This window comes from Arachis hypogaea, chromosome 3 (genome assembly GCF_003086295.3).
Source record: "Arachis hypogaea cultivar Tifrunner chromosome 3, arahy.Tifrunner.gnm2.J5K5, whole genome shotgun sequence".
NCBI classification, from domain to species: Eukaryota; Viridiplantae; Streptophyta; class Magnoliopsida; order Fabales; family Fabaceae; genus Arachis; species Arachis hypogaea.
The window spans coordinates 106040725-106112813 of NC_092038.1; the positions used below are offsets into that span (position 1 = coordinate 106040725).

Here is a 72089-nt window from a genome sequence, read left to right on the forward strand (position 1 = left end):
CCCAATCTTATTTATTTATGTTAATTACTTTTTCATTTCATTTTCCATTCTTAGTTTATGTTTTCTTTAGGTTGATGATCATGTGGAGTCACAAAAATAGCTACAGAATTAAAGTGGAATAAAAAATAGCATCAAAAATAGCACACCCTGGAGGACAGGCTTACTGGCATTTAAACGCCAGTAAGATAGCAAAATGAGCGTTTAACGCCCATGCAGGTAGCATTCTGGGAGTTAAACGCCAAAATGGGCAGAATTCTGGGCGTTTAACGCCAGAAATGGTAGCATTCTGGGCATTCAGAAAAATGCCCAGTAAAGAAGGATTCCTAGCGTTTAACGCCAGGCAGAGTATCTGGCTGGGCGTTAAACGCCCAAAGAGGCAGTCAAGTGGACGTTAAACGCCAGGATGACACAAGGGAGGTAATTTTGTTCCCAATTCGATTTTGTTTTTCAATTTTTCATGTTTTAATTCATAATTTTTGGCATCAAACATATTTTAAACGTTCATCTTTCAATTTCTATTTTCAAAAATTAATAATCTTTCTAATTCTTTTCAAATCCTTCCAAAACGTTTTTAAAACTTACATATCTTTTCAAATTCTTTTCAACTCTTTTTAGTTTTTCTTGCATACAATAATAAGTTTTCAGAATTAATTGCATCATTCTTCTTCTACTCCCTTCTATCTTATTTTGCTCGAGGACGAGCAAAGCTTTTAAGTTTGGTGTGGAAAAGCTCAGCTTTTTGCTTTCCATAACCATTAATGGCACCTGAGGCCGAAGAAACCTCAAGGAAGAGGAGCAACAAAGGCAAGGGAGAGACATAGAGGAACTCAAGAACTCCATTGGTTCTTCAAGAGGAAGAAGAAGCCACCATCACTAAGGTGGACCTGTTTTTTAATCTCCTTGTTTATTTTCTTTTCTGTTTTCGGTTTTTATGCTATGTTTTGACTATGTTTGTGCCTTCATTACATGATCATTAGTGTTTAGTGTCTATGTCTTAAAGCTATGAATGTTCCATGAATCTTTCACCTTTCTTAAATGAAAAATGTTTTCTGAAAAAGAAAAAGAAGTACATGGATTTCGAATTCTATCTTGAAAATAGTTTAATTATTTTGATGTGGTGGCAATATTTTTTGTTTTCTGAATGAATGCTTGAACAGTGCATATTTTTTATAGTGAAGTTTATCAATGTTAAAATTGTTGGCTCTTGAAAGAATAATGAAAAAAGAGAAATATTATTGATAATTTGAAAAATCATAAAATTGATTCTTGGAGCAAGAAAAAGTATAAAAAACACAAAACTTGCGAAAAAAGGGGGCGTAAAAGAAAGAAAAAGAAAAAGCAAGCAGAAAAAGCCAATAGCTCTTTAAACCAAAAGGCAAGAGCAAAAAGCCAATAACCATTTAAACTAAAAGGCAAGGGTAAAAAGGATCCAAGGCTTTACGCATTAATGGATAGGAGGGCCCAAAGTAAAAAGAGTGTGCTTAAGAACTCTGGGCACCTCTAACTGGGGACTCTAGCAAAGCTAAGTCACAATCTGAAAAGGTTCACCCAGTTATGTGTTTGTGGCATTTATGTATCTGGTGGTAATACTGGAAAACAAGATGCTTAGGGTCACGGCCAAGACTCATAAAGTAGCTGTGTTCAAGAATCAACATACTAAACTAGGAGAATCAATAACACTATCTGAATTCTGAGTTCCTTTGGATGCCAATCATTTTGAACTTCAAAGGATAAAGTGAGAGGCCAAAACTGTTCAGAAGCAAAAAAGCTACTAGTCCCGCTCATCTAATTGGAACTAAGCTTTATTGATATTTTGAAATTTATTGTATATTCTCTTCTTTTTATCCTATTTTATTTTTGGTTGCTTGGGGACAAGCAACAATTTAAGTTTGGTGTCGTGATGAGCGGATAATTTATACGGTTTTTGGCATTATTTTTAGGTAGTTTCTAGTACGTTTTAGTTATTTTTTAGTATATTTTTATTAGTTTTTATGCAAAAATCACATTTCTGGACTTTACTATAAATTTGTGTGTTTTTCTATGATTTCAGGTATTTTCTGGCTGAAATCAAGGGACCTGAGCAAAAATCTGATTCAGAGGTTGAGAAAGGACTGCAGATGTTGTTGGATTCTGACCCTCCTGAACTCGAAGTGGATTTTCTGGAGCTACAGAAGCCCAATTGGCGCGCTCTTAATTAAGTTGGAAAGTAGACATCTTGGGCTTTCCAACAATCTATAATAGTCTATACTTTGCCCGAGATATGATGGCCCAAATCGGCGTTAAACACCAGTCAGAGACCCTTTTCTGGCGTAAAATGTCAGAACTAGCACCAAAACTGGAGTTAAACACCCAAACTGGAACCCAAGATGGCGTTTAACTCCAAGAATGGCCTATGCACGTGAAAGCTTCAAAGCTCAGTCCAAACACTCACCAAGTGGACCCCAGAAGTGGATTTCTGCACTATCTGCACCTAGTTACTCATTTTCTGTAAACCTAGGTTACTTGTTTACTAAAAAACTACTTTTAGAGATTCATTCTGTAACTCATGACATTTTATATCTCATATTGTATCTTCTATGGCACGAGTCTCTAAACCCCATAGGTGGGGGTGAGGAGCTCTATTGTGTCTCAATGGATTAATGCAATTACTATTGTTTTCTATTCAATCACGCTTGATTCTATTCTAAGATACTCACTCGTACTTCAAAATAGAGAATATGATGATCCGTGACACTCATCATTATCCTCAACTTTATGAACACGTGCCTGACAACCACTACCATTCTATCTGAGCTCAACGTAGTTATTGGGCGACAGCTTGAGTGCGTATTTCTTGAGTCTCTGATCCATGGATCGAGTCCGTGAGATTGGAACCTTCATGGTAGAGGCTAGAACCAATTGGCAGCATTCCTGAGATCCAAAAAGTCTAACCTTGTCTGTTGTATTCCGAGTAGGATCTGGAAGGGGATGAATGTGACGAGCATCAAACTTATGAATGTTGGGCGCAGTGACAGTGTGCAAAAGGATAGAGAGATCCTATTCCGACACAAGTGAGAACCGACAGATGATTAGACGTGCGGTAGCTGTGCCTGGTATTTTTCATCCGAGACGAGAAATTCGACAGTTGATTAGCCGTGCATAAACCATACTTGGACCACTTTCACTGAGAGGATCATACAGCCTGCCATGGAAGGAAGCCATGCGTATTTGGAGAAGAAGATAGTAGAAAAATAGAGATTCAGATGACAGAGCATCTCTAGAACCTCAACCTGTTCCTCATTACTGAGTCACAAGTATCATTTATTTCATGTTATTTACTTTTCATAAACAAAATCATTTTTATCATTAATCTCCTGACTAAAATTTACAAGATAACCATAGCGTGCTTCAAGCCGACAATCTCCGTGGGATTGACCCTTACTCACGTAAGGTATTACTTGGACAACCCAGTACACTTGCTGGTTAGTTGTGCGGAGTTGTGAAAAGTGTGATCACAATTTCACATACCAAGTTTTTGACGAACAGATTCTTGCGTGGTCTAGAATTTTACAAATAATCTCTCGTTGAAAGTATAGCTTCTAAACCAACAAAAATCCTTTTGTACAAAAGTTTGGTTGTCACAATTAACAAAACCCAATAAAATTTATAACCGAAGTATTGAAACCTCGGGTCGTCTCTCAAGGAATTACAGGGAGGTATGATTTATTATTGGTTATGGAAAAGTATCTTTTGGTTTTTTGAAAGGTTTAAACAAGGAATTTAGATGGCAAGAAAATAAATTAATAACTAGACAAACTCTTGGCAAGGTATGAGAATTGGAAATCCCATCCTAGTTATCCTATCAGTTGCCATGAGAATTGTTTATTGCTCCCACTTAGTTAACTCTTACTAAATAAAGGAAAGTCAAGTGGACTAATCAATTTGATTCCTCAAATCCTAGTCAACTCCTATGGAAAGACTAGCGTTAGAGGAATCCAAATCAATCAGCAAATTCCAATTATTAATCACAAAGGAGTTTGATAACTCAAGTGTCACCAATTACTCAACCAAAGCAAAGGGAGGAGAAAAATCCAAATTATTTATATCCTAAATAGAAGAAAGCAATCATAAATCTGAAATACCTCAAATTATATTAAATAGAAAATCAAATTAAACATAGGAATCCATAAACTAAATTGGGAAAATAAACAAACTAAAGTAATAGAATAAATAGAAATAGAAGAGAAATTAAATTAAAAGAACATTGAACCTGGAATTGTGAAGAAGAAATCCTAATCCTAAAAGAAATCCTAAATCCTAAAAACTAAGAGAGAGGAGAGAGCCTCTCTCGCTAGAAAACTACATCTAAAATCTAAAATTGTGTGAATTATGAAAGTTGTATGACAAATGAATGCATTCCCCCACTTTATACCCTCTAATCTGTGTTTTTTGGGCCAAAAATTGGGTCAAAAATAGCCCAGAAATCGCTGGGGTAAAATCTGCCACGCTGGTTTTTCATCACTGCGATGCATGCGCGTGAATCCCGCGTGCGCATCACCTATCTGTAAGGCCACTATAGGAAATTATATATCATTCGAAGCCTTAGATGTTAGCTTTCCAACGCAACTAGAACCGCCTCATTTGGACCTCTATAGCTCAAGTTATGATCGATTTAGTGCGAGAGCGTCAGGCTGGACAGCTCAGCAATTCCTTTAATTTCTTGTATTCCTTCAACTTTTGCATGCTTCCTTTCCATCCTCTAAGCCATTCCTGCCCTGTAATCTCTGTAATCACTTAACGCACATATCACAGCATCTAATGGTAATAAGAGAGGATTAATATTAGCAAATATAAGGCCAAGGAAGCATGTTTTCAATCATAGCACAAAATCAGGAAGGAGAATGTAAAGCCATACATTTTGTATGAACAAGTGTATCAAAGATTGATAAAATCCACTCAATTGAGCACAAGATAAACCGAAAAATAGAGGTTTATCAATCTCTCCACACTTAAACATTAGCATGTCCTCATGCTAAGTTTAAGAGAAACTATAAGAGTTAAGAGGAATGGTAGGATGTATGAAATTTAACATATTTATATGAATGCAACTACATGCAAAATACTTTTACCTACTTGGTTAAGGTAAATAAATCTTCCAAGAACAGACATAAACTGGATTTCACTAATTCAAATCATAAAATGAAGTACAAATAACTTGCAAGAAGAAAGTAGCTCTTGAAAGCCGGGAACAAAGAATCGAACATCGAACTCTCACTAGAAGTGTATACACTCTAATCGCTCAGGTGTTTAAGGTTTGATTCTCTCAATTCTTTACTAACCTTGCTTTCTAAGACTTGCTCTTCATCTAATAATCAACAAAAATTTAATGCACAGATACTGGTGCACGAAATTGCAATCACACTTTTGCAATTCCGCACAACTAACCAGCAAGTGCACTGGGTCGTCCAAGTAATACCTTACGTGAGTAAGGGTCGATCCCACGGAGATTGTTGGCTTGAAGCAAGCTATGGTTATCTTGTAACTCTTAGTCAGGATATCAATAATTCTCAGGTTTAATTGTGAAAAGTAAAAGAACATGAAATAAATACTTGTTTTGCAGTAATGGAGAACAGGTTGAGGTCTTGGAGATGCTCTATCTTTTGAATCTCTGCTTTCCTACTGTCTTCTTCTTCATGCACGCAAGGCTCCTTCCATGGCAAGCTGTATGTAGGGTTTCACCATTGTCAATGGCTACCTCCCATCCTCTCAGTGAAAATGTTCAACGCGCTCTGTCACAGCACGGCTAGTCATCTATCGGTTCTCAATTAGGTTGGAATAGAATCTAGTGATTCTTTTGCGTCTGTCACTAACGCCCAGCCCTCAGGAGTTTGAAGCTCTTCACAGTCATTCAATCCTTGAATCCTACTCAGAATACCACAGACAAGGTTTAGACCTTCCGGATTCTCTTGAATGCCGCCATCAATTCTAGCTTATACCACGAAGATTCTGATTAAGGAATCCAAGAGATATTCACTGAATCTAAAGTAGAACGGAGGTGGTTGTCAGGCACACATTCATAGGTGAGAATGATGATGAGTGTCACGGATCATCACATTCATCAAGTTGAGGAACAAGTGATATCTTAGAATAGAAGCAAGCATGATTGAATGAAAAACAGTAGTAATTGCATTAATCCATCAAGACACAGCAGAGCTCCTCACCCCCAACCATGGGGTTTAGAGACTCATACCATAGAAGATACAACAAGAAACGTGTAATGTGTCATGAGGTAAAGATACAATGTCAAAATATCCTATTTATAGTGAACTTCTAGGATATACAGAAATGAGTAAATGACGTAAAAATCCACTTTCGGGGTCCACTTGGTGTGTGCTTGGGCTGAGCATTGAAGCTTTCATGTGTAGAGACTTTTCCTGGAGTTAAACGCCAGCTTTTGTGCTAGTTTGGGCGTTTAACTCCAATTTTTGTGCCAGTTCCAGTGTTAAACGTCGGGAATTCTGAAGCTGATTTGCAATGCCGGTTTGGGCCATCAAATCTCGGATAAAGTATGGACTATTATACATTTCTGGAAAGCCCAGGATGTCTACTTTCCAACGCAATTAAGAGCGCGCTAATTGGGCTTCTGTAGCTCCAGAAAATCCACTTCGAGTGCAGGGAGGCCAGAATCCAACAGCATCTGCAGTCCTTTTTCAGCCTCTGAATCAGATTTTTGCTCAGGTCCCTCAATTTCAGCCAGAAATTACCTGAAATCACAGAAAAACACACAAACTCATAGTAAAGCCCAGAAAAGTGAATTTTAAATAAAAACTAATAAAAACATACTAAAAACTAACTAAAAATGTACTAAAAACATACTAAAAATAGTGCAAAAAAGCGTATAAATTATCTGCTCATCACAACACCAAACTTAAATTGTTGCTTGTCCCCAAGCAACTGAAAATCAAATAGGATAAAAGAAGAGAACATACTATAGACTCCAAAATATCAATGAAACTTAGCTCCAATTAGATGAGCGGGACTAATAGCTTTTTGCTTCTGAACAGTTTTGGCATCTCACTTTATCCTTTGAAGTTTAGAATGATTGGCATCTATAGGAACTCAGAATTCAGATAGTGTTATTGATTTTCCTAGTTAAGTATGATGATTCTTGAACATAGCTACTTCATGAGTCTTGGCTGTGGCCCAAAGCACTCTGTCTTCCAGTATTACCACCGGATACATACATGCCACAGACACATAACTGGATGAACCTTTTTAGATTATGACTCAGCTTTGCTAGAGTCCCCAATTAGAGGTGTCCAGGGTTCTTAAGCACACTCTTGGATCACTTTTTATATTTATAAATTTTTTTTTATTTCACTGCTTTTTCTCGCTTCAAGAATCAATTTGATAATTTTTCATATCCTCAATAACATTTCTCCTTTTTCATCATTCTTTCAAGAGCCAACAAGTTTAACATTCTTTAATCAACAAATTCAAAAGACATATACACTGTTCAAGCATTCATTCAGAAAACAAAAAGTATTGTCACGACATCAAACTAATTCAACTAGTTTCAGAGATAAATTCGAAATCCTGTACTTCTTGTTCTTTTGTGATTAAAGCATTTTTCATTTAAGAGAGGTAATGGATTCATAGGACATTCATAGCTTTAAGACATGAACCTTAAATTTTATTAATCATGAATTAAGAACAAGACTCAAAAATAAATATAAGATAAGACTAATAGTAATAGAAAAGTATAAATTAAATGACTCTAAAATAGACTCCTAATGATAGAGGTTATCACAGAGTTAGGACTCAACAACCTTGATTTTGAGAAGTAGATGCTCCCTCAACTTATGGGGTATTTGACCTTTCAAGGGAGAGCTTCTGGCGCTTCAGCTCCTGTAGCTCACGCCCCTGCTTCTCTTGTTCCTTCAGCAATTTGCAGAGCATGCAGTTTTGATTCTGCTATTCTTCCTTAATTTGTTCCATAGTTTCTTGCAGCTTGGCAACAGATGCTTCTAGGCTGGCCCAGTAGACAATTTCAGGAAGTTTAGGGAGGAACTCCTGCGCCCTCCTTTTGATAGAGTTATCTTGCATTTGTCCTTCCATTGACTTCTTGGTGATTGGATGTTCAATTGGGATGAATTCATCTACTCCCATCCATACCCCAGCATCTTTACATAGCAAAGAGATTAAGCTTGGGTAAGCCAGTTTGGCTTCAGTGGAATTCTTGTTTGCAATTGTGTAAATCTCACAAGCAATCAGATGATGAACCTCCACTTCTTTTCCCAGCATAATGCAATGAATCATCACTGCTCTCTTGATAGTGACCTCAGAACGGTTGCTAGTGGGCAATATAGAACGCCCAATGAAGTCTAGCCAACCTCTTGCAATTGGTTTGAGATTTCCTCTCTTGAGTTGGTTTGGGACACCTTTTGAATTGGTTGTCCACTTAGTTCCAGGGAGGCATATGTCCTCTAGAACTTGATCCAACACCTTATCCGCTCTCACCATTCTCCTATTAAAGGATTCAGGATCATCTTGTAGTTGAGGCAATTTGAAGACCTCTCTTATTTTGTCCAGATTGAAGTAAATAATTCTCCCTCTGACCATGGTTCTGTAGGTATGAAAAGCAGTTCCAGTCATTCTCTGCTTATCTGTCAGCCACAGATTTGAGTAGAATTTCTGAACCATGTTTCTTCCAACCTTTGTCTCAGGGTTGGTTAGAAGTTCCCATCCTCTGTTTCGAATTTTCTCTTGGATCTCTGGATATTCGTCTCCTTTCAGATCGAATTTAACTTCGAGGATCACTGACCTCAGACCCATTATTTTGTGGTAATGGTCTGCATGTTCTTTGGTTAAGAACTTCTCTTGACTCCAAAGATTCTTTGGAGTATTTTTTTCTTGCCTCTTGAATTGGTTTGTTTTCCCTTAGGAGCCATGATCTTGATAAATCTTGGCTTAGTGATCACGGAAAAGCACACCAAACTTAGAGGGTTGCTTGCCCTCAAGCAAAAGAAAGGAAAGAGGAGAGAGAGGAGGAGAACAAATTCGAATGGTGGGGAGAGGGGGATGGCCGAGCATTATTTATAAGGGAGGGGGAGAGATTTCGAAAATTTTGAAGGAGATTTGAGAAGATATGGAAAGAATTTGAGAAGATATTTGAGTTTTTGAAGAAGATTTGGAAAGGATTTGAAAGAGATTTTGAGGAATGATTTAGAAAGTTGTTTAATTTTTGAAATTTGAAGGTGAATGATGAAAGTTTGTAATGTGTTTATGCAAAAAATTATGGATCAAAATAAGAAAGTTTGAAAAAATTTGAAGTGGAAAACAAAATCTCTGTCCCCTACCTTTCTGGCGTTAAACGCCCAGAATCGTATCCATTCTAGCGTTTAACGCCCACTTGGTGGCCATTCCTGGCTGGCATTAAATGCCAGAAACCCCTTTATCACTGGGCGTTTTGCTGAATGCCCAGGATGCTGCAATTCTGGCGTTAAACGCCCAGAATGGTGTCCATTCTGGCATTTAACGCCCAGAGTACCCCTTACTGGCATTTTCTTGCCAGCAAGCTCCTTTTCTCTGCTTTGTGCACTGAATCCTTTTGTAACTCTGTGAATTCCTTCAATTTCAATGATCAACCTTGAAGAATGTATATCAAACTTTTATAGAACAAATAACCTGCTAATGACTGGGTTGCCTCCCAGTAAGCGCTTCTTTATTGTCTTTAGCTGGACCTTTACTGAGACTCATTCAAGCCTCAGTTTTGAGCATTCCTGCTCAAAATTACTTTCAAGGTAATGTTTGATCCTCTGTCCATTAACAATAAACTTTTTATCAGAATCAATATCCTGAAGCTCAACATATCCATATGGTGACACTCCTGTAATCACATACGGACCCCTCCACTGGGATTTAAGTTTTCCTGGGAATAATTTTAGCCTAGAGTTGAAGAGCAGAACTTTTTGTCCTGGCTCAAAGACTCTGGATGACAACTTCTTGTCATGCCACTTCTTTGCCTTTTCCTTATAAATTTTTGCATTTTCAAAGGCATTGAGTCTGAACTCCTCAAGCTCATTTAGCTGGAGCAATCTGTTTTCACCAGCTAACTTGGCATCCATGTTTAGGAATCTGGTTGCCCAGTAGGCTTTATGTTCCAGTTCCACGGGCAAATGACAGGCCTTCCCATACACAAGTTGGTATGGAGAGGTTCCTATAGGAGTCTTGAATGTTGTTCTGTATGCCCACAGAGCATCATCCAAGCTCTTTGCCCAATCATTTCTACGGGCAATAACAGTCCGTTCTAGGATTCTTTTTAGCTCTCTATTAGAGACTTCAGCTTGCCCATTTGTCTGTGGATTATACGGAGTTGCTACTTTGTGGCTAATTCCACATCGGACCATGGCAGAGTACAGCTGTTTATTGCAGAAATGAGTGCCCCCATCACTGATTAGTACTCTGGGAACACCAAACCTGCTGAAAATGTGTTTCTGGAGGAATTTCAACACGGTCTTAGTATCATTATTGGGAGTGGCAATTGCTTCTACCCATTTAGATACATAGTCTACTGCCACCAGAATATACGTGTTTGAGTATGATGGTGGGAAGGGACCCATGAAGTCAATACCCCATACATCAAACAATTCAATCTCTAAGATCCTTTGTTGAGGCATGGCGTAACCATGCGGCAAGTTACCAGCTCTTTGGCAACTGTCACAGTTACGTACAAACTCTCGGGCATCCCTATAGAGAGTAGGCCAGTAAAAGCCGTATTGGAGGACTTTAGTGGCTGTTCGCTCACTTCCGAAATGTCCCCCATACTGTGATCCATGACAATGCCAAAGGATCCTTTGTGCTTCCTCTCTAGGTACACATCTGCAGATCATTCCGTCTGCACATCTCTTAAAGAGATATGGTTCATCCCATAGGTAGTACTTGGCATTTGAAATTAATTTTATTCTTTGCACTCTGCTGTACACCTGGGGTATGAACCTCACAGCTTTATAGTTTGCAATGTCTGCAAACCATGGAGCTTCCTGAATGGCAAAGAGTTGCTCATCTGGAAAGGTCTCAGAGATCTCAGTAGAGGGGGAGGGACACCCCAGCTACTGGTTCTATTCGGGATAGATGATCAGCTATCTGGTTCTCTGTCCCTTTTCTGTCTCTTATCTCTATATCGAACTCTTGCAGAAGCAACACCCACCTTATGAGCCTGGGTTTTGAATCCTGCTTTGTGAGTAAGTATTTAAGAGCAGCATGGTCAGTGTACACAATCACTTTTGACCCTACTAAATAGGATCTAAACTTGTCAATGGCATAAACCACTGCAAGTAACTCTTTTTCTGTGGTTGTGTAATTCTTCTGTGCATCATTTAGAACACGTCTAGCATAATAAATGACGTGCAGAAGCTTGTTGTGCCTCTGTCCCAACACTGCACCAATGGCATGGTCACTGGCATCACACATTAGTTTAAATGGTAATGTCCAATCTGGTGCAGAGATTACTGGTGCTGTGACCAGCTTGGCTTTCAGGGTCTCAAACACCTGCAGAAACTCTGTGTCAAACACAAATGGCGTGTCAGCAGCTAGCAAGTTGCTTAGAGGTTTTGCAATTTTTGAAAAGTCCTTTATGAACCTTCTGTAAAATCTTGCATGCCCTAGAAAGCTTCTGATTGCCTTAACATTGGTAGGTGGTGGTAATTTTTCAATTACTTCTACCTTTGCTTGATCCACCTCTATTCCCTTGCCTGAAATTTTGTGCCCAAGGACAATTCCTTTAGTTACCATGAAATGACATTTCTCCCAGTTTAAGACCAGATTAGTCTCTTGGCACCTTTTCAGGACAAGTGCTAGATGATTAAGACAGTAGCTGAACGAGTCTCCATATACTGAGAAGTCATCCATGAAGACTTCCAGGAACTTCTCTACCATATCAGAGAATATGGATAGCATGCATCTCTGAAAAGTTGCAGGTGCATTACACAGACCAAAAGGCATTCTTCTGTAGGCAAACACGTCAGAAGGGCAAGTGAATGTTGTCTTCTCTTGGTCCTGAGGATCTACTGCAATTTGGTTGTAACCTGAATAGCCATCCAAAAAGCAGTAATAATCACGACCAGCTAGTCTTTCTAGCATTTGGTCTATGAATGGTAAAGGAAAATGATCCTTTCTGGTGGCTGTATTGAGCTTTCTGTAGTCAATACACATACGTCACCCTGTAACTGTTCTTGTGGGAACCAGTTCATTCTTTTCATTATGAACCACTGTCATGCCTCCCTTCTTGGGGACAACTTGGACAGGGCTCACCCAGGGGCTATCAGAAATAGGATAAATAATCCCAGCCTCTAGTAACTTAGTGACCTCTTTCTACACCACCTCCTTCATGGCTGGATTTAGCCGCCTCTGTGGTTGAACCACTGGCTTGGCATTATCTTCCAATAGGATCTTATGCATGCATCTTGCTGGGCTAATGCCCTTAAGATCACTTATGGACCACCCAAGAGCTATCTTATGTGTCCTTAGCACTTGAATTAGTGCTTCCTCTTCCTGTGAGTTTAAAGCAGAGCTTATAACCACTGGAAAAGTGTCACCTTCTCCCAGAAATGCATACTTCATGGATGGTGGTAATGGTTTGAGCTCGAGCCTAGGAGGTTTATCTTCTTCCTGAGGAATTTTAGAGGTTCTTGTATTTCCTCTGGTTCCTCCAGGTTAGACTGAACATCTTTAAAGATATCTTCAAGCTCAGATTCGAGACTCTCAGCCATATTGATCTCTTCCACTAAAGAGTCAATAATGTCAGCGCACATGTAGTCATTTGATGTGTCTGGATGCTGCATAGCTTTGACAGTATTCAACTTGAACTCATCCTCATTGACTCTCAGGGTCACTTCCCCTTTTTGTACATCAATGAGAGTTTGTCCAGTTGCTAGGAAGGGTCTTCCTAGGATGAGAGTTGCACTCTTGTGCTCCTCCATTTCCAGCACTACAAAGTCAGTTGGAAAGGCGAATGGCCCAACCTTGACAATCATGTCCTCAATTATGCCAGATGGATATTTAATGGAGCCATCAGCAAGTTGGAGACATATCTGGGTTGGTTTGACTTCTTCAGTCAACCCAAGCTTTCTGATAGTGGATGCAGGTATTAGATTGATACTTGCTCTAAGGTCGCATAGGGCTGTCTTGGTACAAGCACCTTCTAATGTGCATGGTATCATAAAGCTTCCTGGATCTTGAAGCTTCTCTGGTAAGCTCTTCAGAATGACTGCACTGCATTCTTCAGTGAGAAACATTTTTTCAGTTTCTCTCCAATCCTTCTTATGACTTAAGATCTCTTTCATGAACTTAGCATAAGAAGGTATTTGATCAAGTGCCTCTGTAAACGGGATCTTTATTTCAAGAGTCCTTAGATAGTCTGCAAAGCGGGCAAATTGTTTATCCTGTTCCGCTTGGTAGAGTTTCTGAGGATAAGGCATCTTGGCTTTATATTCTTCAACCTTAGTTGCTGCAAGTTTATTCCCTACAGAGGTGGTTGGAGAAGCCTTTTTAGAGGGGTTACTATCAGCACTCTCAGGTGTCTGATTCCTTATTGGCGTTTGAGCGCCAGGACTGCGTGAGGAATGGGCGTTTAACGCCAACTTTTCCCCCCTTTCTGGCGTTTGAACGCCAGGAGTATTCCTCTCTGGGCTCTTACTGTCCTCAGAAGGATTTTGGACAGTGGTTTGGTTATCCTCTATCAGTTGTTCTTTTCTTAGCTTTTTGCTACTTTGAGCAGTGTTCTTCAATGTCTTCCCACTCCTCAGTTGAACTGCTTGGCATTCTTCTATTATCTGTTTAGATAACTGCTATTTTGTCTGATTCAACTGTGATTCTATATTCTTGTTAGCAATTTTGGTTTCTTGGAGCATCTCTTTAAATTCTGCTAACGGTTTTGTCATCAGGAGTAATTGCTGATTAAGCTCAACAATCTATTCTTAAGGATTAGGATCAGTAGTTACTGCCATAGCTTCTTCTTTTGTAGAGGACTCACTGCTTGAGTATAGATGTTGATTTCTAGCAACAGTATCTATGAGCTCTTGAGCTTCTTCAATCGTCTTCCTCATATGTATAGATCCACCAGCTGAGTGGTCTAGAGACATTTGAGCTTTTTCTGTAAGCCCATAGTAGAAGATGTCTAACTGTACCCACTCTGAAAACATTTCAGAGGGGCATTTTCTTAGCATACCTCTGTACCTCTCCCAGGCATTATAAAGAGATTCATTATCCTCTTGTTTAAAGCCTTGGATGTCCAGCCTTAGCTGTGTCATCCTTTTTGGAGGGTAAAATTGATTCAAAAATTTGTCTGATAACTGTCTCTATGATTTTATGCTTGCTGTGGGTTGGTTATTCAACCACCTCTTAGCTTGATCTTTTACAGCAAATGGAAACAGTAATAATCTGTAGACATCCTAATCCACCTCTTTATCATGTACTGTGTCAGCAATTTGTAAGAACTGTGCCAGAAACTCAGTAAGTTCTTCCTGTGGAAGACCGGAATACTGGCAATTTTGCTGCACCATGATAATGAGTTGAGGATTTAGCTCAAAGCTGCTTGCTTTAATGGGAGGTATACAGATGCTACTCCCATATGCAGCTGTAATGGGGTTAGCATATGACCCCAGAGTCCTTCTGGACTGCTCAACTCCACTTAGGTCCATGATGGAGAAAGGAAAATGATATGGATTCACAAGTAAAGTATAAAATACTTTTTTTTAGAAATGATCGAAAATAATAAAATAAAATAGAAAAGAAAATAAAATAAAATTTTGAAAACTAAAAGAAAATAAAATCAAAGAAAATTGAAAACTAGATTAAAAAGATTTTGGAATTAACAATTAAAAAGATATGGTTGAAAATTATTTTGAAAAAGATATGAGTGAAAAGATATGATTTTGAAAATTAATGCAAATTTTCGAAGAATTAAAGGAGAATACAAAGAAAACACCAAACTTAGAAATTTTTAGAAAATCACACAAAAATTTTCGAAAACCTAAAGGAAAACACAAAGAAGACACCAAACTTAGAATTTTTAAAGATCAAGAAGGGACTAAGAACATGCAAATTCGAAAAATTAAAAGAAAACAAAAGCATGCAATTGACACCAAACTTAAAATATGAAACTAAACTCAAATAAAAGACTCTAAACCAACGAAAATAAAACAGTCATAATCTAAGCAACAAGATAAACCGTCAGTTGTCCAAACTCGAACAATCCCCGGCAACGGCGCCAAAAACTTGGTGCACGAAATTGCAATCACACTTTTGCAATTCCGCACAACTAACCAGCAAGTGCACTGGGTCGTCCAAGTAATACCTTACATGAGTAAGGGTCGATCCCACGGAGATTGTTGACTTGAAGCAAGCTATGGTTATATTGTAACTCTTAGTCAAGATATCAATAATTCTCAGGTTTAATTGTGAAAAGTAAAAGAACATGAAATAAATACTTGTTTTGCAGTAATGGAGAACAGGTTGAGGTCATGGAGATGCTCTATCTTCTGAATCTCTGCTTTCCTACTGTCTTCTTCTTTATGCACACAAGGCTCCTTCCATGGCAAGCTGTATGTAGGGTTTCACCGTTGTCAACGGCTACCTCCCATCCTCTCAGTGAAAATGTTCAACGCGCTCTGTCACAGCACAGCTAGTCATCTGTCGATTCTCAATCAGGTTGGAATAGAATCCAGTGATTCTTTTGCGTCTGTCACTAACGCCCAGCCCTCAGGAGTTTGAAGCTCATCACAGTCATTCAATCCTTGAATCCTACTCAGAATACCATAGACAAGGTTTAGACCTTCTGGATTCTCTTGAATGCCGCCATCAATTCTAGCTTATACCACGAAGATTCTGATTAAGGAATCCAAGAGATATTCACTCAATCTAAAGTAGAACAGAGGTGGTTGTCAGGCACACGTTCATAGGTGAGAATGATGATGAGTGTCACGGATCATCACATTCATCAAGTTGAGGAACAAGTGATATCTTATAATAGAAGCAAGCGTGATTGAATGAAAAACAGTAGTAATTGCATTAATTCATCAAGACACAGCAGAGCTCCTCACCCTCAACCATGGGGTTTAGAGACTCATGCCGTAGAAGATACAACAAGAAACGTGTAATGTGTCATGAGGTAAAGATACAATGTCAAAATATCCTATTTATAGTGAACTAGTAACCTAGGATATACAGAAATGAGTAAATGACGTAAAAATCCACTTCCGGGGTCCACTTGGTGTGTGCTGGGCTGAGCATTGAAGCTTTCATGTGTAGAGACTTTTCCTGGAGTTAAGCGCCAGCTTTTGTGCCAATTCTGGCGTTAAACGCCAGGAATTCTGAAGCTGATTTGCAATGCCAGTTTGGGCCATCAAATCTCGGGTAAAGTATGGACTATTATACATTGCTAGAAAGCCCAGATGTCTACTTTCCAACGCAATTGAGAGCACGCTAATTGGGCTTTTGTAGCTCTAGAAAATCCACTTCGAGTGCAGGGAGGTCAGAATCCAACAGCATCTGCAGTCCTTTTTCAGCCTCTCAATCAGATTTTTGCTCAGGTCCCTCAATTTCAGCCAGAAATTACCTGAAATTATAGAAAAACACACAAACTCATAGTAAAGCCCAGAAAAGTGAATTTTAAATAAAAACATACTAAAAACTAACTAAAATGTACTAAAAACATACTAAAAATAGTGCCAAAAAGCGTATAAATTATCTGCTCATCAGATACACATATCAAGAGGTCTTTTAAGGGTTGTAATGGGGTTAGGGTCAAGGTAGGATTGTATTTGGCCAAGTGGACTAAAATCTGAATTCTTAATTAACCTAAACTTCCCACCTAACTTAAGACAATCCATGTAATTACAATTCAAGATCTAACTGCCCATTAACTATGTTTATCACACATTCATGCATCTCAAATTTAAGTACAACTCATATGCATTGATAATATTACTTTAACTTGGGGCATTTTGTCCCCTTTCATTATTTGCTCTTTTTTTTTCTTTTTTTCTTTGTATTTATTTATTTTTTTTCTCAATTCATATGATTAAGATATTAAATGCATAAACATATTTTTAACATTCTTTTTCACATTTTCTCAAGAATATACAACACCCAATTTCTCAAACCAAATGTTTTCAAATCCAACTTCCCCATACTTAAATCATGAGCACTTTCACTAGTCTAAGCTAATCAAGGATTCAAATTAAGGACATTATTGTTTTTTTATTAGAGTTAGTGATGAGCTAAAGTAAAGAACAAAGGGATAAAACAGGTTCAACTTTGGTTTGCAAAGGATAATGAAAGGTTAAGGCCATATGGGTTTGTAAGCTTAGTGAAACAAGGCCTCAATCATGTAAGTGTATGCATACATCAAACAATGGAAATATAGAATTAAACAAGACAAAGATCACAATTTTAGAGAGAAAAACACACACCAAAAAAAAATAAAATATTGGTTGATAAGATGCAACCAATCAAGTAGGCTCAAAATCTCACTGGTTTTGTGTGTTTGAGCTCTAAAACCATGTTCCAAATTAAAATTTCTTCAAATAAGTAACACAAAAATTTTAATTCAAATTAGTGAAATACTCTAAAAATTTTCTTGAAAAAAGAAAATATTACTTCAACCAAGTAGTGGTAAAGTATGCACAAAATCAAATAAAAATGCAATCAAAGATGCAAATGTAACAACTAACTACAAAGAAGAGTAAGAATTGGTGTTAAAAAGAAAGTAGCTAACTAATGATCGGATTCGGATTCTTGACGGTTTAGAATTCATCTAATGGAGTCTCGTTGTAAAGTATAGTTTCCAAACCAATCAATAATCCTTTCATGCAAAAATTTTGGTTGTCACAAAGAACAAACCCAAAATAAGAATTAACCGGAGTATTTGGACTCTGGGTCGTCTCACAAGGAGTTGCAATGAAGTGTATGATTATTGGTTATGAGGTCTTTTGGGGTTTTTGAGATTTTGGACAAGAAATGTACATGGCAAAGAAAATAAACTAGCAACTAACAAAACTCTTGGCAAGATATGAAAATTAGAAGTCCTATCCTAGTTATCCTCCTTAATTATGACCACAAATTATTTATTGCTACCACTTCGTTAACCTCTAACCAAGAAGAAAAGTCAAGTGAATGAATTAACTTGATTCCACAAGTCCTAGCCAACTCCCAAGGGGAAGACTCGCGTTAGTGATATCCAAATCAATTAGCAACTTCCAATTGTTGATCAATCAAAGGAATTAGATAACTCAAGAGTCACTAATTACTCCACCTAGGCCAAGAGGATCAAAATCTATACTAAAATCCAACCAGGCATTTCATCAAACACTTGGAAGGCATAAAAGGAAAGCATAGTAAATCAAAAACAAGAATTAAATCTAACAACAATCAAATGTAAAGAATTAACACAACAATTAAAGGAAACAAGATCTACATGAATTACTTCAAATTTCATTGAAGGGAAATAGAAGAAGAAAGAGTGCATCAACAACAAAATAACAATTGCAAGAATGAAATACAAAATTAGAGAGAGGAAGAGTAGATGAACAAGAAATTGTAAAGAAAAAGTAAATCAAAACATGAATTAAACCTTGGATCCAAGAAGAATTAACTAAAACTACCCTAAAATCTAGAGAGAGGAGAGATCCTCTCTCTCTAGAATTCTAGCCTAAAACATGATGAAAACTCAACTATGACTACTTGGCTCATTCCCCCTTCAATCCTTGGGTTCAATAGCATCAGAAATGAGTTGGATTGGGCCCAAAATGAGCTAGAAATCGCTGGCCACAGTTGCTCTTTTAGTGAACCACGTGCTCCATCGGTGCATCCGCGCACATTGCGCATGTGCGCCCCTATACGTGAAGCAACATATGGCAAAATTTATATCATTTTGAAGCCCCAGATGTTAAATTTCCAATGCAGCTAGAACCGCCTCAGTTGGATCTCTGTAGCTTAAGTTATGGTCGATTGAGTGCGAAGAGGTCAGGCTTGACAGCTTTATGGTTCCTTCATTTCTTCGTGAGTTCTCCCACTTTGCAGGCTTTTCTCCTCACTTCTTCCATTCAATACTTGCCTTATGAATGATGAGCGGATAATTTATACGCTTTTTGGCATTGTTTTTAGTATGTTTTTGGTATGATCTAGTTAGTTTTTAGTATATTTTTATTAGTTTTTAGTTAAAATTCACTTTTCTGGACTTTATTATGAGTTTGTGTATTTTTCTGTGATTTCAGGTATTTTCTGGCTGAAATTGAGGGACCTGAGCAAAAATCTGATTCAGAGACTGAAAAGGACTGCAGATGCTGTTGGATTCTGACCTCCCTGCACTCGAAGCGAATTTTCAGGAGCTACAGAAGCTCAATTGGCGCGCTCTCAATGGCGTTGGAAAGTAGACATCCTGGGCTTTCCAGCAATATATGATAGTTCATACTTTGCCCAAGATTTGATGGCCCAAACCGGCGTTCAAAGTCACCCTCAGAAATCCCAGCGTTAAACGCTGGAACTGGCACCAAAATGGGAGTTAAACGCCCAAACTGGCATAAAAGCTGGCGTTTAACTCCAAGAGAGGTCTCTGCACGAAAATTCTTCATTGCTCAGCCCAAGCACACACCAAGTGGGCCCGGAAGTGGATTTTTATGTCATTTACTCATTTCTGTAAACCTTAGGCTACTAGTTTTCTATAAGTAGGACCTTTTACTATTGTATTGAGACATCGAGGGGTAGCTATCTTCATTGTTATGCTATCTTAGATCATTGGGAGGCTGGCCTCATGGCCATGCCTAGACCTTGTTCTTATGTATTTTCAACGGTGGAGTTTCTACACACCATAGATTAAGGTGTGGAGCTCTGCTGTACCTCGAGTATTAATGCAATTACTATTGTTCTTCCATTCAATTCCGCTTGTTCTTGTTCTAAGATATCACTTGTTCTTCAACTTGATGAATGTGATGATCCGTGACACTCATCATCATTCTCACCTATGAACGTGTGACTGACAACCACCTCCGTTCTACCTTCGATTGGGTGAATATCTCTTGGATTCCTGATTGCACGATGCATGGTTGATCGCCTGACAACCGAGTGCTCGCCTGACAACCGAGCCAACCATTCCGTGAGATCAGAGTCTTCGTGGTATAGGCTAGAACTGATGGCGGCATTCAAGAGAATCCGGAAGGTCTAACCTTGTCTGTGGTATTCTTAGTAGGATTCGATGATTGAATGACTGTGACGTGCTTCAAACTCCTAGCAGGCGGGGCGTTAGTGACAGACGCAAAAGAATCGCTGGATTCTATTCCAGCCTGACCGAGAACCGACAGATGATTAGCCATGCTGTGACAGAGCATAGGAACATTTTCACTGAGAGGATGGGAGGTAGCCACTGACAACGGTGAAACCCTTGCTTAAGCTTGCCATGGAAAGGAGGAAGAAGGATTGGATGAAGACAGTAGGAAAGCAGAGAGACGGAAGGGAAGGCATCTTCATACGCTTATCTGAAATTCCTACCAATGAATTACATAAGTATCTCTATCTTTATCTTTATGTTTTATGCGTTCATCACCATACCCATTTGAGTTTGCCTGACTAAGATTTACAAGGTGACCATAGCTTGCTTCATACCAACAATCTCTGTGGGATCGACCCTTACTCGCGTAAGGTTTATTACTTGGACGACCTAGTACACTTGCTGGTTAGTTGTGCGAAGTTGTGTTTATGCCATGGTGTTGAACACCAAGTTTTTGGTTTCATCACCGGGGATTATTTGAGTTGTGAAAAGTAGTGATCACAATTTCGTTAGATTAGGTTAGATTAGGTATTTTTTCTTCAGAGTTCTTAAGAATGAATTCTAGTGTTTCAAGGTGATGTTCTTATCATCACCAAAGCTGATTGATCTTCATCAATTTAGCTTTTGAATGCAATGTTCTGCTGAAGCTTGGCTGACCATGTCTAATTCCTTTAGACTGAAGCTTTAGACTAACATTGCATGATTCCTGGGATTCTCATTAAGAATTTTGATATCTTTTTCCACTTAATTTTCGAAAAACACAAAAAAAAATCAAAAAAATCATAAAATCCAAAAATTTCTTGTTTGAGTCTAGTGTCTCATGTTAAGTTTGGTGTCAATTGCATGCATCCATTCATGTGTTCTTAAGGATCTTCAAATAATTCTTGATGATTTTTTACTCTGATCTTTGAATTCTCTTGACTTGAGTGTTTTATGTGTCTCATATGCATTCTCATTAGTGTCAGTAGTATACAAACTGCTAAGTTTGGTGTCTTGCATGCATAGTTATTTGATTCTTGTTGCATTTTGATTTTTTCTTATTATTAAAAATCCAAAAATATTTTTTATTTGTGTCTTCTCAAGTCAATACTACAGAGAAATTAAAGATTCAGAACATACAGCAGAGGAATTACACAGAAAAGCTGGGCGTTCAAAACGCCCAGTGAAGAAGGACAGACTGGCGTTTAAACGCCAGCCAGGGTACCTGGTTGGGCGTTTAACGCCCAAAAGGGTATAGTTTTGGGCGTTAAACGCCAGAATGTGCACCATTCTGGGCGTTTAACGCCAGGATGGCACAAGAGGGAAGATTCTGTTTTTCAATGCAATTTTTTTTCAGGTTTTCAAAGTTTTTCAAAATCAAATCTTTTTCAAATCATATCTTTTCAATCATGTGTTTTCAAAATCAATTTCTTTCCATTTTCAAAGATACTTACTATCAATTAATGATTTGATTCAACACTTCAAGCATGTTGCCTTTTCTGTTGAGGAAGGTTTAATGTTTGAATCATATCTTTTCTTGTTAGTCAAGTTTTTAATTTTCAAAATCAAATCTTTTTTTAAAATGTTTTTCAAATCATATCTTCTCAATCACATCTTTTTAAAACTAATCATATTTTCTTAACCACATCTTTTTCAAAATAGTTTTCAATCAAATCTTTTTGATTTCTAATCTTTTTCAAAAATCACTTGATTTCTTTTCCACTTTCATTTTCAAAAATTAATTAGTGTTTTTCAAAATGTTTTCAAAATTTCTTACTTAATTTTCGAAAATTGCTTCCCGCCTTCCCACATCCTTCTATTTATGGACTAACAATATCCCTTAATGCAAAATTTGAACTCCATCTTCTTTGATAAGTTCGAATTTTCTACTTCTGTCTTCTACTATTCTTTTCCTCTGACACTTTAAGGAATCTCTATACTGTGACATAGAAGATTCCACATTTTCTTGTTCTCTTCTCTTTCATATGAGCAGGAGCAAGGACAAAGGCATTCTTGTTGAGGCTGATCCTGAACCTGAAAGGACCTTGAAGAGAAAGCTAAGAGAAGCCAAAGCACAACTCTCTTTAGAGGACCTGACCGAATTCTTCAAAGAAGAAGGACACATGGCAGCCGAAAACAACAATGCCCACAATGCAAGGAAGGTGCTGGGTGACTTTACTGCACCTACTCCCGATTTCTATGGGAGAAGCATCTCTATCCCTGCCATTGGAGCAAACAACTTTGAGCTTAAGCCTCAATTAGTTTCTCTAATGCAACAGAATTGCAAGTTCCATGGACTTCCATTGGAAGATACTCATCAGTTCTTAACTGAGTTCTTGCAAATCTGTGACACTGTCAAGACTAATGGGGTTGACCCTGAGGTCTACAGACTTGTGCTATTCCCTTTTGCTGTAAGAGACAGAGCTAGAACATGGTTGGACTCTCAACCTAAAGAAAGCCTGGACTCTTGGGAAAAGCTAGTCAATGCCTTCTTGGCAAAGTTCTTTCCACCTCAAAAATTGAGTAAGCTTAGAGTGGAAGTCCAAACCTTCAGACAGAAGGAAGGAGAATCCCTCTATGAAGCTTGGGAAAGATATAAACAATTAATCAGAAAGTGTCCTTCTGATATGCTTTCTGAATGGAGCATCATAGGTATTTTCTATGATGGTCTCTCTGAACTATCCAAGATGTCTTTGGATAGCTCTGCAGGAGGATCTCTTCATCTGAAGAAGACGCCCACTGAAGCTCAAGAACTGATTGAAATGGTTGCAAATAACCAATTCATGTACACTTCTGAAAGAAATCCTGTGAACAATGGGACTAGTCAGAAGAAAGGAATTCTTGAGATTGACACTCTGAATGCCATATTGGCTCAGAATAAAATATTGACTCAACAAGTCAATATGATTTCTCAAAGTCTGTCTGGAATGCAAAATGCACCAAGCAGTACTAAGGAGGCTTCATCTGAGGAAGAAGCTTATGATCCTGAGAACCCTTCAATGGAAGAGGTGAATTACATGGGAGAACCCTATGGAAACACCTATAATCCTTCATGGAGAAATCATCCAAATTTTTCATGGAAGGATCAACAGAGACCCCAACAAGGTTTCAACAACAATAATGGTGGAAGAAACAGGTTTAGCAATAGCAAGCCTTTTCCATCATCTTCTCAGCAACAGACAGAGAGTTCTAAGCAGAATAACTCTGACTTAGCAACCATGGTCTCTGATCTGATCAAAACCACTCAAAGTTTCATGACTGAAACAAGATCCTCCATTAGAAATCTGGAGGCACAAGTGGGTCAGCTGAGCAAGAAAATTACTGAACTCCCTCCTAGTACTCTCCCAAGCAATACAGAAGAAAATCCAAAAGGAGAGTGCAAGGCCATCAACATGGCCGAATTCTGGGAGGAAGGAGAGGCAGTGAACGCCACTGAGGAAGGCCTCACTGGGCGTCCACTGGCCTCCAATAAGTTCCCCAATGAGGAACCATGGGAATCTGAGGCTCAAACTGAGACCATAGAGATTCCATTGGACTTACTTCTGCCATTCATGAGCTCTGATGAGTATTCTTCCTCTGAAGAGGATGAGTATGTCACTGAAGAGCAAGTTGCTAAATACCTTGGAGCAATCATGAAGCTAAATGACAAGTTATTTGGAAATGAGACTTGGGAGGACGAATCCCCTTTGCTCACCAAAGAACTGGATGACTTGTCTAGGCAGAAACTGCCTCAAAAGAGACAGGATCCTGGGAAGTTTTCAATACCTTGTACCATAGGCACCATGACCTTCAAGAAGGCCTTGTGTGACTTAGGGTCAAGTGTAAACCTCATGCCTCTCTCTGTAATGGAGAAGTTAGGGATCTCTGAGGTACAAGCTGTAAAAATCTCACTAGAGATGGCAGACAACTCAAGAAAACAAGCCCATGGACTTGTAGAGGATGTTCTGGTTAAAGTTGAAGACCATTACATCCCTACTGATTTCATAGTCCTAGAGACTGGGAAGTGCATGGATGAATCCATCATCCTTGGCAGACCCTTCCTAGCCACAGCAAGGGCTGTGATTGATGTTGATAGAGGAGAGTTGATCATTCAAGTGAATGAAGAATCCTTGGTGTTTAAGGCCCAAGGATATCCCTCTGTCATCATGGAGAGGAAGCATGAAGAGCTTCTCTCAAAACAGAGCCAAACAGAGCCCCCACAGTCAAACTCTAAGTTTGGTGTTGGGAGGCCACAACCAAACTCTAAGTTTGGTGTTGAACCCCCACATTCAAACTCTAAGTTTGGTGTTGGGAGGTTCCAACATAGCTCTGAGCATTTCTGAGGCTCCATAAGAGTCCTCTGTCAAGCTAATGACATTAAAGAAGCGCTTGTTGGGAGGCAACCCAATGTTTTATAATTAACTATTTTCTTTTGTTATTTTATGTTTTTTGTAGGTTGATGATCATAAGAAGTCACAAAATCAATGAAAAAAGCAAAAACAGAATGAAAAACAGGAAGAAAAACAGCACACCCTGGAGGACGCACCTACTGGCGTTTAAACGCCAGTGAGGCTAACTGTTGGGCGTTTAACGCCCAGTCTGGCACCATTCTGGGCGTTTAACGCCAGAAAGGGGCACCAGACTGGCGTTAAACGCCAGAGAAGGGCAGGAAGCTGGCGTTAAACGCCAGAAATGGGCACCAGCCCGGCGTTTAACGCCAGAATTGGCACAAATCGAGATTTTGCTTGCCATTTGGTGCAGGGATGACTTTTCCTTGACACCTCAGGATCTGTGGACCCCACAGGACCCCCACCTACCCCACCACTCTCTCTCTTCTTCACCCATTCACCAATCACCTCAACACCTCTTCCCCAAAAACCCTTCACCTATCAAATCCCATCTTTCTCTTCACCACTCACATCCATCCTTCATAAAACCCCACCTACCTCACCATTCAAATTCAAACCACTTTCCCACCCAAACCCACCCTCAAATGACCAAACCCTACCTTTCCCTCTCTCTGATATAAACTCTCCTTCACTCCTCCCTTTCCACACAACCTAAACACCATTTCTCCCCCTTTGGCCAAACACAAAGCCATTCCCTTTCTCCTTATTTCTTCTTCTTCTCCTCTCTTCTTTCTTCTTTTGCTCGAGGACGAGCAAACATTTTAAGTTTGGTGTGGTAAAAGCATTGCTTTTTGTTTTTCCATAACCATTTATGGCATCCAAGGCCGGAGAAACCTCTAGAAAGAGGAAAGGGAAGGCAAAAGCTTCCACCTCCGAGTCATGGGAGATGGAGAGATTCATCTCAAGGGTGCATCAAGACCACTTCTATGAAGTTGTGGCCTTGAAGAAGGTGACCCCCGAGGTCCCTTTTTCACTCAAAAAGGGTGAACATCCGGAGATCCAACATGAGATCCGAAGAAGAGGTTGGGAAGTTCTTACCAACCCCATTCAACAAGTCGGAATCTTGATGGTTCAAGAGTTCTATGCCAATGCATGGATCACCAAGAACCATGATCAAAGTGTGAACCCGGATCCAAAGAATTATCTTACTATGGTTCGGGGGAAATACTTGGATTTTAGTCCGGAAAGTGTAAGGTTGGCATTCAATTTGCCCATGATGCAAGGAGATGAACACCCTTACACTAGAAGGGTCAACTTTGATCAAAGGTTGGACCAAGTCCTCACAATCATATGTGAAGAGGGCGCCCAATGGAAGAGAGATTCAAGAGGGAAGCCGGTTCAATTGAGAAGGCATGACCTCAAACCCGTGGCTAGAGGATGGTTGGAGTTTATCCAACGCTCAATCATTCCCACTAGCAACCGGTCCGAAGTTACCATAGACCGGGTTATCATGATTCATAGCATCATGATTGGAGAAGGAATAGAAGTTCATGAGGTTATAGCTCAAGAGCTCTATAAGGTGGCGGACAAGTCCTCTACCTTGGCAAGGTTAGCCTTCCCTCATCTCATTTGTCACCTCTGTTATTCAGTTGGAGTTGACATAGAGGGAGACATCCCTATTGATGAGGACAAGCCCATCACTAAGAAGAGGATGGAGCACACAAGAGACCCCACTCATCATGAGATCCCTGAGATACCTCAAGGGATGCACTTTCCTCCACAAAACTATTGGGAGCAACTAAACACCTCCCTAGGAGAATTGAGTTCCAACATGGGACAACTAAGGGTGGAGCACCAAGAACACTCCATTATCCTCCATGAAATTAGAGAAGATCAAAGAATCATGAAAGAGGAGCAAAAAAAGACAAGGAAGAGACATTGAGGAGCTCAAGCACTCCATAGGGTCTTCAAGAGGAAGAAAGAACCGCCATCACTAAGGTGGACCCGTTCCTTGATTTCCTTGTTCTTTATTCTTCTGTTTTTCGAATTTCATGCTTATGTTTATCTATGTTTGTGTCTTGTGATCATTAGTGTCTTAGTGTCTATGCCTTAAAGTTATGAATGTCCTATGAATCCATCACCTTTCTTAAATGAAAACTGTTTTTATTACAAAAGAACAAGAAGTACAGGATTTCGAATTCATCTTTAAAACTAGCTTAATTAGTTTGATGTGGTGACAATACTTTTTTGCTTTCTGAATGTATGCTTGAACAGTGCATATGTCTTTTGAATTTGTTGTTCATGAATGTTAAAATTGTTGGCTCTTGAAAGAATGATGAAAAAGGAGACATGTTACTGAGGATCTGAAAAATCATAAAAATGATTATTGAAGCAAGAAAAAGCAATGAAAAAAAAAGAGAGAAAAGAAAACGAAAAAAAGAGAAAAATAAAGAAATAAAGTTGTGATCCAAGGCAAAAAGAGTGTGCTTAAGAACCCTGGACACCTCTAATTGGGGACTCTAGCAAAGCTGAGTCACAATCTGAAAAGGTTCACCCAATTATGTGTCTGTGGCATGTATGTATCCGGTGGTAATACTGGAAGACAGAGTGCTTTGGGCCACGGCCAAGACTCATGAAGTAGCTGTGTTCAAGAATCATCATACTTAACTAGGAGAATCAATAACACTATCTGGATTCTGAGTTCCTAAAGAAGCCAATCATTCTGAATTTCAAAGGATAAAGTGAGATGCCAAAACTGTTCAGAGGCAAAAAGCTACTAGTCCCGCTCATCTAATTGGAGCTAAGTTTCATTGATAATTTGGAGTCTATAGTATATTCTCTTCTTTTTATCTTATTTGATTTTCAGTTGCTTGGGGACAAGCAACAATTTAAGTTTGGTGTTGTGATGAGCGGATAATTTATACGCTTTTTGGCATTATTTTTAGTATGTTTTTGGTATGATCTAGTTAGTTTTTAGTATATTTTTATTAGTTTTTAGTTAAAATTCACTTTTCTGGACTTTACTATGAGTTTGTGTATTTTTCTGTGATTTCAGGTATTTTCTGGCTGAAATTGAGGGACCTGAGCAAAAATCTGATTCAGAGACTGAAAAGGACTGCAGATGCTGTTGGATTCTGACCTCCCTGCACTCGAAGCGGATTTTCTGGAGCTACAGAAGCCCAATTGGCGCGCTCTCAACGGCGTTGGAAAGTAGACATCCTGGGCTTTCCAGCAATATATGATAGTCCATACTTTGCCCAAGATTTGATGGCCCAAACCGGCGTTCAAAGTCACCCTCAGAAATCCCAGCGTTAAACGCTGGAACTGGCACCAAAATGGGAGTTAAACGCCCAAACTGGCATAAAAGCTGGCGTTTAACTCCAAGAGAGGTCTCTACACGAAAATTCTTCATTGCTCAGCCCAAGCACACACCAAGTGGGCCCGGAAGTGGATTTTTATGTCATTTACTCATTTCTGTAAACCTTAGGCTACTAGTTTTCTATAAATAGGACCTTTTACTATTGTATTGAGACATCGAGGGGTAGCTATCTTCATTGTTATGCTATCTTAGATCATTGGGAGGCTGGCCTCATGGCCATGCCTAGACCTTGTTCTTATGTATTTTCAACGGTGGAGTTTCTACACACCATAGATTAAGGTGTGGAGTTCTGCTGTACCTCGAGTATTAATGCAATTACTATTGTTCTTCCATTCAATTCCGCTTGTTCTTGTTCTAAGATATCACTTGTTCTTCAACTTGATGAATGTGATGATCCGTGACACTCATCATCATTCTCACCTATGAACGTGTGACTGACAACCACCTCCGTTCTACCTTCGATTGGGTGAATATCTCTTGGATTCCTGATTGCACGATGCATGGTTGATCGCCTGACAACCGAGTGCTCGCCTGACAACTGAGCCAACCATTCCGTGAGATCAGAGTCTTCGTGGTATAGGCTAGAACTGATGGCGGCATTCAAGAGAATCTGGAAGGTCTAACCTTGTCTGTGGTATTCTGAGTAGGATTCGATGATTGAATGACTGTGACGTGCTTCAAACTCCTAGCAGGCGGGGCGTTAGTGACAGACGCAAAAGAATCGCTGGATTCTATTCCGGCCTGACCGAGAACCGACAGATGATTAGCCATGCTGTGACATAGCATAGGAACATTTTCACTGAGAGGATGGGAGGTAGCCACTGACAACGGTGAAACCCTTGCTTAAGCTTGCCATGGAAAAGAGGAAGAAGGATTGGATGAAGACAGTAGGAAAGCAGAGAGACGGAAGGGAAGGCATCTTCATACGCTTATCTGAAATTCCTACCAATGAATTACATAAGTATCTCTATCTTTATCTTTATGTTTTATGCGTTCATCACCATACCCATTTGAGTTTGCCTGACTAAGATTTACAAGGTGACCATAGCTTGCTTCATACCAACAATCTCTGTGGGATCGACCCTTACTCGCGTAAGGTTTATTACTTGGACAACCCAGTACACTTGCTGGTTAGTTGTGCGAAGTTGTGTTTATGCCATGGTGTTGAACACCAAGTTTTTGGTTTCATCACCGGGGATTATTTGAGTTGTGAAAAGTAGTGATCACAATTTCGTGCACCAATGAACCTGAAATCACTCAACAAACATATCAAGGTATCGAATAGAATTAAAGTGAATTGAATTTATCTATTTTAAGGCCTAAAAAGCATGTTTTCACATTTAAGCACAAATCAAGGGAGAATTGCAAAATCATGCTATTTTATTGGATAAATGTGAGAAAAGGTGATAAAATCTCCTAAATTAAGCACAAAATAAACCACAAAATTGGGGTTTAGCAAATCTCCCCACACTTAAACCAAGCATGTCCTCATGCTAAGAATAAAGAAGGACAAGAAAAGGGTATGAACATTTATTCAATGCAAAGAAATTATATAAACCTATCTACATGCATGCAACTAAATGCAAAATGATTCTACCTACTTGGTCAAAAGCAAATCAATCTCCAAGAGCATGTATGCACATGTAGGGCTAAGTAGTATGATAACTCATGAATCCTACCAATTTAAATATCAAAATGAAGTTCAAATAGACTTGCAAGAAGAAAAGCTCATGAAAGCCAGGAACAAGGCATTGAGCATCGAACCCTCACCGGAGGTGTATCCGCTCTAATCGCTCAAGTGTATAGGGTTGATCACTCAATTCTCCCCTAATCATGCTTTCCAAGATTTGTTTTTCATCTAACAATCAACAATTAATCATTGCATGCATACATTCATCATGAGGGCTTATTCATAGGTTGTAATGGGGCTAGGGTAAAGGTAGGGATGCATATGGTCAAGTGAGCTTGAAATTTGGATCTTTGATCAACTTAAACTTCCCACCTAACCCATGACCACCTATACAATTTGAGTACTAACCTAACTACCCATTCTTTACTTTTTCACATACTCATGCATTCTCTTTTGATTCACATTTCATATGCATTGATTCTTTATTGTTTGAGTTTCACTTTGGGGCATTTTGTCCCCTTTTATTTCTTTTTCTCTTTTTTTTCTTTTTCTATATATATATATATATATATATATATATATATATATATATATTATTTTTTTATCATTTTTTTTCTAAAGTATATACAAACGTATCAATGCATATGGTTTTACGTATAGTGCATGGATATGTACCCAATTCCCAAAATTTTGATGAAAATCTAAAAACACTCTTTTATCCCATCCCAATGTTTCCAACTCTCCCAAACTTGAATGATAAGCACTCTCACTAGCTTAAGCTAATCAAAGATCCAAACAAGGGACATTTATTATTTTTCACTTAAGGCTTGTAATGTGCTAAAATTAAGAACAAATGGGTTAAGCATAGGCTCAAAGTTGGCTAACAATGGAAGATAAAAGGTAAAGCTATTTGGGTAAGTGAACTATTTGAAATGATGGCCTCAATCATATAAATGCATATATACATGGAATAATGGACAAAAAGAATCAAACAAATCAAAGATTACAATCATAGAAAGAGAACAATGCACACAAGAATGGACAATAAATGGTTATAAGATGTAACCGCACAATTTGGCTCAAAACTCACATGCTTGTGTTCTTAGCTCAAAAACCATGTTCCAAAATACATTCTTCAAGCAAGTTCAACACAATTTTTTTTTTCAAATTGGTAGGGTACCCTAAAAATAGTTTCTTGGAAAAGAAATCATCACCCTAACCAAGTAGTTCTAAAAGAATTGATAGAATATATACAAATTATAACTAACATGCAACCTATCATACAATGCAACAACTAACTAGCAAAGGAAATCAAGAATTGGTGTTGAAAGAAAGAAATTGTTACCCATGGAGATCGGTCGGACGACCTCCCCACACTTAGAAAATTGCACCGTCCTCGGTGCATGCAAAGAAGAGCAAAGCGGATGGGTTGTTGTGATTGGTGAGCTTCTTCAAAGGTTGTGTAGATGAACTTGTTTGTTACCCCATTAGAAGTTTGTCCTTTCCTTCTTTTGGTGGCCAACCTCAAAGGAAAGAAAAAGAAAGAAAATAAAGCCTATAACAAAGATATAAAAGCAATTAGAACATAGGCGGGGGCTAATGCCAAAAAAAAAAAAGTATGCTTCTCAAATACATGGTAGCTACAACATGTGAGTGAGAAAGGAATTCAAGCAAAGGCATATTAACTAATACTTGATGCAAGAGAAAAGTCGAAGGATAGGTACATGACATGAAGAGCATGTTGCATCAAGCTTAATCAATAAATGACACAAACAAGATTAGTGATGAGCATGAGAGCATTTGGTCCCATCCTAACTCAATGATGATGAGGTAAAAAAACAAAGAATAATGAGTTAGGAAGGACTAAAGCACTAATCTTATGTGTAGAGTGAATATTATAATGAATGCAACAAGTCACAAAGCACCAATACTAACCAAGAAAGTCTCAACAATTGAGTAGGAAGATTCAACACCATTATTAAAATAAGAACATAGAAAAGAAAAGAAGAACAAGCTATAAAAACAAAACTAAAACGCAATGAATGAAAATAAGTAAATGTAACAAAATGAAGAATAGAAAAAAATGAGAAGTGGAGAATTGAAAAGAGAGAAGAAAGAGAGACAGAAAAGAAGAGAAGAAGGAAGAAAGAAAACAGGGCAGAACAGGGGAAAAACAGGGTGCAGAGGGCGACGCGTACGCGTCACGCACGCGTGCGCATGGGTGGGCAGGCGGCTAATAGCCATAAACTTGATAGCTACGATTTTAGGAAATTGCACAATCGGCAAAAATTCCTTCCGGCAAGTGCACCGGTTATCATCAAGTAAAAACTCACAATAGAGTGAGGTCGAATCCCACAAGGATTGGTTGAGTGAGCAATTCGGATTAGAAGTGTGTTCTAGTTGAGCGGAATCAAGATTTAGATGAGAATTGCAGAATGTAAAATTGCATGAATTAAAGAGCGAGAAGCTAAATTGCTGAAATTAAAAGGGGATGGGGGTGATTGCATGAATTTAATTGCAGAGTGTAAAGAGAAAGTGTAGATCAGAAATGGGGAATTCATTGGGTTTCAGGAGATATTGAGATCTCCGAATCAAAACATTTTTATCCCTTCCTCAACCAATGCATTCATTGAATTTTGCTTGGCAATCTTATATGATTGGATCCCAATCCCTTGGCTCACCAATTCTCTCTAAAAACAAACAAATTCCCAATCCCTTGGTTTAAATGTTCATAAGAAGAGATGATGCTCGATCACTGATTATACCACACAGTTTCATGAACCACAATTTGGTAGGATTACATGTCACAATATCCATCCAAACCCCAATCCAATTCACTGTGAGAAAGCTTCTCTAGCATGAATCCTCCATTCCTTTCCCAAGGTTCCGAAGGATTCCAATTATGGATAGTTTCTTTCCCAAGACAACTAACCAATGGAATTAGATCGAGAAGCTTTCTAACAAAATTCAAGAGAAAAGATTGAAGAAGAAGATAAAAAGTATTATTGATTCATTGAATTACAATAGAGCTCCCTAACCCAATGAAAGGGGTTTAGTGAGTCATAGCTCTGAATTCAATTACACAAAGTAAAACTAGAAAATGATCCAAAAGTTTTTAAGTCCCGCTCCTCTAACTTAAATTCTATCCTATTTATACACTTTCTAGATTGAGCTTCTGTTGTGTTTCTTGGGCTTTGAGGCCTTTCCTTGATTTCCTTTTGCTTTGGGTTTATGATCCATAATCCTGATGAGGCTGCTGATCTAATTCTGTAACATTCATTGAGCCAACTTAGTGATAATCAAGTAATGACACATGACTCAACAAATTGAAATTCCAGACTCATCAATTCTTCAGGCCCAATCCCATAAACCATGATATTCAATTGGGTTTCATACCAGAGTATGTTTAAGTCAATGTTTGTGCTCAAATACTAACTTAAACTGCAATATCTTTGGCCCAGAAACCCTTTCACAAAGTGGCGTTTAAGTTGCAGTTTAAGCTTAAACTGCAACTTAAACGTTGGACACTCCTGGAGGTGATATAATTCAAGCACGTTTAAGCTTCAGTTTAAGGTTAAACTGAAGCTTAAACGTGGAAATGGAAGAAGGCAATCCTGGATGGTGGAATTGTCGAACACGTTTAAGCTTCAGTTTAAGGTTAAACTGAAGCTTAAACGTGGAAATGAAGATTGCAACCCTGGAGGAGAAATTGGGTCGAACACGTTTAAGCTCCAGTTTAAGGTTAAACTGGAGCTTAAACGTGGAATGCTTCCTGGAGGGTGAAATGTCGAACACGTTTAAGCTCCAGTTTAACCTTAAATTGGAGCTTAAACGTGGGAATGAAGAAAGCAACCCAGGAGGAGAAATGTCGAACACGTTTAAGCTCCAGTTTAAGGTTAAACTGGAGCTTAAACGTGGAAATGGTTCCCTGGAGGAAAATTCTGGTCGAACACGTTTAAGCTCCAGTTTAAGGTTAAACTGGAGCTTAAACGTGGAAATGCTCCTTGGTGCAATTCTCATTCTGGCGTTTAACTTCCAGTTTAAGGTTAAACTGGAGGTTAAACGCCAGTTTCAGCATTCCTCAGCTTTCATGATTTTGGCGTTTAAGCTCCAGTTTAAGGTTAAACTTGCTTAAACTGGAGCTTAAACTGGAGCTTAAACTTGCTTAAACTGGAGCTTAAACTCCACATGTGATATTCAAGCTTCCTTTATTGATTTTGTTGCTTCCTTGCCTAACCTCTTCTTCCCTGAAATCATCCAAACAACTGCATCAAAGTCTTGCAAAATTTCATGAGAACTCTTCCATTCATAGCATTCAAGTAATATAACTAAAAACTCATGAAATTTGCATCAAAATCATACTGTTTGGATGGTTCATTTCTTTGTTATTCATTTAACCATTCTTGGTTACTTTAAGCTCAAGAAAATGCATAAAACAACTAAAACTAACAGAAAAATGCTAGTGAAACTAGCCTAAGATGCCTTGGCATCACAACACCAAACTTAATACTTGCTTGTCCCTAAGCAAGTCCTGAGTTAATTGAGAAGAAAGTATGAAACAGAAAGCAATTACATTGGCTATATTAGCAAGCATTTGAAGTTCATCAGAAGGGTTTTATGCAGAAAGTTGCAGCATCACTTTTTCATTCTTATCATGTAAGATTATCACTTTTTCATTGCATCCATCAAACACTGCTATGGCCTCTTGTTATTCTTATGTCTTTGGCACTTTTCCCTTCTTTGTTTTTCTTTTTCTTAGAGCTCCCTTGCTCCTTGTTTGCTCAGTGTCATGTGTTGCACAAGCCTTTGGCATTTTCTTTGTCTTATCAGTGCACTACACATATCCACTACAGGCATTTTAGTTCACATTTCTTCTTGAGACATTGGTGCCCAGCACCTCTTTGTGTGACTAAATGTTTTGTATTTAGGTTGCTCTTGATAATGGACTTTTGGTTGATAATCCTGGGTTGGTTAACCCAAGTTACCAAGTGTTGAAACACTCCTCAGAACCTATTCATCCAAGCATATCCTTAATACATAAACACCACAGGCATTTGTCTCAGAAGTTCAAACCATTGGTGCCTAGCTTATTTTCTCAATTTTTTTTTCTTTTGGTTGCCCTTTTTCAGTGGCTTTTTCTTCTTCTTTTTCTTTCTTTTTCATGGCCAAAGACATTTATTCATCAAGATCCATAGACAGTATTCAAACTTCTACACAAAAATGACAATTCTACACTCAATTTCTAGTGAGCTGACTAAACAATCAAGCATGCATACCACCACTTAATTCTACTTGATTTGTCACTAATTGAGCCAAGTTACTTTTGTTCAAACTTTTCTTTTATTTTTGGAAACAGAACAAGCATGGCAAGCATTTGTTTAAGAAGGTGAAGTTATATCCAAACATCTAGGCATTCACTTTATTCAAAGCAGTAAACAGACAAACATACTAAGAATTTCACATAAAACTCAAATGACTTAAAATGAAAGAAAGCTCATAAAGACAATTCACAAACTATTATTTGCTTATTAAGGAACAAGACCACCTTTCATTTGTTGCTTGGTTCTTTTTTATTCTTGGGGTCCTGCTTCTTCTTGCTTCTTACCTCTTTTTGACCACTTGTACTTCCTTTGTCTTTTCTTATGAGCTTTGTCCAGAATCCAGCTTTTTTCATTGTTTCTTCCACTCCTTTCTCAAGGATCACTGCCTTGTTCATTTCTCCTTCTTTCCTCCCTTTGAAATACTCATCAAAAGCTGGGAATGCTGGGTCCATCTTGTGTAGATGTTCCCCTATGTAGTTAAGCTTGATTTGAGAACTGATGTTGTAATCAGCTTGAATTGCATATCTTGCATTCTGCAAAGTGGTGGCTTCCTTGATTGCCAAAATATTGGCATCTTGGTGTTGGCATATGTGGCTGAGGGATTCCTGTAATTGTAAATTCTGTTCCCTTTGCAGATCTAGGAATCTTGATTCAAAGTTCCTTTGCATGTCCATCATTTTTAGGTGAAAGTCCTCTTGCCTCTCCTGAGACCTCATGTATTGTTGAGACATTCCTTCTATGATTTCCTGCATTCTGCTCATCTCCATGGGGTCTCTGGGAACTTGTTGCCTTCTTTCTGGATTTCCTTGCTCTTCTTGCTCTTCTTCTCCTTCTTGCTCTGCTTCTTGCTCTGCTTCTTGCTCCTTTTCTGCTTGTTGCCCTTCTTCATTTCTTCTTTTTGTATGTCTTGGAGCAATTGGGCCAAGAGTCATTCTGTGAGCAGTTATGGCCATTCCAGGATGTAGCCAATTAGGTCTTGCATCTTCAAGTGGTACTTGGGCATCGATGCATAGTCTGATGATGGTGCTAGGGAAGTGGAGCCAGGAGTCAGGGTCACTTTTCTCACTAAACTCTTGTATCTGTTCAGCAATGAGTTTATGAACTTTGATCTCCCCTCCCATCATAATGCAATGTAGCAAGATGGCTCTTTTAGGGACTATTTCTGAAGAGTTTGCAGTGGGTAGGATGGATCTCCTAACTATTGCATACCACCCTTTAGCTTCAGGTGTTAGGTCTCCCCTTCTCAAGACTCTTGGAGCCCCTCTTGTTTTTCTCACCCATTCAGCTCTGATGGAACAAAGGTCTTCAGCAATAGTCGAATAGTCAAGTTCTCCTATCATCCTATCCTCATAACTTGCTTGGCTGAAACGTATGTTTTTCAGGCCAAGAGTTTTCATGATTGCCTTGGGGCTGAAGTCAACTTCCACCCCTCTCACATAGCTTTTGTATGTGGGTTCCATGGTTGGATCCTCCCTCACTGCATTTGCATAAAACTCCTTCACCAGGTTGATGTTGATTTTAGTGATTGGCTTAGTCAGGAGCTCCCACTTCCTCTTTTTGATCTTCTCCCAAACACTTGGGAACTCATCCTTTTCAAGGTCAAAGGGAACCTCAGCTAGTATCCTTTTAGGTCTCATCCATTCGGCCTGAATCTCATGGAAAACTGATTTGTATTTCCATGCATCAAATTCCCTTTCCTCCTCCATTGGCTGCTTGTCTTTTCTTCTTTTGTGGCTAGATGAGGCTGCCATTGGTTCTTTAGTTTTGGAGAGTAACAAGCTAAGGTTGACAAGGTGAAGTAAGCAAATGTTGTTAGGAGTATGGTGAGGTTGTTTCCGGCAAGAGGTAGTTATGCTATGATGAAAGAATATGTGCAAGAAGGAGATTTGGTGGTGTGGAACTCGTTCCCCAAATGGTTCTTTATAGTTCATGCAAGTGAAAAATGGACGGCTAGGGTGATTTGTGAAGGATGGCTTGATGGTAAATATATGAATTAAGGAGAAGGACGAATTGCTTTTAACTTTCTTGGAAGTATTCTGGGTGTATTAAGTTGTACATGTAGCTATCTTTTCATGCAGAACTTCCTTTTCCCATGTGTTAGTTTCAAAGACTTGTGAACTCCCTTTTTGACCAAGACCGTACCTCCCCCCTTTGTCTTTTTCATCCATTCTTATCCTTACTTTTGTACCTGCACAAACAAACAAATTTGCTATCATTTTTTTCGGTCCATGTGAATAATGAATAGCACTTGCACATGTTTTTCATTCTTTTTGAATTGTAAATCAATGATTGACTTCATGAGCTTATAGCCGTGACTTTTGTATGTATGCACACTTATTACTGGACACCAAACTTAGTGTTTGGTAATGTCTCCTGATGACATGAAATCCCTTAATGAATGTGCATAATTCTAATAAATCATAGTCACTTTGGCTCTTTGATCCTAAACAATTTTACTACCTAAAGTAATTGAAATCAAAGTATTAAAACATGCAAATGGTATACTTGTCATGAATTTCTAAATCCAGAGGAACTTCTTGCTTTTCATTAACTTTGTTCAAAGAGGAACACCAAACTTAATGTTTGGTTGTGCACCTTGAATGAAGGATTGAATACAATTTGAATAAGATTTGGGAGTGCCTTCAGGCACACCAAACTTAGAGACTAATTGTATTTTACATGTAATGTTTAGTGCACCTTATCAACAGTTGTCCTAAGGATTCAAGTTCATGCATAAGAAACCATGCTTTATTAGATGCAGAGCAAAACAATAAAGAGTAAGGATACTAAAACATGGGTTGCCTCCCATGAAGCGCTTCTTTAACGTCACTAGCTTGACGGTTGTCCCTTGTTAGGGTGGATTGTAGTGCTTGATGTCCTCTCCTCTCACTATGAAAACGTCCCCATTTGATTCCTTCATGATTTCCAAATGTTCCATAGAAAGAACTTTCCTGATTGTGAACACTTGAGGGAGCTGGGAAGGAATGGGTTTGAGGCCAGGTGGAATTGGCAGATAATGACTTGATATCACTTTATCTCCCGGAGAGAAACCTTCAGTGGGAATTTTCTTGTTCCTCCACCCTCTTGGCAATTTCTTTACAACTCTTCCCTCTCTCTTGAGGATTTCTTCATTGACCCTTATGCCAGGAGGATCTTTCTGAGCTGTTTCTATTGATTCTTGTGGCTTTAACTCTTGCAATTCTTGTTTGCCTTCCAAGGATTGTTTCAGAGTTTCAGCTGCTGGATTGCTTTCCTCCAAACACAGATGGCTACTATAATCCATAGGCTTTTCAAGTTCTGGTTCAGGCTCAGATGCAGGTTTGAAAACATGGAAAATGAGCTGTTCATCATGTACTCTCAAAATTAGCTCTCCTTGTTCTATATCTATGAGTGCTCTAGCAGTGGCTAGAAATGGCCTTCCCAGAATGATAGGGTGTAGGTAACTTTCCTCCATGTCCAAAATGACAAAGTCTGTGGGGAAGAAATAATTTCCCACTTTCACCAGCACATTCTCAACTACCCCTTCAGCTTGCTTTTGAGTTTTGTCAGCCAATTGTATGATTACATCAGTGGATCTCACCTCATTCAGTTGTAGCCTCTTCATAAGAGTCAGAGGCATCACATTTATGCTAGCTCCTAGATCACAGAATCCTCTGTCAATTTTTGTTTCCCCTATGATGCAGGGGATATGAAAACTTCCTGGGTCTGTTTTCTTAGAGACTATGTCCTTCTTGATGAGTGCACTGCATTCTTTGTTCATTATTACAGTTTGTCCTCCCTTCAAAACTCTTTTCTTGCTCAGCAATTCCTTCAAATACTTGATATGTGTAGGCATCTGCTGGAGAATCTCAAGGAAGGGAATATTGATATGGAGAGACTTAAATGTCTCTAAAAACCTTGAATATGTTTTCCCTTTTTCACCTCCTCCTAACCTCTGAGGAAATGGTGCTTTTGGTTGATATGTTTCCAGCATGCCTTTATTTTGCAGTTCCTTGGCTTGCACAGTTTCACTTTCCTGCTTAGCTTCTTCCACACCTTCCTTCAAGATTTCTGGCTCCTGTTCTGAGGGTCTGATTCCTTCTTCTTCTGAGACTTCCTTCAATATGGTGATGGCCTTGCATTCTTCCCATCTCACTCCCTTTTGTTCCCCTTTAGGATTCTTTTCTGTGTCACTAGGGAACACTGCAGTTGACTTGGGGGCCTGTTGAGATAGCTCTCCTACTCGAGACTCCATCCTCTTGAGTTTTTCACCATGGTTCCTTAAGGTAGATCTCACATCCTCCCTAAAGCTTTTCAACTCACTTATGTCCTGACCCATGTTTGCTAGCATTCCTTCTATCCTGTTTAATTGATCTTGAAATTGTTGGTTCGGATTAGGTTGGGCAGGTTGATTATTTTGGCCATGATATGGTGGTTGGGAGTAAGTGTTTTGTGGGGCTTGGTATGATCTTTGGTTGGAGTTTTGGTATGTGGAATTGTTATGTTGGTTGGGGTTGTAAGGTTTATGGTTTTGTGGTTGGGTTTGCTGGTTTCCCCACCCAAAGTTTGGGTGGTTTTTCCAGCCTGGGTTGTAAGTGTTGGAATGTGGATCATATGGTTGCCTTTGTTGATTTCCCACATAGTTGGCCTCTTCCCAATCACCTCCTTCAGTGCTTACTTCCTCTTGATCTTGTGTGTGTATTGCAGCCACTTGATTTGTTTTTAAGTTCCTGGTGAGCTCTGCTAGTTGCTTGGCAAACACCTTGTTTTGGGCTAGAATTGTATCAACATGGTTCAGCTCCATAACTCCCTTAGTGTTGTGTCTCTCTGAAGCATAGTAGTACTCATTCTCAGCCACTGTCTCAATCACTTCAATGGCTTCTTCCACAGTCTTCTTCCTGTTCAATGAACCTCCTGATGAATGGTCTACAGCCTTCCTTGATTCATAAGAAAGTCCATCATAGAAAATATGCAATTGCACCCAGTCATGGAACATGTCTGGTGGGCATTTCCTTGTCAAATCCTTGAACCTCTCCCATGCCTCGTAGAGAGTTTCACCCTCTTGTTGTCTAAAAGTCTGAACCTCAGATCGAAGCCTATTGACCTTTTGTGGGGGGTAGAAACGTGCCAGAAACTTGCTTTCCACCTCATCCCAAGTTGTTAGGCTCCCCCTTGGAAATGATTCCAGCCACTTAGCTGCCTTATCCCTAAGTGAAAATGGGAACAAGAGCAGTTTATAGGCATCTTCCTGGACTCCATTGGACTTCACAGTGTCACAAATTCTCAGGAATTTTGTGAGATGTTGGTTTGGATCTTCATTAGCACTACCACCAAATGAACAATGATCCTCCACCAGTGATATTAGCTGTGGTTTGAGTTCAAAATTGTTGGCCTGAATGGGTGGTTTCTGAATGCTGCTACCACAATTCCCAGAGGTTGGGTTTATGTATGAACCAAGAACCCTCCTCTCGGGAATGGCATTGTTTCCATCAGCTCTCTCATGGTTGTGAACTTCTCTATCCATGTTGAGATCTAGAGCTTCCTCAAAATTGTCCTCAGATTCTCCTTCAGATTCTTCTTCTCTCAGTACTCTCTTCCCTCTTGCTTCCCTTCTAAGTATATGAAGGGTCCTCTCTGGTTCGGTATATGGAGGAGTTGATGTCTTTCCTCTCCTACCTGTCATACAAGAACACAGCACAGGCAACAAACAAGTGAAATACTCTTGGTTAATGGAAGAGTATGGTTAGAGCAATTGAGGAATTAATTCAAGTAGTTAGTGGGTCAGTGAGTTAGTTGCTTGAATTTAAAGGCATAAAGAAAGAAAGCAAGTAACAGAGTGCAGAAATTAAAATTCAACAAGTAACTTGAACTAAATTAACAAAACAAGAAAAATGCTCAATCTAGTTAACTTCCAATTTGAGAATTGTCAATCGAAAACCAATCCTCGGCAACGGCGCCATAAACTTGATAGCTACGATTTTAGGAAATTGCACAATCGGCAAAAATTCCTTCCGGCAAGTGCACCGGTTATCGTCAAGTAAAAACTCACAATAGAGTGAGGTCGAATCCCACAAGGATTGGTTGAGTGAGCAATTCGGATTAGAAGTGTGTTCTAGTTGAGCGGAATCAAGATTTAGATGAGAATTGCAGAATGTAAAATTGCATGAATTAAAGAGCGAGAAGCTAAATTGCTGAAATTAAAAGGGGATGGGGGTGATTGCATGAATTTAATTGCAGAGTGTAAAGAGAAAGTGTAGATCAGAAATGGGGAATTCATTGGGTTTCAGGAGATATTGAGATCTCCGAATCAAAACATTTTCAATTGGGTTTCATACCAGAGTATGTTTAAGTCAATGTTTGTGCTCAAATACTAACTTAAACTGCAATATCTTTGGCCCAGAAACCCTTTCACAAAGTGGCGTTTAAGTTGCAGTTTAAGCTTAAACTGCAACTTAAACGTTGGACACTCCTGGAGGTGATATAATTCAAGCACGTTTAAGCTTCAGTTTAAGGTTAAACTGAAGCTTAAACGTGGAAATGGAAGAAGGCAATCCTGGATGGTGGAATTGTCGAACACGTTTAAGCTTCAGTTTAAGGTTAAACTGAAGCTTAAACGTGGAAATGAAGATTGCAACCCTGGAGGAGAAATTGGGTCGAACACGTTTAAGCTCCAGTTTAAGGTTAAACTGGAGCTTAAACGTGGAATGCTTCCTGGAGGGTGAAATGTCGAACACGTTTAAGCTCCAGTTTAACCTTAAATTGGAGCTTAAACGTGGGAATGAAGAAAGCAACCCAGGAGGAGAAATGTCGAACACGTTTAAGCTCCAGTTTAAGGTTAAACTGGAGCTTAAACGTGGAAATGGTTCCCTGGAGGAAAATTCTGGTCGAACACGTTTAAGCTCCAGTTTAAGGTTAAACTGGAGCTTAAACGTGGAAATGCTCCTTGGTGCAATTCTCATTCTGGCGTTTAACTTCCAGTTTAAGGTTAAACTGGAGGTTAAACGCCAGTTTCAGCATTCCTCAGCTTTCATGATTTTGGCGTTTAAGCTCCAGTTTAAGGTTAAACTTGCTTAAACTGGAGCTTAAACTGGAGCTTAAACTTGCTTAAACTGGAGCTTAAACTCCACATGTGATATTCAAGCTTCCTTTATTGATTTTGTTGCTTCCTTGCCTAACCTCTTCTTCCCTGAAATCATCCAAACAACTGCATCAAAGTCTTGCAAAATTTCATGAGAACTCTTCCATTCATAGCATTCAAGTAATATAACTAAAAACTCATGAAATTTGCATCAAAATCATACTGTTTGGATGGTTCATTTCTTTGTTATTCATTTAACCATTCTTGGTTACTTTAAGCTCAAGAAAATGCATAAAACAACTAAAACTAACAGAAAAATGCTAGTGAAACTAGCCTAAGATGCCTTGGCATCAGCGGCAGAAGGGCGCGTACGCGCCGTGTGTGCTTACGCGTGGATGTGAAGATGGCGACCGACGCGGATGCGTCATGCATGCTGGCGCGTGGATCGCGGACACAGAGTAGGCACAACTTGGGCACAACTCTCTGGTTTTTGTACCAGGAGTGCGATATGCACCAACGGCGCACGCGCGTATGGCGCGCTTGCGCGCGGATGCTCCTTTTTATTTTTTGAAAACAGGACACTCTCCTAATCTACATGCATTTTAAAAGAATCAAAAATTAAATTTAACAACAAATCTTTTTGGTTTTTGAAAAATTTTCCAACATACTAAAAGCAAAACTTATACTACAAGCAAAATACAATTCAATAACAACTATTCTAATCAAAGCATGAATGCAATAAACAACCTATCAATAAAAGCAAAATGCATAAGAGTATAGAAAATAACAAAAACTACCTACAATGGCAACTCAAATTACTTATTAACCAAATCTAAAAGAGAGTGGAAAGAGTTTACCATGGTGGGGTGGCTCCCACCTAGCACTTTTAGTTTAAGTCCTTAAGTTGGACATTTGGTGGAGTCCTTGCTATGGTGGTTTATGCTTGAATTCGTCCTAGAATCTCCACCAATGTTTGCATCTCCAATGTCCACCGAGATCCCAAATTAGGCGCACAAGGCCTTCAAGTAAGCTCAAGTAAATGACAAGGCCCCAAGAGTGTTGATTGTTGAAATGAATTTCGGGGTCCCAAACTTGTTCTTGCACCCATCTTCTCGTTAACTACCGTAGTTAAATTTGGGTGACAAGAGTTGTGAATTCTCAATTGAGCATCCAAATATTCTCCTAGACCCATGCAATTTAGTTCCACACCAAACCTTGCAATCAAACTTTGAGCATGCAACCATAATGAACCTAGAATGATGTTTCCAACCACTACATGACTCTTTCTTACTCCTCAATCCACAAAGAGCTCTAAGTTGACCATCATTTTCAAGCAAACCATATTCAAGTGGGATAATAAAGCTTAGGGATAAGAGTTTTACCCACTTGAATGTTGTATTGGATGGTGACTTAGGAAGGGATATCTCCAATGGTCTTGCAAGTTCCATTCCCTTGTGCTCTTCTTTGATTATCTCCACCTCTTCACAAGCTTCTTCAATTTCAACCTCTTTCTCTTGGTAGCTTCCTTCCAATTCAATCTCTTCTTCATTGCTTACCAAGGGCATGGGAGGTTGTGCATCTTCTTCTTTGATCTTAATTTCAAGCTCAAGAGGAGAGGATTCAATTATAGATAAGAATTTCTTAATGATTGAATCCATCTCTTGATCAACCTCTTCCAATCTTTCATCACTCATACTATGCCTTGGAGGTTGCGCATTATCCTCCTCAACATCAAATTCAAGCCCATTGGAAGAAGGCTCAACAACTTCCATAAAATCTTCAACAACATCACTTGGTGTGGAAGTGTTCTCAAGCTTGAAATTCACCTCTTATTCAACTTCGCCTAGGTCTTCAACAACTTCTCTTCATTAACAATCTTTTCCTCCTCCACTTGTTGCAAGACATATCCCATCTCCTTGTCCTCATATTAAAATTCTAAAATCTCCTTCATGCTCCTTTCTTCGGTTGATTTCTCACACTCATCCGTGGAGATGCTTTGCTTGTTGCATGAGTCTTGTGAGTCCAAGATAGCGGTAATGTTAGCAAATTGAGCAATGATTTTTTCAAATATGGGAGGTGATTCATCTTGTGGTTAAGAGTTCTCATACATTGGAGGTGGTTCATCTTGGTAATAGTATGGAGGTGGTGGTTCTTGAGGGTATTGGGGGTTGAATTGGGGTGGTTCTTCATATAGTTCATATGGTTCACAAGGTGGTTAGTATGGTGGATATGGATTAGGGTCATAATGAGGTGTTTGGTAGTATGGGGCTTGTGAGTAAGGTGGTTCAAAATCATGTTGAGGGGGTGGTTCATAGGCATGTGGTGGTGGTTGTTGACAATCACAATAAAGGTCACCACATCCATTAGATTGATATGCATTAGGATTAGGAGTATACTCATAAGAACCCGAAGGTTGTTGTTGCCAAGAAGGTTGATCAATCCCTTGAGGCTCCTCCCATCTTTGATTCCCAAATCCTTGATGCATGTTGTCATTGTAGCTCCCATTTTCTACAACATAATTTGAGCCAAACTCATAGCCAAATTGGTGAGAATTCATAATAGCAAGAGAAAATAAAAACAAAACTAGCAAGAACTAATAAAAACTAACTCCTAAAACAAGCAAAAATTAGCAAAGAAGCATATTAACATATATACAATAGCCAATAACATAAAACCATTGCAACTCCCCGGCAACGGCACCATTTTGATGATCGGTTTCTTGACGATTTAGAATTCATCTAATGGAGTCTCATTGTAAAGTATAGTTTCCAAACCAATCAATAATCTTTTCATGCAAAAATTTTGGTTGTCACAAAGAACAAACCCGAAATAAGAATTAACCGGAGTATTTGGACTCCGGGTCGTCTCACAAGGAGTTGCAATGAAGTGTATGATTATTGGTTATGAGGTATTTTAGGGTTTTTGAGATTTTAGACAAGAAATGTAAATGGAAAAGAAAATAAACTAGCAACTAACAAAACTCTTGGCAAGATATGAAAATTAGAAGTCCTATCCTAGTTATCCTCCTTAATTATGACCACAAATTATTTATTGCCACCACCTTGTTAACCTTTAACCAAGGAGGAAAGTCAAGTGGATGAATTAACTTGATTCCACAAGTCCTAGCCAACACCCAAGGGGAAGACTTGCGTTAGTGGTATCCAAATCAATTAGCAACTTCCAATTGTCGATCAATCAAAGGAATTAGATAACTCAATCGTCACTAATTACTCCACCTAGGCCAAGAGGATCAAAATCTATACTAAAATCCAACCAAGCATTTCATCAAACACTTGGAAGGCATAAAAGGAAAGCATCGTAAATCAACAACAAGAATTAAATCTAACAACAATCAAATGTAAAGAATTAACACAACAATTAAAGGAAACAAGATCTACATGAATTACTTCAAATTTCATTGAAGGGAAATAGAAGAAGAAAGAGTGCATCAACAACAAAATAACAATTGCAAGAATGAAATACAAAATTAGAGAGAGGAAGAGTAGATGAACAAGAAATTGTAAGGGAAAAGTAAATCAAAACATGAATTAAACCTTGGATCCAAGAAGAATTAACTAAAACTACCCTAAAATCTAGAGAGAGGAGAGAGCCTCTCTCTCTAGAATTCTAGCCTAAAATATGATGAAAACTCAACTATGACTACTTGGTTCATTCCCCCTTCATTCCTTGGGTTCAATAGCATCAGAAATGAGTTGGATTGGGCCCAAAATGAGCTAGAAATCGCTGGCCACGAGTTGCTCTTTTAGTGAACCACGTGCTCCATCAGTGCGTCCGCACATATTCCTCATGTGCGCCCCTATACGCAAAGAAACATATGGCAAAATTTATATTATTTCGAAGCCCTAGATGTTAGCTTTCCAACGCAACTGAAACCATCTCATTTGGACCTCTGTATCTTAAGTTATGGTTGATTGAGTTCGAAGAGGTCAGGCTTGACAGCTTTACGGTTCCTTCATTTCTTCATAAGTTCTCCCACTTTGCATGCTTTTCTCCTCACTTCTTCCATTCAATACTTGCCTTATGAACCTGAAATCACTCAACAAACATATCAAGGAATCGAATGGAATTAAAGTGAATTGAATTTAGCTATTTTAAGGCATAAAAAGCATGTTTTCACATTTAAGCACAAATCAAGGGAGAATTGCAAAACCATGCTATTTCATTGAATAAATGTGAGAAAATGTGATAAAATTCTCCAAATTAAGCACAAAATAAACCACAAAATTTGGGTTTATCACTAACCACCGGAAGTCGGTGAAGTCGGTATTGACCTCCCCACACTTAAAGATTACACCGTCCTCAGTGCATGCTGAGATGTGCAAGTGGATAGGTGGCTCCAACTGATGCTTTTCTCCAAAGAATATGCAGATTAACTTGTCGGTCGCCCCATATAGAGGTTCTTCCTTTCCCTTCTTCGGTGGCCAGCCTGAAAGAAGAGGAAAAGAAGAAAAGTAACCCAAAAACAAAGATAGAAAACAAATAAAATATGGGTGTTAATGCCAAATAATAAGGGTCTCAATTACATGGTAGCTACAACATGCAAGTGAGAAAACAGTAGAAGCAAATGGCATATCAATAGTGCACAAATTGCAACAATGGAGAAGAGATAGTAGATAATGAAAGACAATATAAATTCATGTCAATGCAAAAGGAATGTAGGGATCATAAAAGATTGACATTGACAGAAAAATAATATCACCCAACATTGTAAAACAAGTCACTAAGCACCAAAATAATACCAGAAAAGATACAACAGTTGAATAAGAAAATTTAACACCAATGGAAAAATAATAAATTTAGAAAAAAAATAAAAATATACATGAAATAAAATGCAATGAATGAAAGTATGCAAATTAAGGAAAATAGAATGAAAGTGAAGAAGGATGAGAATTTAAAGGGATGAAGAAGAAGAAAGTAAGAAAGAAATAAGAAGGGAGAAGAGAAAATTAGGATTGAGGAAGAAAAGATAGGAATTCTAGCGCAGGGCTAGTTAAATTGTGCGTTGCATGCAACGCGTGCGCGTAGAGCACGTGTTCGCATGGTTTGTGCTATTTTCAAGTGACACGTATGCGTGGGTGATGCGCACGTGTAACCTGATTTGTGCTATTGGCGCGAGTGCAGCCTCGCGCATGCACAACTCTCTGTTTCATACGCACATTACCAAAATTTAGGGTGACGCGCACGCGTGAATGGGCTTATTTTGAAAAATGACGCGGACGCGTGGGGCACGCGTTCGCGTGATGAGGCTTGTGCTTCCAGCACAATTCCAGCCCATTCCATCATAACTTTCTGCTAGAAACCTATTTACGTCGATATCGCAGGGTCACGCATGCGCGTGAGTGACGCACATGCGTGGAAGGCTGATTTTGCAAGTGACGCAGACGCGTCAGGGATGCATTCACGTGGGCGTGTGCTGTGCCTATGGCACGCCTCCAGCCAAGCTCCCGCGTAACTCTCTACTTCTTTTCTTCTTGTTACGAAAGCACATATGACGTGTGCGCGTCAGCGACGCTTGCACGTCGCATGCTCTTTTCCCCTTCTTTTTTTAATGCAGAATGCAAAACGCAAAATGCAGATGACTATGCAGAAATTATGAATGAACACAAATAAAAATAAAATAAAATAAAAATAATAACAAAAAGGAAAGAATATACCATGGTGGGTTATCTCCCACCTAGCACTTTTGGTTTAAGTCCTTAAGTTGGACATTTGGTGAACTCCTTGTCATGGAGGCTTGTGCTTGAACTCATCCAGGAATCTCCACCAATGTTTGTAATTCCAATGGCCTCCAGGATCCCAAACTAGGCACAAAGAGCCTTCAAGCAAGTTAAAGCAAGTGACAAGGCCCCAAGAGTGTTGATTGCTAGACTGAATTTCGGGGTCCCAAATCTTGCTTTTGCACCCGTCTTCTTGTTGAGCATTATTGTTCCATCCGGGTGGCAAGCAATCTAAATTCTCACTGAAGCGGCCAAACAACATCCTAGACCCATTCAATTGAGCTCTACACCAACCTTTGCGTTTAAACTTTGAGCACACAACCATGTTGAACCTTGCTTGACAACTCCAACCACTAACCATCTTCCTCTTACTCTTAATGCCACAAAGAGCTCTAAGTTGACCATCCATCTCTAGTAGCCCATATTCAAGTGGGAAAGTAAAGGTTAAGGATAAGAATTTTACTCACTTGAATGTTGTATTAGACGGTAATGGCTTTGGGGGAGGTGCTTCTGATAATCTTGCAAGCTCCACTCCCTTGTGCTCTTCCTTGACAACTTTCACCTCTTTGCAAGCTTCTTCAATATGAACCTCTTCCTCTTGGGAGCTTTACTCCATTTCAATTTCTTTTTTATTTCTCACCAAGGGCATGGAAGGTTGTGCTTCTTCTTCTTTAATCTCCATCTTTTGATTAAACTCTTCCAAGTCTTCAACCATGATATGCCTTGGAGGTTGTACACCCTCCTCAACATCAATTTCAAACGTCTTTGAAGGAGGCTCTATAACTTGACTTTCCCATGGAGGTTCAGCATCTCCTAAGTCTTCAACCATTTTTTCCTCTTCAATAATTACGGCTTCCTCCAGTTGTTTTAGCATAAAATCATACTCCTCCTTGATGATTTTCTTTCTATGACAACTCCCTTCAACTACTCTTTCATCTTCAAGGGTCTCTCCTACCTCCACATTTTGGGCTTCCTCTTGCTCTTCTATGAAAAGGGCCATGTGTAACTGATCCATTGCGTCCCTAAGACGATCCCTTCTCTCTTATTCCATGTTACTAGCATAATTGGGATCGTGTTGCTCTTGGGTTGATGGATGTGGGTGTTCTTCCATAGAGGGTGGTGGTGTACTAGAGCTTGAGGGTTGAGTATTGGAGGTAGGGGGTTGGTCCATGCGGGATATAAGATTTTGGAGTGTAGAGGTTAGACTAGTGATAGAGGCAAGTGTGGTATGAAGCTCTGTTTGCTCTTGGTGAATAGTGATGAACGGATTTTTGACGGTATAGAATTTCACAGATGAATTCTCGTTGCAAGTATAGTTTCCAAACCAATCAAAAATCCTTTCATACAAAAGATTGTTTGTCACAAGTAACAAACCCCTAATTTTATAAACCGAAGTATTCAAACCTCGGGTCGTTCTCCCTAGGAATTACAATAAAGTGCCTTGTTATTGGTTAGAAATGTGCTTTGGGGTTTTGGATAAGAAGCATGAAAAGTAAATGGCAATGAAAATAAACTAACAACTATAAAAGGCTCTTGGCAAGGTATGAAAATTAGAAGTCCTATCCTAGTTATCCTTCTCAATTGTGATGAGAATTGTTCATTGCTACCACTTAGTTAACCCTTACTAAATAAAGGAAAGTCAAGTGGATGAATTGACTTGAGCCACAAATCCTAGCCAACTCCCAAGGAAAGACTAGCTTTAGTGCACTCCAAACCAATTAGAAATCTATCCAATTACCAATCAACAAAGGAATTAGATAACTCAAGTGTCACTAATTACTCTACCTATGCCAAGAGGAACAAAATCTATATTATATCTAGAAGAGGCATTTCAACAAACACATAAAAGGCAATAAAAGTAAACAACATAAATTGCAAGAATTAAAGAGAGATCTAACTACAAAGGCAAGAGATCAACAATAGAAAAGCAAAGAAGAACAATTATTATGAATTACCACTTATTGAATTGAAAGAAAATGGAAGGAACAATAGTAGATCTACAACAAAGTATAAGAACAACATAAAGGAAATTACAATAAAAGAATGGAAGAAGAATGAATGTAACAACAAGAAATTGAGAAGATAGAAGTAGAAGAAGATGAATTAAAATCTAGATCTAATAACTAAACCTAATCCTAATCCTAATCCTAGAGAGAAGTGAGAGCTTCTCTCTCTAGAAACTACTTCTAAAACTAAACTATGACTAATGGTAACTAACTTCTAAAGTATGAGAGTATGTTCATTCCCCCTTCAATCCTTGGCTTAAATAGCATCAGAAATTAGTTGGATTGGGCCCACAAGACTTCTAAAATCGCTGGCCACGTTTTGCTTTAAGTGAACCAGGTGGCAGCAACGGCGCGTGCACGTACTATGCACGTACGCATCACATGCGCGGTTCAACCATAGCAAATCTTATATCGTTTCAAAGCCCCGGATGTTACCTTTCTAACCCAACTAGAACCGCATCATTTGGACCTCTGTAGCTCAAGTTACGGTCGTTTAAGTGCGAAGAGGTCGGCTTGACAGCTTTCTGGTTCTTTCATTTCTTCATGAGTTCTCCAACTTTTCATGCTTTCTTTCTTCATTCCCTTGATCCAATCTTTGCCTCCTAAACCTTAAATCACTTAACAAACATATCAAGGCATCTAATGGAATCAAGGAGAATTAGATTTAGCTATTTTAAGTCCTAAAAAGCATATTTTCACTCTTAAGCACAATTAAAGGAGAATATACAAAACCATGCTAATTCATTGGGTAAATATGAGAAAAGGTCTACAAAATACTCTAAATTCAATACAAGATAAACCGTCAATTTGGAGTTTATCAACCTCCCCACACTTAAACCTTAGTATGTCCTCATGCTAAACCAAGAATGAAATAAGGGATATGACACTTATTCAAAGCAAAGAAACTATATGCATGCAACTAAATGCGAAATGATTCTACCTACTTGGTTAAAAAATAAATCAATCTCCAAGACATACATGCACAAGTAGGGCATAAGATCATATAACGATTCATGAGTCCTACCAATTGAAGTATAAACATGAAGTTTACATAGACTTGCAAGAAGAACGCTCGTGAAAGCCGGGAATCAAGGAATTGAGCATCGAACCCTCACCGGAAGTGTTTGCACTCTAGTCGCTCGGTGTTTGGGGTTGATTCACTCAATTTTCCCCTAATCATGCTTTTCAAGATTTGTTTTTCATCTAACAATCAACAATTATTCAATGCACGCATACAATTATCATGAGGTCTTTTCTTTAGGTTGTAATGGGGCTAGGGTTAAGGTAGGATGTATATTTGGTCAAGTGAGCTTGAAGTTTGAATCTTTGATAGGCTTAGACTTCCCACCTAACCTATGACATCCTATACAATTAAGTTCTAACCTAACTACCCATTCTTCACTTTTCCACATACTCATGCATTATCTTTTCATTTCTCAACACATATGCATTGACTTTTATTTGAGCTTTACTTTGGGGCATTTTGTCCCCTTTTTTATTTCTTTCTTTTTCTTCTTTTTCTTTATTTTTCTATATTTTTTTCTTTTTTATATTGTTTTTTTTCTTTTCTTTTTCTCATTTTTTTTATATACAAGAGCATCAATGCATAAGGTTTTACATTTGATCAATACATGAGTATGTACCCAATTCCTAATATTTACACTAATAATACAAAACTACCCTTTTATTCACCCAATGTCCCAAGGTTCCCACACTTGAATGATACTCACACACACTAGCCTAAGCTAATCAAAGATCCAAATTAAGAACATTTATTGTTTTTCGCTTTAAGGCTTGTAATGTGCTAAATTAAGAACAAAGTGGGTTAAGCGTAGGCTCAAATTGGCTAACAATGGATGATAAAAGGTAAGGCTTTTTGGGTAAGTAAGCTAAATGAAATGATAGCCTCAATCATATAAATGCATGAATACACAAAATAATGGACATAAAGAATCAAACAAATCAAAGATTACAATCATAGGAAGAGAATAATGCACACAAGAAGGACGATAAGTGGTTATAAGATGTAACCACACAATTAGGCTCAAATCTCACTTGCTTGTGTTCTTAGCTCAAAATCCATGTTCCAAAGTACATTCTTTCAAGCAAGTTCAACAAAAATTTTTTTTTTCAAACTGGTAGGTTGACCTAAAACGGTTTCTTGGGAAAGAAATTATCACCCTAACCAAGTAGTCCTAACAAAAAAAGAAGTGGTAAAAATATGTACAAATTCTAACTAACATGTAACCTATCATGCAATGCAATAACTAATCTAACAAAGAAAACTAAGAATTGGTGTTGGACAAGGAAATTGTTACTCACAGAGATCGGTCGACGACCTCCCCACACTTGAGGATTGCACCGTCCTCGGTGCATGCAAAGAAGAGCAGGGTGAATGTGTTGCTACAATTGATGAGTTCCTCAAAAGGTTGTGCAGATGACTTGTTTGTTGCCCCCATTTAAAAGCTTTTCCTTTCTCCCTTTGTGGTGGCCAACCTAAAAGGATAGAAAAGGAAAGGAATATTAAGCCTATGACAAAGATATCAAAGCAAATAGAACATAGGCGGGGGTTAATGCCAAGTAGGAGTATGGTTCTCTACTACATGGTAGCTACAACATGTAGAGGAGGAAACAATAAGAGAAAATGGCATATCAATGATACTTGATGCAAGAGTAAGGTCAAAGCATGAAGAGCATGATGAGCATCAAGTTTGAACAAGAGAGAGTGGGCCATGAAAGACAATATAAGGTCATATCAATGCACAAAGAACACAAGTGCATAAAAGATTGAGCATTGATTTGAAGAAAAACATCACCCAACAATATGAAACAAGTCAAGAGGCACTAAAGTAATGCAAGGAATCATCAACAATTGAGTAGGAAGATGCAACACCATTATTAAAACGACTTAAAAAAAACGAAAACATGCTACAAAAACTAAATGAAAATGGGAAGAGTAGAAGTATGCGAATGTGATAAGCAAAAGAAAATGGAAGGGGGAGAAAAAAAACTCTTTTTTTTTCTTTACCGACGCGTGTGCGTCATGCACGTTTACGCGTCAATGGGCAAATTGGTTGAAGGACGCGTACGCGCCAGGTGCGCGCACGCGTGCGTCGAGTTAGGCCGGAGGCATAGTGTCGGCCCAAGTCTGGCACAACTCTCGGGTAAAAGTACCGGGGGTGCAGATTGTGCAATCGACGCGTGCGCGCACAGTGTGCGCGTGCGTGCATTGCGAATTTAAGATCATGTGCGCGTACGCGCCAGTTGTGCGCACGCGTGCACAGACTTGTGCCTTAGGCCCAATGTTCGCACAGTGCAGGCCTAACTCTCGGGTTTTTTGGCTGGGGTCGAATTTTTGCATCCACGCGTACGCGTACAGTGCGCGTCTGCATGGATGGTCGAAAAATACTCAGGTGCGTGTACGCGTTATGTGCGCGCACGCGTGGATGGTGTTCTGTTTTTTCAAAAAAAAAATTTCCGAAGTTCTTGCACCAATCCAAGCCTTTCAATCCTCCAAACAACTACCAAAGCCCTAAAACCTTATTTATCACATTATACTTCTAACTAAACTTAACAAACCAATAAAAACATGAATTAAACTAATTCTACCAATATTTACAAAGAAAGAAAATGAAAAGATGTTACCATGGTGGGGTGTCTCCCACCTAGCACTTTTGTTTATTGTCCTTAAGTTGGACTTATGGGGAGCTCCTCATCAAGGTGGCTTATGCTTGTATTCATCTTGGAACTCCCACCAATGCTTGGTTCTCCATTGTGCCCCAAGATTCTTCATGGATTGAGCCAAGTCTTGATGGAGTTCTTCACAAGCTTGGGGCTCCCAAAGTTGATCCTCTTCTTGTAATCCGGGATCCCACACTTTGTTTTCACACCCGTCTTGAGGTTGATCATCATTATTAGTCCAACCGGGTGGTGAGTAGGGTGAATTCTCTATATAGTGGCCAACAATCCTCCTAGACCCATCTATTTGAGCACTACTCCAACCTTTATATCTCATGTTTGATGCATCAACCATAATGAGCCTTGATTTGCAACGCCCACCACAAAACCTTTTTCGCTTACGCTTCATCCCACAAACTTCCCTAAGTTGGCCATCCGTTTCAAGCAAATCATATTCAAGTGGGATAATAAAGCTAATAGAAATGAATTTCACCCACTCAAATGAAGGTGTAGATGGCAACCTAGGCAAAGATGCTTCCAAAGACCTTAACAAAGCATAACCAACCCTCGTTCTTCTATTTCTAGGGACTTCCACCTCTTCACAAGATCTCTTAATCTCAATCCTTTGTTCAACAATTTTATCGAAACCTTTTCCTTTACTCAAATCATAATAGGGAGGGTGAGAAAAATTTACCTCCTCAACGCTTTCAAATCCAACCGGAGAAGGTTCTTCATACTCAAAGGATTCTTCACCACTAAGACTTGATGCTTGATCTTCATCACCAAGGGAACTCAATTCTTTCTCTATCCCATCCAAGTCTTCATATGGAATATGCCTTGGAAGGTGTGCACTTTCCTCCCTAACATCAATTTCAATCATCTTGGAGGGGTTTTCTTCAACTCTATGTTCCCATGGAGGCTCTGCATCTCCCAAGTCTTCTACCACTTCTTCCTTGTTTTCAACAATTAAAGCTTCCTCCAATTGTTCCAATACAAAGCAACTTCCTTCATTTCCCACTAAAGTTTCCAATCTCTCCTTCATGCTATGTTCTTCATTTGATTCTCCACATGTAGCCATGGGAGTTCCTTGAGTGTTCAAGCATTGGGAGGCTAGTTGATTTGTTACCGTATCCAAGGCGGCCATGAAATTTTGCACATCCCTTTTCATCTCTTCTTGCCCTTGAATAAGAACACCAAGGATGTTATCCATTGGAGGTTGGGGTGGATTGAAGGATTCATCATTTTGGGGGGAGGGTTCATAGTAGGAAGATGGTTCTTCTTGGTAGAGTTGTGGTGGTTCAATATTTTCCACTCTTTCCACTTGTTGCACAACACACTCCATGGTTGCTTGAAATTGATCCAATGCTTCCTTGAGACGATCCTTTGACTCTTGTTCTGCTTGGATATCATGATAGGGATCATATGGGTCTTGGATCGATGGACATGAATATTCTTCCATGTGAGGTTGTGGTGGAAGGTAGAATTCATCTTGTGGTTGAAAATTTTCATATATTGGGGGTGGTTCATCTTGGTAATAATATGGAGGAGGTGGCTCTTGAAAATGTTGATGTTGGAATTGTGGTGGCTCTATATGTGGTTCATATGGCTCATATGGTTGTTGGTAGGATGGATATGGATTAGGGTCATATGAAGGTGGTTGGTAAGAAGGGGCTTGTGAGTATGGTTGAGAGTTATGTTGAAGATATGGATCATAGGCATATGGTGGTGGTTCTTGAAAGTCACAAGGAGATTCACCATAGCCATTGGATTGATATGCATCATAGGATGGCTCTTCTTCATAGTACATTGGTGGAGGTTGTTGCCATGAGGATTGATCATAAGTATATGGCTCCTCCCACCTTTGGTTATCCCATCCTTGATACACATTATCATTATAGTTCTCATCACTTACAACATAGTTGTAACCACACTCATAGCCAAAATGAGAATTCATGGTGAAATGAGAAAATAAAAATAAAAACTACTAAGAAATAAAGAAACAAAGTCCTAACTAGCAAGCAATCCAAAAAAAATCAAGTTATTCACAATATTCACATATATACAATAACCAATAACATAACACCATTGCAATTCCCCGGAAACGGCGCCATTTTGATGAACGGATTTTTGACGGTATAGAATTTCACAAATGAATTCTCGTTGCAAGTATAGTTTTCAAACCAATCAAAAATCCTTTCATACAAAAGATTGTTTGTCACAAGTAACAAACCCCTAATTTTATAAAACGAAGTATTCAAACCTCGGGTCGTTCTCCCTAGGAATTACAATAAAGTGCCTTGTTATTGGTTAGAAATGTGCTTTGGGGTTTTGGATAAGAAGCATGAAAAGTAAATGGCAATGAAAATAAACTAACAACTATAAAAGGCTCTTGGCAAGGTATGAAAATTAGAAGTCCTATCCTAGTTATCCTTCTCAATTGTGATGAGAATTGTTCATTGCTACCACTTAGTTAACCCTTACTAAATAAAGGAAAGTCAAGTGGATGAATTCACTTGAGCCACAAATCCTAGCCAACTCCCAAGGAAAGACTAGCTTTAGTGCACTCCAAACCAATTAGCAATCTCTCCAATTACCAATCAACAAAGGAATTAGATAACTCAAGTGTCACTAATTACTCTACCTATGCCAAGAGGAACAAAATCTATACTATATCTAGAAGAGGCATTTCAACAAACACATAAAAGGCAATAAAAGTAAACAACATAAATTGCAAGAATTAAAGAGAGATCTAACTACAAAGGCAAGAGATCAATAATAGAAAAGCAAAGAAGAACAATTATTATGAATTACCTCTTATTGAATTGAAAGAAAATGGAAGGAACAATAGTAGATCTACAACAAAGTATAAGAACAACATAAAGGAAATTACAATAAAAGAATGGAAGAAGAATGAATGTAACAACAAGGAATTGAGAAGATAGAAGTAGAAGAAGATGAATTAAAATCTAGATCTAAGAACTAAACCTAATCCTAATCCTAATCCTAGAGAGAAGTGAGAGCTTCTCTCTCTAGAAACTACTTCTAAAACTAAACTATGACTAATGGTAACTAACTTCTAAAGTATGAAAGTATGTTCATTCCCCCTTCAATCCTTGGCTTAAATAGCATCAGAAATGAGTTGGATTGGGCCCACAAGACTTCTAAAATCGCTGGCCACATTTTGCTTTAAGTGAACCAGGTGGCAGCAACGCCGCGTGCGTGTACTATGCGCGTACGCGTCACCATGCGCAGTTCAACCATAGCAAATCTTATATTGTTTTGAAGCCCCGGATGTTAGCTTTCCAACCCAACTAGAACCGCATCATTTGGACATCTGTAGCTCAAGTTATGCTTGTTTAAGTGCGAAGAGGTCGGCTTGACAGCTTTCCGGTTCTTTCATTTCTTCATGAGTTCTCCAACTTTTCATGCTTTCTTTCTTCATTCCCTTGATCCAATCTTTGCCTCCTAAACCTTAAATCACTTAACAAACATATCAAGGCATCTAATGGAATCAAGGAGAATTAGATTTAGCTATTTTAAGTCCTAAAAAGCATGTTTTCACTCTTAAGCACAATTAAAGGAGAATATACAAAACCATGCTAATTCATTGGGTAAATGTGAGAAAAGGTCTACAAAATACTCTAAATTCAATACAAGATAAACCGTCAATATGGGGTTTATCAAATAGCACCAAGGGTGTTGTCATCCAGTGCAGGTTGGGGTGGATAGGAGAGTTCATTATTTTGGAGAAAGGGTACATGGTAGGAAGGTGGTTCTTCTTGGTAAGGATATGGAGATGGTGTGTATTGAGGTGGTGGTTCTATGTATGGTTCATATGGTTCGTATTGTGGTTGGTGTGTTGGATAAGGGTTAGGGTCATATGAAGGTGAATAGTAAAAAGGGGCTTGTGAGTATGGTGGTTCAAAGCTATGTCGAGGAGGGGATTTATAGACATGTTGTGGTGGGTATTGAGTGTCACGTAAAGGTCCACCATAACCATTGTCTTGGTATGCATCATGGAATGGTTGTTGCTCGTGGTATATTGGAGGGGGTTGTTGCCAAGAGGGTTGATCAAATCCTTGTGGCTCCTCCCATCTTTGATTGTTCTAACCATAGTGTACGTTGTCATTATAATATCCTCTTCCTACAACATAATTATAACCATGCTCGTAGCTAAAGGGGTGAGAACTCATAGTAGCAAATAAAAATTAAAATAAAAAATAAAAACAAAAACAAAAATAAACAAACAGCAAGAGAAAAAATTTACAATAACCAATAATAAGGCACACGTTTGCAAATCCCCGGGAAAATAAGCTCATAAATTAAGGTAATTATTGTATTGATAATTCTAGACACTGGAAAGAATGAGGATGAATCCATCATCCTTGGAAGACCCTTCCTAGCCACAGCAAAAGCTATGATTGATGTAGACAGAGGAGAGTTAGTCCTTCAAGTGAATGAGAACTACCTTGTGCTTAAGTCTCAAGGATTTTCCTCTGTAAACATGGAGAAGAAGCATGAAAAGCTTCATCCAATTCTCTCCATGCAGAGTCAAGCAAAGCCCCCACATCCAAACTCTAAGTTTGGTGTTGGGAGGCCACAATCATGCTCTGAGCATCTGTGAAGCTCTGTAAGAGCTTCCTGTCAAGCTATTGACATTAAAGAAGCGCTTATTGGAAGGCAACCCAATTTTATTTATCTATATTAATTACTCTTTCATTTTGTTTTCCATTGTTATTTTATGTTAGGATGATGATCATGTGGCGTCACAAAAATAATTGCAAAAATTAAAGCGAAATCAAAAATAGCGTCAAAAATAGCACACCCTGGAGGACGAGCTTACTGGCGTTTAAACGCCAGTAAGGATACCAAAATGGGCATTTAATGCCCAGCCTGGCACCATTCTAGGCGTTAAACGCTAGAACTGACAGGCAAACTGGTGTTTAAATGCCAGTAAAGGAAGAAAAATAGGCGTTTAAATGCCTAGCCTGGCACCATTCTGGCCGTTAAACGCCAGAAAAGGACAACAGATTGGCGTTTAAACACCAGAAAAGCCACACAGAGGGCGTTTGAATGCCAGAAAGGTGCAGGGATGAGAAATCATTGACACTTCAGGATCTGTGGACCCCACAGGATTCCCACCTACCCCACCTCACTCTCTATCCTCTTCACACCTCTCTATAACACTCTACCTAAAACACCACTCACCTATCAAATCTTACCCTCTTCCCCATATTCTCTTTACCACTCACATCAATCCCCTAATTCCCAAAAACTATCATAAAACCCCACCTACCTCACCATTTAAATTCAAACCATTTCCCTCCCACACCCACCTAACTTCACACGAACCCACCCCTCCTCTTACCCTATATATACCCCCCACTTACTCCTCCACTTTTACACATCACAAATACTTCTTTCCCCTTGGCCGAAACCCTCGCACACCTCCATCTCCCAATTCTCTTCTTCTTCTACTCTCTTCTTTCTTCTTTTGCTCAAGGACGAGCAAACCTCTTAAGTTTGGTGTGGAAAAAAGCCTTGCTTTTTAATTTTCCATAACCATTAATGGCACCTAAGGCCGGAGAAACCTCAAGGAAGAGGAAAGGAAAGGCAATTGCTTCTACCTCCGAGTCATGGGAGATGGATATATTCATCTCAAAAGCCCATCAAGACCACTTCTATGAAGTTGTGGCCAAGAAAAAGGTGATCTCCGAGGTCCCCTTCAAGCTCAAAAGGAGAGAATATCCGAAGATCCGACATGAGATTAGGGGAAGAGGATGGGAAGCTCTCACCAATCCCATTTAACAAATCGGAATCTTAATGGTTCAAGAGTTCTATGCTAATGCATGGATCACTAAGAACCATGACCAAAGTATGAACCCAGACCCGAAGAATTGGCTCACAATGGTTCGGGGGAAATACTTAGATTTCAGTCTAGAAAATGTGAGATTGGCGTTCAACTTGCCAATCATGAGAGGAGATTCTCATCCTTTCACTAGAAGAGTCAACTTTGGTCAAAGGTTGGACCAAGTTCTCAAGGACATCTGTGTGGAAGAAGCCCAATGGAAGAGAGATTCCAAAGGCAAGCCGGTTCAACTAAGAAGGCCGGACCTTAAGCCTGTGGCTAGAGGATGGTTGGAGTTCATCCAACGCTCTATCATTCTTACTAGCAACTAATCCGAAGTAACTGTGGATCGGGCTATCATGATCCATAGTATCATGATTGGAGAGGAAATGGAAGTTCATGAGATCATACCTCTAGAACTATATAAGGTGGCTGACAAGCCCTCCACTTTGGCAAGGTTAGCCTTCCCTCATCTCATCTGTCACCTATGTAATTTAGCCGAAATTGTCATAGAGGAAGACATCCTCATTGAAGAGGACAAACCCATCACTAAAAAGAGAATGGAGAAAACAAGAGAGCCCATTCATGGACCTCAACAAGTGCATGAGGAAGTCCCTCATCAAGAAATCCCTGAGATGCCTCAAGGGATGCATTTTCCTCCACACAACTATTGGGAGCAACTCAACACATCTTTAGGGGATTTGAGTTCCAATATGGAGCAACTAAGGGTGGAGCACCAAGAGCACTTTATTATCCTCCATGAAATAAGAGAGGACCAAAGAGTCATGAGGGAGGAGCAACAAAGGCAAGGAAGAGACATTGAGGAGCTTAAGCACTCCATAGGATCTTCAAGAGGAAGAACTAGCCGCCATCACTAAGGTGGACCCGTTCTTTAATTTCCTTGTTATTTATTTTTCTATTTTTTTTCAATTTTTATGCTTTATGTTTGTCTATGTTTGTGTCTTTATTACATGATCATTAGTGTCTAGTGTCTATGCCTTGAAGCTATGAATGTCCCATAAATCATTCACCTTTCTTAAATGAAAAATGTTCCTATTTGCAAAAGAACAAGAAGTACATGAATTTCGAATTCTATCTTAAAATTAGTTTAATTATTTTGATGTGGTGGCAATACTTTTTGTTTTCTGAATGAATGCTTGAACAGTGCATATTTTTTGATAGTGAAGTTTATGAATGTTAAAATTGTTGACTCTTGAAAGAATGATGAACAAAGAGAAATGTTATTGATAATCTGAAAAATCATAAAATTGATTCTTGAAGCAAGAAAAAGAAGTGAAAAGGAAAAAGCTTGCGAAAAAAATAAATAAAATAAAATAAAATAAAATATGGCGAAAAAAATAAAGAAATAAAGAAAGAAAAAAGAAAAGGCAAGCAGAAAAAGCCAGTAGCCCTTTAAACCAAAAGGCAAAGGTAAAGAGGATCTAAGGCTTTGAGCATTAATGGATAGGAGGGCCCAAAGGAATAAAACCCTAGCCTAAGCGGCTAAATCAAGCTGTCCCTAACCATGTGCTTGTGTCATGAAGGTCCAAGTGAAAAGCTTGAGACTGAGTGGTTAAAGTCATGATCCAAAGCAAAAAGAGTGTGCTTAAGAACTCTGGACACCTCTAATTGGGGACTCTAGCAAAACTGAGTCACAATCTGAAAAGGTTCACCCAGTTATGTGTCTGTGGCATTTATGTATCCGGAGGTAATACTGGAAAACAGATGCTTAGGGACACGGCCAAGACTCATAAGTAGCTGTGTTCAAGAATCATCATACTGAACTAGGAGAATCAATAACACTATCTAAATTCTGAGTTCCTATAGATGCCAATCATTCTGAACTTCAAAGAATAAAGTGAGATGCCAAAACTGTTCAGAAGCAAAAAGCTACTAGCCCCGCTCATCTAATTAGAACTAAGCTTCATTGATATTTTGGAATTTATTGTATATTCTCTTCTTTTTATCCTATTTTGTTTTCAGTTCCTTGGGGACAAGGAACAATTTAAGTTTGGTGTCGTGATGAGCGGATAATTTATACGCTTTTTGGCATTATTTTTAGGTAGTTTCTAGTATGTTTTAGTTACTTTTTAGTATATTTTTATTAGTTTTTATGCAAAAATCATATTTCTGGACTTTACTATGAGTTTGTGTGTTTTTCTATGATTTCAGGTATTTTCTGGCTGAAATCGAGGAACCTGAGCAAAAATCTGATTCAGAGGCTGAGAAAGGACTGCAGATGTGTTGGATTCTGACCTCCTTGCACTCAAAGAGGATTTTCTGGACGTACAGAAACCTAATTGGCACGCTCTCAATTGCATTGGAAAGTAGATATCTTGGGCTTTCCAGAAATGTTTAATAGTTCAAACTTTGCTCGAGATTTGATGGCCCAAAATGGCGTCCAAACACCCACTAAAGACCCTTTTCTGGCATAAAATGCCAGAACTGGCACCAAAGCTGGAGTTAAACACCCAAACTGGCCCCAAAACTGGAGTTTGAACTCCAAGAAGAGAGCTTCAATGCTCGGCCCAAACACACACCAAGTGGGCCCTGGAAGTGGATTTCTGCACTATCTACTCATTTTCTGTAAACTTAGTTAACTAGTTTAGTATAAATAGCACTTTTTACTATTGTATTCACATCTTTAGACTGGGATATCTTTGGATCATCTTTTGATCTTTTGATCTCTTTGAGGGAGGCTGGCCATTCGGCCATGTCTAGACCTTTCTCTCTTATGTATTTTCCAACGGTGGAGTTTCTACACCTCATAGATTAAGGTGCGGAGCTCTGCTGTTCTTCATGAATTAATGCAAGTACTATTGTTTTTCTTTCAATTCATGCCTACTTCTTCTCCAAGATATACTCTCGTACTTAATTCAGTTAAGTCAGAATGAAGGGTGATCCGTGACAATCACCCACTATCTTCATTACTCGCTGAGCCAAGATCCGCGTGCCTGACAACCACAAGCGGTCTACATGATGTTCAACATAGTCATTGGATGATAGCTGGAGTATAGTCTCTTAGGTCTCTGATCCACGGACCAAGTCCGTGATGTTAGAACCTTCGTAGTATAGGCTAGAACCAATTAGCAGCATTCCTGAGATCCGAAAAGTCTAAACCTTGTCTGTGGTATTCCGAGTAGGATTTGGGAAGGGATGACTGTGACGAGCTTCAAACTCATGAATGTTGGGTGCAGTGACACTATGCAAAAGGATAGAGAGATCCTATTCTGACACAAGTGAGAACCGACAGATGATTAGCTGTGCGGTAGCTGTGCCTGGTATTTTTCATCCGAGACGAGAAATCCGACAGTTGATTAGCTGTACAGAAACCGTAGCCTGGACCATTTTTACTGAGAGAATCACACAGCTTGCCATGGAAGGGAGCACGCATGATTGGATGAAGACAATAGGAAAGCAGAGGTTCAGAAGCAACAAAGCATCTCCAAACGCTTATCTGAAATTTCCACCTATGAATTACATAAGTATCTTTATTTTAATTTATGTTTTATTTATCTTTCAATTATCAAAACTCATATTCAATTGAATCCGCCTGACTAAGATTTACAGGATGACCATAGCTTGCTTCAAGCCGGCAATCTCTGTGGGATCGACCCTTACTCGCATAACGTTTTATTACTTGGACGACCTAGTGCACTAGCTGGTTAGTTGTACCGGAGTTGTGAAAAGTGTGATCACAATTCCGGGCACCAAGTTTTTGAAATAGAAGACATTTTGATGGCAATAAAGGAATTATCGATATGATAATTACACCACTAACAGAATAATATTATAGATTTAAATGAAGAATAACAAGAATAATTGACTTTCGAAAGGTCAATTCTCTCCCTCTAGATTTTCACTCTACTTATTAATTACTCTTTTCATTTTGTTTTCCATTGTTATGTTTTCTTAGGATGATGATCATGTGGAGTCACAAAAACAACTGCAAAAATTAAAGTAAAATCAGAAACAGCATCAAAAATAACACACCCTGGAGGACGAGCCTACTGGCGTTTAAACGCCAGTAAGGATACCAAAATGGGCGTTTAACGCCCATCCTAGCACCGTTCTGGTCATTAAACGCCAGAACTGGCAGGAAAACTGGCATTTAAACGCCAATAAAGGAAGAAAAATAGGTGTTTAAACGCCCCGTCTGGCATCATTCTGGGCGTTAAACGCCAGAACTGGCATGCAGACTGGCGTTTAAACGCCAGTTTTAACGCCAAGGAGGTGCAGGGATTAAAAATCCTTGACAACTCAGGATCTGTGGATCCCACAGGATCCCCACCTACCACACCTCACTCTCTCTCCTCTTTATACCTCTCTATAACACTCTACCCAAAACACCACTCACCTATCAAATCTTACCCTCTTCCCCATATTCTCTTCACCACTCACATCCATTCCCTAATTCCCAAAAACCCATCATACAACCCACCTACCCCACCCACTCAAATTCAAACCATTTCCCTCCCAAACCCTAATCGCCAGTAAGGATAGCAGAATGGGCATTTAACACCCATGCAGGCAGCAACTGGGCATTCAGAAAAACGCCCAGTAAAGAAGGATTCCTCCTGTTTAACGTCAGCCAGGGTATCTGGCTGGGCATTAAACTCCCAAAGAGGTAGTCAAGTGGGCGTTAAACGCTAGAATAGATAGCATTCTGGGTGTTTAACGCCAGGATGACACAAGGGAGGTAATTTTGTTTCTAATTCGATTTTTTCAATTTTTCATGTTTTAATTCACAATTTTTTTGCATCAAACATATTTTAAACGTTCATCTTTCAATTTCTATTTTCAAAAATTCATAATCTTTCCAATTATTTTTTTATTATTTTCAATTCTTTTCAAATTCCATCCAAAACATTTTCAAAACTTACATATCTTTTCAATTTTTTCAACTCCTTTTAATTTTTCTAGTATACAGTAATAAGCTTTCAAAATTAATTGCATCATTCTTCTACTCCCTTCTATCTTATTTTGCTTGAGAAGGAGCAAAGCTTTTAAGTTTGGTGTGGAAAAGCTCAGCTTTTTGCTTTCTATAACCACTAAATGGCACCTAAGGCCGGAGGAACCTCTAGGAGGAGGAGCAACAAAGGCAAGGAAGAGGAAGAAAAAGCCACCATCACTAAGGTGGACCCGATCCTTAATCTCCTTGTTTATTTTCTTTTCTGTTTTTGGTTTTTATGCTTTATATTTTGACTATGTTTATGTCTTCACTACATGATCATTAGTGTCTAGTGTCTATGTCTTAAAGCTATGAATGTCCATGACTCTTTCACCTTTCTTAAATGAAAAATGTTTTTATTTGCAAAAGAATAAGAAGTACATGAATTTTGAATTCTATCTTGAAAATAGTTTAATTATTTTGATGTGGTGGCAATTCTTTTTATTTTCTGAATGAATGCTTGAACAGTGCATATTTTTTATAGTGGAGTTTATGAATGTTAAAATCATTGGCTCTTGAAAGAATAATGAAAAAGGAGATATGTTATTGATAATCTGAAAAATGATAAAATTGATTCTTGAAGCAAGAAAAAGCAGTGAAAAAAATATAAAAAAAATGTGGCAAAAAATAAAAGAAAAAGAAAAAAACAAGCAGAAAAAGCCAGTAACCCTTTAAACTAAAAGGCAAGGGTAAAAAGGATCCAAGGCTTTGAGCATTAATGGATAGGAGGGCCCAAAGGAATAAAATCCTGGCCTAAGTGGCTAAACCAAGCTGTCCCTAACCATGTGCTTGTGGCGTGAAGGTGTCAAGCGAAAAGCTTGAGACTGAGCGGTTAAAGTCGTGGTCCAAAGCAAAAAGAGTGTGCTTAAGAGCTCTGGGCACCTCTAACTGGAAAACAAAATGCTTAAGGTCACGGCCAAGACTCATAAAGTAGCTATGTTCAAGAATCAACATACTGAACTAGGAGAATCAACAACACTATCTGAATTCTGAGTTCCTATGGATGCCAATCATTCTGAACTTCACAAGATAAAGTGAGATACCAAAACTGTTCAGAAGCAAAAAGCCACTAGTCCCACTCATCTAATTAAAACTAATCTTCATTGATGTTTTTGGAATTTATTGTATATTCTCTTCTTTTTATCCTATTTTGTTTTTAGTTTCTTGGGGACAAGCAACAATTTAAGTTTGGTGTTGTGATGAGCGGATAATTTATACCCTTTTGGCATCATTTTTAGGTAGCTTTTTAGTATATTTTAGTTATTTTTCATTATATTTTTATTAGTTTTTATTCAAAAATCACATTTCTAGGCTTTACTATGAGTTTGTGTATTTTTCTGTAATTTTAGGTATTTTCTGGCTGAAATTGAGGGATCTGAGCAAAAATCTGATTCAGAGGCTGAGAAAGGTCTGCAAATGCTGTTGGATTCTGACCCTCCTGCACTCGAAATAGATTTTCTAGAGCTACAAATGCCCAATTGGCGAGATCTCGATTGCATTGGAAAGTAGACATCTTGGGCTTTCCAGCAATATATAATAGTTTATATTTTGCTCGCAATTTGATGGCCCAAACTGTCGTTAAAATCCAGCCAAAAACTTTCTAGCGTAAAACGCCAGAACTGGCATACTTTTCGCCGTTAAACGCCCATTTTGGCACCCAGGGTGGCGTTTAACTCCAATATGAGGCATATGCACGTGGAAGCTTGAAAGCTCAGCCCAAACACTCACCAAGTGGGCCCTGGAAGTGGAATTCTACACTATCTACACCTAGTTACTCATTTTTTGTAACCCTAAGTTACTAGTTTAGTATAAAAACTACTTTTAGAGATTCATTTAGCAACTCATGACATTTTTATACTTCATATTGTATCTCTGACGGCATGAGTCTCTAAACCCCATTGGTGGGGGTGAAGAGCTCTGCTGTGTCTCAATGGATTAACGCAATTACTACTGTTTTATATTCAATCACGCTTGATTCTATTCTAAGATACTCACTCGTACTTCAATCTGGAGAAGATGATGATCCATGACACTCATCATTATTCTCACATTTATGAACGCGTGCCTGACAACCACTCCTGTTCTATCTGAGCTCAACGTAGTCATTGGGCGACAGCTTGAGTGCGTATCTCTTGGGTCTCTGATTCACGGACCGAGTCCGTGATATCAGAACCTTCGTGGTATAAGCTAGAACTAATTAGCAGCATTCCTGGGATTTGAAAAGTCTAAACTTTGTCTGTGGTATTCCGAGTAGGATCTGGGAAGGGATGACTGTGATGAGCTTCAAACTTGCGAATGTTGGGCGCAGTGACAGTATGCAAAAGGATAGAGAGATCCTATTCTGACGCTAGCAAGAACTGACAGATGATTAGCTGTGTGGGAGTTGATCCTGGTATTTTTCATCCGAGACGAGTAATCCGACAGTTGATTAGCCATGTAGAGACCGTACCTGGTAGTTTTCATCCGAGAGGATCATACAGCCTGCCATGGAAGGAAGCCATGTGTGTTTGGAGAAGAAGGCAGTAGGAAAGTAGAGATTTAGGCAACAGAGCATCTCCATAACCTCAACCTGCTTCTCATTACTGAATCACAAGTATTATTTATTTTATGTTATTTACTTTTCATAAACAAAAATAATCTTTATCATTAATCTCCTGACTAAGATTTACAAGATAACCATAGCTTGCTTCAAGCCGACAATCTCCATGGGATCGACCCTTACTCACATAAGGTATTACTTGGACGACCCAGTGCACGTGCTGGTTAGTTGTACGGAGTTATGAAAAGTGTGATTTATAATTCCTGCACCAAGTTTTTGGCACCGTTGAAAAGACCAAAAAAAGAACTTGGTATGGCAAAATTGTGATTCACACTTTTCATAACTCTGCATAGCTGACCAGCAAGTGTACTGGGTCGTCCAAGTAATACCTTACGTGAGTAAGGGTCGATCCCACGGAGATTGTCAGCTTTAAGCAAGCTATGGTCATCTTGTAAATCTCAGTTAGGCGGATTCAAATGGTTATGAGGTTTGATAGTAAAAGAACAATAAAACATAAAATAAGATAAAGTCACTTATGTAGTTCCTTGGTGAGAATTTTAGATAAGTGTTTGGAGATGCTTTGTTGCCTCTGAACCTCTGCTTTCCTACTGTCCTCATCCTATCATGCGTACTCCCTTCCATGGGAAATTTGGATGATTCCTCCATGAAGGATTATTAGTTGTTTCCATAGGATTCTCCCATGTAATTCACCTCTTCCATTACAAGATTCTTAGGGTCATAAGCTTCTCCTTCAGAGGAGGCTTCTTTAGCACTGTCGGATGCAGCTTACAATCTAGTCAGATTCTGAGAAATCATATTGACTTGCTGAGTCAATATTTTGTTCTGAGCCAATATGGCATTCAGAGTATCAATCTCAAGAACTCCTTTCTTCTGAGTCATCCCATTATTCACAGGATTTCTTTCAGAAATGTACATGAACTGGTTATTTGGAACCATCTCAATGAGTTCCTGAGCTTCTGCAGGTGTTTTCAGATGAAGAGATCCGCCAGCAGAATGGTCCAATGACATCTTAGGCAATTTAGACAGACCATTCTGGAAAGATGTCAGAAGGACACCTTTTGGTTAATTGCTTGTATCTTTCCCAAGCTCCATAGAGGGATTCACTTTCCTTCTATCTGAAGGTTTGGACGTCCACTCTGAGCTTACTCATCTTTTGAGGTGGAAAGAATTTGATCAAGAAAGCATTGACAGGCTTTCTCTAGGTTGTGAGTCCAACCATGTTCTAGCTCTGTCTCTTACAGCAAAAAGGAAAAGCATAAGTCTGTAGACCTCAGGATCAACCCCATTGGTCTTAATAGTATCACATATCTATAAGAATTTAGCTAAGAACTGATGAGGATCTTCCAATGAAAGTCCATGAAACTTGTAATTCTGCCGTATTAGAGAAACTAATTGAAGCTTAAACTCAAAGTTGTTTGCTCCAATGGCAGGAACTGAGATGCTTCTTCTATAGAAGTTGGAAGTTGGTGCAGTATAGTCACCAAACATCTTCCTTGCATCTCTAGCATTGTTGTTATTTTCGGCTGCCATGTCTTCTTCTTCAAAAATTTCTGTCAGGTCCTCTCCAGAGAGTTGTGCTTTAGCTTCTCTTAGCTTCCTCTGCAGAGTCCTTTCAGGTTCAGGATCGGCTTCAACAAGAATGTCATTATCCTTGTTCCTACTCATATGAAAAAGAAGAGAACAAAGGGAGTAGTGAAATCCTCTATGTCACAGTATAGAGATTCCTTTATGTGAGTATAAGAATAGAAGAATAGAAGAATGAGAAGAGAGAGGAGATGAGTAATTCAAACAGAGAGAAGAGAGAGGGGTTCGAATTATGAGTAGAAGAGAAGTATTAGTAATTAAATAAAATAAATAGAAAGAGATGAGAGAGAGTATTCGAATTTTAAGGAGAAGGAAAAGAAAAATATTTTTCTTTTTATTTAATTGATAAAGTTAGTTTTGAAAATATTAAAAGAAATAAAATAAAATTAGAATTTAAAATAATTAGTTAATAAAAAAAGAAAAAATATTTTTGAAAAAGTTGTTAGTTATTTTCGAAAATTAGAGAGAGAAAAAAGTAGTTAGGTAGTTTTGAAAAAGATAAGAAATAGTAAGTTTTGAAAAGATAAGAAGTTAGAAAAAGATTTTGAAATTAAAATTTGAAAAAGATTTTATTGAAAAAGATATTAAAAAGTTTTGATTTTTAAAATTAAAATTGATGACTTGACTAACAAGAAACTAAAAGATATGATTCTAGAATTTAAAGATTGAACCTTTCTTAACAAGGAAGTAACAAACTTGAAATTTTTTGAATCAAATCCATAATTGTTAGCAAGGTTTTCGAAAATATGAAATAAAAATAAGAAAATGATTTTGAAAATCAATTTTTAGAATTTTCGAAAATATTAAGAAGGAAAATGAAAAAGATTTGATTTTTTTTTTGAAAAATATTTGAAAATATAGAATTTTTAAATTGAAATTTTGACTTGAGTAATAAGAAACAACTAAATTTTTAAAAATTTTTTACTAGGTCAACCCAAAATTTTGAAATTTATGAGTGAAATAAGGAAAAGATATAAAAAAAATTATTTTTGAATTTTAAAGAAGAAAGAGAAAAACAACAAAATGACTCAAGATATGAAAATTTAAGATCAAAACTAATGATGCATGCAAGAACATTTTGAATGTCAAGATGAACACCAAGAATACTTTGAAGATCATGATGAACATCGAGAACATATTTTTGAAAAATTTTTAAGAAAAGAAACACATGCAAGATACCAAACTTAAAAATTTGTAAATTTTTTACTCTAAAAATTCAAAAATGCATATGAAAAACAAGAAAAGATAAAACAAGAAAATCACCTAGAACAACTTGAAGATCAAAGAAGAACACAATGCATGAATTTTCGAAAATCTAAGAAAAATAAAAAATATGCAGTTGACACCAAACTTAAAATTTGATACTAGACTCAAACAAGAAACACAAATTTTTTTGGTTTTATGATTTTATTAATTTTTTATTTTTTTTCGAAATCCTTTTGAAAAGAAAATAAAGATTGAAACAAGAAAAAAAAGGTTACTTAATCTAAGCAACAAGATGAACCATCAGTTGTCCAAACTCAAACAATCCCCGGCAACGGCACCAAAAACTTGGTGCACAGAATTGTGATTCACACTTTTCACGACTCCTGTACAACTAACCAACAAGTGCACTGGGTCGTCCAAGTAATACCTTACATGAGTAAGGGTCGATCCCACGGAGATTGTCAGCTTGAAACAAGCTATGGTTACCTTGTAAATCTTAGTCAGGAGATTAATGATAAAAATGATTTTGTTTATGAAAGGTAAATGTGATTCAGTAATGAGGAACAAGTTAGGGTTCCGGAGATGCTTTGTCATCTGAATCTCTGCTTTCCTACTGTCTTATTCTCCAAACACGCATGGCTCCTTCAATGGCAAGCTGTATGATCCTCTCGAATGAAAAATACCAAGTACGAATTCTGCACAGCTAATCAACAGTCGGATTGCTCGTCTCGGATGAAAAATACTGGGTACAGCTATCGCACAGCTAATCATCTGTCGGTTCTCGCTAGCGTCGGAATAGGACCATTATCCTTTTACACACTGTCACTTCGCCCAACATTTGCAAGTTTGAAACTCGTCACAGTCATCCCCTTCCAGATCCTACTCGGAATACCACAAACAAGGTTTAGACTTTTCGGATCTCAGGAATGCTGCCAATTGGTTCTAGCCTCTACCACGAAGGTTCTGATCTCACAGACTCGGTCCGTTAATCAAAAACCCAAGAGATACGCACTCAAGATGTCGCCTAATGACTATGTTGAGCTCAGATAGAACGAAAGTGGTTGTCAGGTACGCGTTCATAGAATTGAGAATAATGATGAGTGTCACGGATCATCACCTTCTCCATATTGAAGTATGAGTGAGTATCTTAGAATAGAATCAAGTGTAATTGAATAGAAAATAGTAGTAATTGCATTAATCCATTGAGACACAGCAGAGCTCCTCACCCCCACCTATAGGGTTTAGAGAAAAAAAATATCAAATACCTTTTCAAAAACACATTAAATTTCTAACTCAATTGGCTATAGCGTTGTGTTTATGTTCTTGGTAACTTGGTGCTTCTTTGAGTTCCAATATTTATTAATTACAGTAAATTTTTTTTTGGTATCTTCCTTTCAAAACTTTTTCAAAAATAATTTTTCTTTGATTAAATTTTGTGTCAAACTTTTAAGTTTGGTGTTCTCTTGTTATTTTTTTTAATTTTCAAAATTTTATTTTCAGTTTTCTAAAAATCTTAAGTTTGGTGTTCTTTTTATGTTCTTAAGTCTTTGAATTTTGTTCTTATTGTTCTTGTGAGTTTTTAAAGAGTTCTTGAGTCTTCTTTGTGTTTTGATCCTAAAATTTTCAAGTTTGGTGTTCCTTGGTGTTTTCCCTCCGAATTTTCGAAAACAAGGAGCATTAGATCTAAAAAATTGTAAGTCCTGTGTCTTTTATGTGTTTTTCTCTTTCCTCATTAAATTCAAAAATATCTTTTCTCTTTATTTTTATTGAATTTTCAAAAATACCTTTTCAAAAACACATTAAATTTCTAACTCAATTGGCTATAGCGTTGTGTTTATGTTCTTGGTAACTTGGTGCTTCTTTGAGTTCCAATATTTATTAATTACAGTAAATTTTTTTTTGGTATCTTCCTTTCAAAACTTTTTCAAAAATAATTTTTCTTTGATTAAATTTTGTGTCAAACTTTTAAGTTTGGTGTTCTCTTGTTATTTTTTTTAATTTTCAAAATTTTATTTTCAGTTTTCTAAAAATCTTAAGTTTGGTGTTCTTTTTATGTTCTTAAGTCTTTGAATTTTGTTCTTATTGTTCTTGTGAGTTTTTAAAGAGTTCTTGAGTCTTCTTTGTGTTTTGATCCTAAAATTTTCAAGTTTGGTGTTCCTTGGTGTTTTCCCTCCGAATTTTCGAAAACAAGGAGCATTAGATCTAAAAAATTGTAAGTCCTGTGTCTTTTATGTGTTTTTCTCTTTCCTCATTAAATTCAAAAATATCTTTTCTCTTTATTTTTATTGAATTTTCAAAATTTACCTTTAAAAATATAGATTTTTATTTTAAAATTGTTATTTTATCTTATCTTAGTTTTAAAATTTAAAAATTCAAATCTTTTTCAAAAATCATATCTTTTTTTTTCAAAATCTTATCTTATCTTTTCTAATATCAAATTTTAAAATCATACCTTTTTCAAATCTTTTATTTTATTTTATTTTCTTATAAGTATCTTTAATTTTAAGACATATCTTTTTCAA

The 72089-nt window shown here is 38.4% G+C and overlaps 2 non-coding genes across 2 annotated transcripts; one reads left to right on the forward strand and one right to left on the reverse strand.

Annotated features, from left to right (window-relative positions):
- Positions 1–22806: 22806 nt before the first annotated feature.
- Positions 22807–22914, reverse strand: LOC112792841 (small nucleolar RNA R71). The gene has a single exon (XR_003197563.1). It is a non-coding gene; the product is annotated as a small nucleolar RNA R71 (small nucleolar RNA).
- Positions 22915–39912: 16998 nt separating this feature from the next.
- Positions 39913–40016, forward strand: LOC112792989 (small nucleolar RNA R71). Its single transcript, XR_003197704.1, has one exon. It is a non-coding gene; the product is annotated as a small nucleolar RNA R71 (small nucleolar RNA).
- The last annotated feature ends 32073 nt before the right edge of the window (positions 40017–72089 follow it).